This window comes from Plutella xylostella, chromosome 2, assembly GCF_932276165.1.
Source record: "Plutella xylostella chromosome 2, ilPluXylo3.1, whole genome shotgun sequence".
NCBI lineage: Eukaryota > Metazoa > Arthropoda > Insecta > Lepidoptera > Plutellidae > Plutella > Plutella xylostella.
The window spans coordinates 133,583-205,671 of NC_063982.1; the positions used below are offsets into that span (position 1 = coordinate 133,583).

Sequence of the window (72,089 nt, forward strand, 5' to 3'; positions counted from 1 at the left end):
CATGCCTTATACATAGCACATTAAGGAACATCTATGAAGCATTTGAATACTCTACGAGTATGATTATTGATTACATTGAGCTTAAATACATATTATGTACGAATTTTCGTGTTTCATTTTGTTTAACCTGTGTAAAATAGTTCCAGTAATCCCCGCACAGATGTCGCGCGCTGGCGCCTCGGTACATCGCGGTATGGTTTGGTTTCAGTTTTCAGTACATAAATTACAGGGATACTTCGCACAACAAGACTGCATATTGATAATATATAATGTATAATGTACATATGTATATCTTCGTAAAACATGTTGTTTTAACACAAAATATATATATCAGGTAAACTTCCTATTTTTGAAGAACGGCGAGAATAACTCTCATACGTTCTAGTAAAACTAGTAAGTATAAAGTATACAAAACTAAGAATAAACTTATATGGTAATACATACATACATTGTAGATGCATTTAACTCCTGTAGGTATACAGAGTGTTGCAAAACGTTGAAATACTTACTATGATAATTCTAATGATTTGATGAGAATGCACCAGATTTGTATGATTGATAAAAGAACACCCTGATTTATGCCGCGCGTGTAAGTAGGCACCTCATGATACACCAAGATTCCCAAGGTCATTATATCAATTATTTTTCGAAACGAATAGCTCGGTGACCTGCTTTCGGATGTGCACCTATGAAACTCATCCTGTATAAGTACTAGTTTAACTTAGTCTAACAAAACATGGATTGTTTGACTTCACAATCATATTGATCTTTTTATTCCGTTTTTGCACACCCGTACTTTTTATCTTTGTACCTCCTGCGGGTTGACTGGCAGAAAATGCTTTTAGCATTAAGCATTAAGTGCTTTTAACCTGTTGTACATTATTACTATTGTAAATTGTGCAATAAATTATAAATACCTACATAAGGCCCGTTGAAATAATTATGCATCTGCATTAAGCAACATAACATGAGAAAGTAGTGTGATGACCAAATGGTGTAGTGGTTAGCGACCCTGACAGCTATGCCGAAGGTCCCGGGTTCGATCCCCGGCCGGGGCAGAGACATATTTGTACTCGGGTCTTGGTAGGTAATATTATGTACTTAAGTATAGTTATTATAATGTGTCTATCTACGTATCTGTGTAGGTAGATACAAATAACAGCTGTCCGATGACCATAATATTACAGGCTCTGCCTAGTTTGCAGTCGGATAGCGGTGTCTAAGATATCCCCACATACAATATAACTACTTATTATTATTATTATTATTAGGTACCTGTAAAAGTCCTATTAAACGGAATGACGTCACTCATTTCGCTCTGGTGGATCAAACTCCTCGCCACGTCGCGCTTCATCAGACTGCTGGTGAAGCGCTTGCGCACCAGGCCGCCTATGAGCTGGTGGTCCACGCGAGACTCGTCCGCCAGCAGCTGCTGCTCCAGCGCGTCGAGGTGGCTGTGTCTGTCGAGGAGCCGATGCACGGCCAGTGCGGTCGCTGTCAGCGCGAGGAGGAGCAAGGGCTTCCATCTCCTGGTGAGCGTGGGTTTGATGGAGGTGATGAGGTAGGCTCGTTGAGCTTTGTATAGGTTTCTCATTGTTTGTTAAGTTTGTTTTGATTTCATATTGGCTCATCAACCAATAATCGTAGTGTTCTTTTCTCTATGCCAATAATATTCTAGTCTATGATCAACCACACCACCACACCCATACCACACCACAACATTCTGACCACAGAGTACTTTGTATTATACTAGAAATAGAGCGCCATCTTGCGAGGAAATCGTGGTAGCACAGTTCAGTAGCGCCATCTGCATTTGACGAATGGGAACTAATCGTCGTATACATACCTACCTATATACATAGTTATATAGAGTATTGATAGTAGGTAGTTAATAGTATGAATGAATGACTGCTAAGGAAGGATTACGTATGCATTCAGATTATTTGTTTATTTCTACAATAACTCTGAATGCATACATTTTAAATAATAAAGATCTTAGAATTTGTAGTGTATTGTTTATTTTCACAATAAAATATTTTTTTACTATTATTAATAGTAGCTGAGGTAGAATTACTTTAAAGTAAGTATATTAATTACCAAACATTTACATACTTATACAGGGCAAAGATTCAACAAAAACGTTACTTATTCCTTACTTAAACAGATTAAATAGAAATACAATTATAGTCATTTATATACATTTGAAAAAGTGGTAACATCATTCAACCATGCCCCCAAAATCTGTAAGAATGTGTAATGATCAAAAAATGAGTTGGTAAAATTTACAAAGTTGTTTGTCTCGTATAAACCACTTAATGTTAACGTCAACATAAGTAAATAAATACACAGGTGGCTGGTGACCGTTGGGGTAAGTATACTCGAGTTTACGGGTGGAGTCCACGTACAGGAAAGCGTAGCGTGGGACTTTCGTCGACCCGTTGGACGGTAGCCGCAAGTAGTGGGATGAGAAAGGACAAGGCCTTAACAACAAAAACCAATGAATGGGTCCAATTATAATTTTTAAGGCCTTTTTGAAATGATGTTTTTGCCATTATTTGGAATTTGTCGTTAAGGTCGTCGATATCCCTTTTTCCATATAAAATTCTATTAATTAGTTTACAATAATTGTAAATAAAGAATCGACAAACAGCATTTATTAGGAATTGAATCAGATTCTCCTTATGATTCTCACAATCAGATAATTTATTAAAATCTACTAATATGCAAATCACTGTAGATATATATTGTTTTAAATTACACACACACAAACACACACGTTTCTGCACCTGCCAATAACGGATGGTGGCATGTTTTACATGTTTTGTAAATCTTTTTCGATTTTTTGATAAAGTATCCACTTACATATTGTAAGGGAGCCAATATTTTAGGATCCTTCTTTGATTCCATTGACTCTAGTTCTATGGATAAAATATTAGTCAAAAGCACTTCACATGATGAGACGTCATTGCCTTTGCAGTCTTCATCAATCAAGTTTATAAGTGCTTCTCCTAAATCTTTTTCACAATTCCCTCCCGGGACGTGGACACTGGTCAGGCTATTCATTAACAAGGTCGTAAATGCTGACTCAAACCGCTCCGGGGTCGGGTTGGTGTTGCGGCATCCGTGGGATCTTATGGCACCAAAAAAAATTTCAATTGGGTCTTGGTTCAGGTGGCGCATCCAAATTGAGGTTACATTATGTTCCATTTTAATTTTTTTTATAAAATCTCCATTCCTTCCAATGTCCACAACCAACTATTAATTGTGGGTACCACTTCCTTTTTCCCTGCAGCAGTAACAAATTTCATAGATTTTAATATTTTTCTTCCTTCGTCCCAAGTTTTGCGGTGAAGAGATGTTGGTGTTGCTGGACCTAAAAGCGGCTTTGCGAAACGCGTCTTTTTAATAATATATCTGCAGTCTCCTTGTATTCTTCAGGGAGTATTTTCTTGTCTGAAAAAAAAAGACGATAGTTATTATTGTAAGGTCAGTTATGAGATCTTCAATACAACTGATGTTTATTTATAAAACAAAAGGCATCCTTATTGATTTAAGTAATATATAACAGATATTATTAAATAAGTACCTGCAAGGTATCCCATGTTCGATGCAACAGTTGCACTGAATACTTGACTTGCATATTTGACTTTCATTTTTCCAATTTTTTGGGGAACAATGTGGTTGTTTGTCAATTTTGGTACAAGCCTCACACCTTTGTAGCCAGGATTTCCCCATGTAGCTGCTGCAAATGCTGTCATTTGGCTATTTTTTGTTGTCCGTCCATTTCATAAACAAGATTTTTTGTTAGGAGATTATTCCTTATCCCCTTTAAAAGATGTGGGGGGTCGTACAATGGGACTATCTCATTTCCATCAACAACAAAAATATTATCTTTTGGGCATCCACCTCTTCTCAAGTAATCACCTGTTGTCTCGTCTATCAGATATTTGATGGCTTGGCGATTATTTGTGCCTTGATCACAAACAGTAGCAACCACCTTAAATCCAGCTTCTTTCAAATTTTTTATATTTTCTTTGACTTGGTGGGCAAGTTCAGATCCCTTGGTTGCCCCTGATGAAAATGAATATGATATTGGCTGCTTATAATTTTGTGCTGTTGAGACAGATGGAACATTCAGCAGATGCTGTTCATGAAGCAATGGTGTTTCCACTGTTGTATTTGCGTTGAGGCCTGTAAGATAAGATACAAGTAATGAAAAATTGTTCCTATGGCATTAACAATGTAATGTGTAATTTCTTAATTTGATGTAATCTCAGATTATGGAAAAGTGGTTTGCAAACCAACTATATTATGATGTCTGCGAGTCAAGTCTCATCAATTCATCACATCTCCACTGCTGGGGCACGGGTCTCTTTCCAATGAAGGAAGAGTTTGTAGACCTATTCTACCACACGGGCCCTGTGCGGATGTGAAATACACTTAGGTAAAATCGAAAATAACTGAAAGATATACTTACAAGGCATGTTCATGGTTGGCACAGCTATGTTGCTGAGTCTATTAAACCTACAATGGTACTTCTCTTCAAAATGCATGCGACAGACTCTTCGATTCTGGTATATAAAATTGTTCGTCAATTTTAAAATATCTCCACCAATACTGTTAACCCAGATCATGAATCTATCTAGATCCTTTGATTTGATGGGTTCGGGAAATCATGCAGGGCATTTTCAGAACCTGTAAATTTTAAATAATTAACTTTAATGGTGTACAAATAAAGAATATCTATCTATATAACTATTTTAGTTTAAAAAAGTAACTGCTTTTCTATAAGTGATTTTGTAAGATAAAAGCATTATCTAAGTAGTAGGTGGTTGCGGTTGATATCAAGTAGTTTGTCGTAAACAAACCTGCAGTAAGTAAATGAACAGCCTGGAATACAGCACCTCTTGTACGACATGTTCACTACACATAATTATAAACACAACAAATACACGTCCTATCTCAAAAACACTGGAGTCCTGTCTCAAATCACCATCACAACTGTGTTCACTGGTTTGGAGCAGAATACTCGACTCAACAGAACCGTAGCGTGAAAAATAACAGGGAAGGCAGCAGAAAAAGCACAAAACGAAATGGAAAAATAATACGATGGTAACAATTTAATCACAACCGCTTATTTCACGCTTATTTTGAAAATTATTTTGACAAGTTGTTACTTGTTAATTAAATTTAATTTCTACCATAAATCTTATATTATGTAGGTACCTAGGTACCTAGCCATGTAGTCATTTCTATATTTTTTTAATCTTTATTTTATCCTAAAAACTTATTACAAACAATTTAAATATATCTATTATATTGATTAAACGTGGTGATTTTTATTAAACAGTATTCTATCCAGTATTGAATCATTGCTAATCTACTAAATTGGTAGAAACGAACATGATGGTATACTCTGACCACAGTATAATCCAAGTTTAAGTAATGTTTACGATTAACAGCGTAGGTTAAATCATTTACTTGCTTTTCAATTTGTTTGGGTAATACGATAGTAGCGCCATCTGTGTATGACTTTCGCTACTAAGCGAATAATTTGTTCCTTACAATTTGTTCCAAGATTAATGACTCTGATTCTGACAACATTCCTACATCATAGACAGAGAAAATAAAACAAAACGAGTTCCTCTGTGTGACTGTGAAGTGTGTGTTATTGTTTTAGAGTTCCAGAGACTGTTGCAGGGGGCGGTCAGTGCCTTAATGGCTGAACTTTTAGTAGAAGGTACCGCCATCTCTTTATATTACTCTTACGAGTATTACCAAAAAAGATGTAAGATGGCGTTATGAACAAGACCCTAGAACAATAACAAGACACATAGATAAGTAGTATTTGAATGTCAACTTACGATATATATTTTTTCTCTATGGAAAATAAATAAAAAACATTCTCTATGACAAAATGGCTCCTATACGTTACATTTGAACGTAATTGTGTTTAATTTTGTGTTATTAGGTACCTATTTGTTGTGTTGTGAGATATTTCTATTGTTAAGCAAGTCGAGTCTAGGTTTTTGTTCCTCCGGCTTACTGTCGAGATTTTGCGTGATTTTGGGTAGTTACCAAATGCGTCACAATGCCGAAGCCCTGTGTGTTTGGTTGTGCAACCAATGGTAAGTGATACATTTATACAAATACTTATGTTATCATTTTTTTATCATGTCTGTAGGCGGTGGTTGAATATGGATCTCCACCGAGCTCCGTAAATTCCGCAAAGGTCGACACCAATCAGTATCAGTGCAAAATATGCTTTCATACATTTTCATAACACAACTGTGTCCACCGGGATGTCTGAGTTGGCCTTAAAAGTCTTAGGTCCACTTGCGTGGATCACAGGGTTAAAAATATAAACTCAGAGGTAACTAACTCAGGGTTAACTTTTTAAAATTTTAACCCGGACTTTTGATTGCGCTAATGGAAAATAACCCTGAGTTAGCTAACCTGACGTTTCTTTTTGCACTCTGTGAATCTATGTCCCGTTCCAGGCTGAAAAGGACCAAGTTTCTATTGCCGTAAAAAAACATTGTCTTCTATCTCGTTTTCACCTTTGGATAAAACCTTAGAGTATATATTTGTCTAGAGAAGAAATGGCCGTGTTCTGAATTCTCCTTCTCACTCAAATCATAGATGTTTCTACAAAATAAAAAAAAACCTAATTATGGGGAATTTTATCTTACGATTATTATAAAAAATAATACTTGACATATCGTCGGTTGATAGGAAAAACACACAAAGGCTGATTTTTCTTACATAATACTTTATTTATATTTGTTTTAAATATAATTATTTATTGTACACAAACTGAGTGGATTGTATGATTGATTGATCCGAGCGAAACAACCCTCTTCAAAATCGGCTGTCCAATTTCAAAACACAGTAACACCCAAGAGACAAAATGTTCAGGAGAGCCAAAAAACGTTTTTGTCCCTTCATTTCAATGCCCTGGTAAAACTATGATACATATCTAAACGAATGTAAGCTTAAAAGAACCGGCAGAACCTAGGCTTTACATACAATACTATTTCATTTAAATATGACTAATATTGTTGCTGTAATGCACAAAAGAAAACACTAACTAGGTTTTAAATGGTTTTCTCACCCTAAAACCGCTCTCACTGACCATTTTATAACCTAGCAAGAGCCATTATTGTGTAATTTAAGACAAGTAAAGTATATTGAAATTGCAATAATAACGTAATAATTTATATGTTTTTTATTTTTTTATATGTTTTGGATCCTTCACATAATATAAATCAAATTTTGCAGCACTTTTACACGACCGAACTAAGTAATAGCTGAAATACCGGCATATTTTTAAGTTTTATCTAAATGAACCAAATCGCCATATTAAGAAGGCATGTCTGACACGAACATTATTTATGGCTGCCTTAAATTAGACAATATTTCCTAAATTTTGAGCTAAAATTAGTTTACAATGTTTGAGTTTTTTTTGGTTTATGCAAAATAGGGCTAGTAGAAAGGTTCTGACGAGAAAGGTCTCTATGGCTTTTATAAAGAAGACAAAATTTCCTTATGTTCTACTTTTAATTCACCTCTCTAGGTCTCATTGGTTCAAAGATACAGGTTCTGAAATATCTGATATTTTTTCGAAAAAAGTGTTTGTAATAAAGTATGCCATTTGTGACTTACTAAAATTAACGGGCAAAAATTGACCTTTGCTGACCATTTCAAAACCTAGTAAGCGCCATTGACAATTTTAAAACCTAGTAAGTCATTTTCACTTACTGTGTTTTAAAATGGTTGGTGGCTCTTACTGTGTTTTAAAATGGTTTTCGTGGCATTTTTGATTTCGCAGGGTGGAGTTACTAGGTTTTTAGAAATTTTATTTTCGTTTCTAAGCCGTTTTTTGATATTCTGACAATGCAGGAATGTGCAAAATCGCCTAAAATAATGTATAAATCAAAGACCCGTTTTTTTTAAAGTTGGCGCTTACTGTGTTTTGAAATTGGACAGCCGAAATGTGCCGAACACAATTTTTGTATGATTCTTTGGTTCCCAATTTGTAGGTCTGGTAGCGTTTATCCATTTTCTTAATGTTTTTTCTCCTGTCGGAAACCTATGAAGCAGAGATAAATGGGTGAGTATGAGCATTATGATTGTGGGCCAAATATGTGATGGAGGTTATTTTTAAAGGAAACACCTAAGTATTTTATAGCTATACAATAAACTTAATATGCATATACAGAAGAAATCACACATTTATTCAATTAGAATTCCCAGAATCTAAGTTATTCATCTTCTACCCATATCAATTATGGCCAGCAGCATCGAATTCTTATATTATAAACTTAGTTACAATTTCTAGTATTTTCTTTACATAATATTATATTGTTTCTGGGTAAAATCAATTTTCAATAACTGGCAACACCATGAGATTTGTTATTATATGGTACCTCGTAATTTTTACTTAAAATTGATACTAAAAGACCTTACAGTATTAAAATTGGTATCGTTTTATATTAAAATCAAGCCAACAGATAGTACTGTAGTGAATGTAAGCTTGTAAAACTTGATATTATCTACTTACATGTGAAAAGATATCTCATCCATAGTTCCATCGTGTTTTCGTTCACTATGCTCTGTACAACCGAACAAACTATACCCACCCATGTCTCACAGTCGTTAAGTGGTGATAATATTCTAATAAACTTAATAAACATCCACAAACCACTAGCAAATTAACAATAAATAACTTTTAGAAATTCTTTGTTGTAACTGTCAGCCTTTGTTTGTCATAGTATTCATTGTTTGGCAAAGAGAACTGCCAAAACTGACGTAAACAGGCGCCAGAGCAAAAAGGACAAAAAAACCTGTAGGTACAGCTTAACGTTTCTCTCTTACGCTTTAATGTAGCTAAGCGTCTCTTTTTCGCAATGTCACAACTGTCACGATTATACCCCTGTGGATAAAACTATCCCTCTCTATTTCCATTTTCGCAATCTGTCAGTACCTAATTTGTATTTTGTTTACAAAGTGTCATATTTGTGATTTCTTTGTAAATATACATTAGATTACGAAAATTATAAAAAATTGAAAAGAAGCGGCGGTAGCTCAGTCGGATAAGCGCTCGCTTCTCACACAAAAGATGCGTGTTTGGATCCTAGCGTAGACATACCAATGAGTTCTTTGGAATTTTAGTACAATGTGTGGCAACTTACTACCACACATTCTGCTTACCACAAAACGTTCAAGAACCTTATCATAAGCAGCTCTCTTCAATCTAACCGTACCAGCAAGCAATACTCAACCAATAACAACAGCAAGTATTGATTTTATTGAACACATCGCGGTTGCAAGTTGTGCTTTAGATAACAGCAAAGATAGCCCTGAAAAGAGCTGTTTCTGGAAACAAAGAGGGAGTTCCGAAAATAACTGTTCAGCAAGCTCAAGCAAGCAGCAGCAGCGACCACCACCGTCACCGCGGCAGCTCGGAGAGGAGAGCCTCCGACAGCGCAGAAAAGGAACGAGTCCCCGTGCATTCCCAACGCCACGAGTATTTAAGTTAGCACCGCGCGTATAAGTAGGCTTATTTTCTGTAAATAAATTATTATTATTCTGTCCACTCTGAGTATTATTTTATACCTACTCTACGCAATATCTCCAAAAATGTATGTACGGGTGAATTTCCCGCAGCCAAAAATTGCGTGGCATCAATGAAATCGGTACTAAAAAACCAAGTTATAATTTTCTAATATTTTTTTCCGGTTAAGTGAAATAGTTATCTATGTGTAGCACTAAATATTTTATTAATAGGATTAATGGATATTTTTAAAAAAAATATTAAACCTCCAAATCTTTCATTGCCGTGTCTGTCCCTACGTCACCACGTTTTGTATTATTCTTCATTGATGAAAAAATATTGAGTATTGATAGTTAAACTTAGTTTCATTTGATACATTAATAGTTAAAGTATTGTCACGGAATACATTTATTGAAATATATAAAGAATATAACGAACGGTAAGTGAAAATTCATGTGTCCCAGAACTTCTGTTCATCGCCGTGTCCTAAACATGATCAAGGATATTGTTTTACCTATGAACTTGGGTGCCCCCCTCAGTGCGCTAATCGTTTCTTACAAGTGTCGCCTAACTGCTCGACGTGGAAGGAGGTACATCGGTGCCCGCGTTTTTGCGCTATAGTGAAAATCAGTAAAAATTTTGGGGACTGGACATTTTTTCTTTCATTGCCGTGGATAGATATAACTTCTATAAAATTAAGTTTGTCTTTTAGAGTAAGCATTCAAAAGAAAGCTTTTTGAAAATATTTAACTTATAAAGTGTTTATTTCTTCGAATAGTTAATACTTTTTTAGTTATTTATATTTAATGCCTTGGTTTTCATCGCCATGCTTTCATTTCCGTGGCTTCCGTGGCCAATATTTGCTATGGCAATGAAAAAAAAGCCACGGCAATGAAAAAAATTTCATTGCCATGTCCTGTAAAATAATTTGTATTCATTGCCGTGGTTAGGTTATTCATTTCCGTGGCCAGGTTATTCATTTCCGTGACTTATGTTTTCATCGCCGTGGTATGTATGATTAGGCAAAGTAACATATCTTTACCATCTTTTACCTGTAATACAGGTAATACCGATCACTGACATATTACCTACAGGACTAGTCAAATTACCTCTTTTTGCAGTGCGTTAAGACGGGTGCGTATCGAGATGTATAAAAACGAAATATATAATATTACATTAATAATAACAATCGAATCAATTATAATGAACGTTATGTATAAATAAGATCGGTGGTAGCTCAGTCGGGTAAGCGCCCGCTTCCCACGCCAGTGATGCGGGTGCGAATTCCGGCGCTGACATGTACCAATGTGTTCCTTTGAATTTAAATACAATGTATACCATCGCTTTTACGGTGAAGGAAAACATCGTAACGAATCCTGCATATCTACCTATAGATTTAGCACATCTAGATAATATGTGAACCCAGCCACCCCCTGTGGACCAGCGTGGTGGGAAATGTTCCAAGCTTAGAAAGGCAGCTTAGACCTTGGAATAGAATATTCACAGTGCACAAAGGTCCCATTCGAGAGAGCCAGGTGCAGGTACTTACACCTCCCACAGATAGTGGAATAGAATATAATAGAACATACATCTCTGCAGGAACTCAGCTGGATGCTAAGTGGCCTTAATGCTGCTTGCAACGTGTAGGCCTCCGTATGTACTTGGGCAAGACAAAAGTCATTTAGAATGTTCACATAAAACCGGAGCCGGTGATCGTTCGTGAGACAACTATCGAAGTTGTGCAATAATATGACTACCGGAGGCAGACTATTCGGCTAGGCAGAAGCAACTTCGACAAGGAGGCTGAAAGGCGCATCCAACAGTCTTCAACCATTGCGCCCTGCCAGTTATGAAATATGGTGCAGAGACGTAGACACTGATGGTGGGACTGGTCCACCGATTTAAAGTCACTCAGCGTGCTATGGAGAGAGCTATGCTTAGGGTTTCTCTTATGGATGGTATCAGAAAAGAGGTTATACGTCAGAGGACTAAGGTTACCAACATAGCTGTCAAAATATGCAAGCTTAGGCAGGTAGCCGTTAGTGGCTGGATTCGGAAGACCGAGGACCGAGTGTTGTGGCGCTCCTTGGGAGAGGCCTATGTCCAGCATTGGATGATTATAGGCTGATGATGATAACATGTACATTTCATATTATTATACCAATTAAAATATACTATGATTTAGCATAAAGTTCATAAAATATTCTATCATATCACGTAATCTGTGTTAAATTACACAACACCATCAAAACCTCTAACACCACAACTTAAAGATAGGTGCGATGACGAGAAAAGCGAGGAGGAGCGGTTAAGTGCACATGTTCATCAAAAGCGAAGCGGGAGACGCTCTATGTTTAGGTTTTGGTGCAAGCCTGCAAGGAGTTTTGACTGCGTTATTATTATTGGCGCTATGTAGGGGGACGCTTAGCTGACCAACATGTGCACCTAACCGCACCTATTTTTTTGGTGCTAGGTGTTTTTCCGGTGTTGTGTAATTCTGCACAGATTATGTCATATTATAGTATATTTTATGAATTTTACATAAAATGAACAGTATAAAAATTGGATATTATATCTTATGAAAATATAGATGTTATAGGTAAGGTTTATGATCAAGGTTTGTGAACGTTATTAGTGTGAAATGAACATTTTCTTTCATAAGTCGCAATACGGACCCCACAATGCTACTTAGAGAATTCCATACTATATTCTTATTTTTTATACATACAGTCGTTTTTTCTTTCGTTCCAATATCTATCCAAATATTTCTGCCATACATACCTGTCTAAGTTTGCGTTTCCCTCACAGTCTTTTTAAAAAAATGCAGTGGATTGATTCTTTTATTTCCATTGTATACAGTTCTTTCATTGCCGTGGAAGTTTGTTTCATTGCCGTGGGCCTTTGTTTCATTGCCGTGGACGCTTGTTTCATTGCCGTGAAAGCATGTTTCATCGCCGTGGCACGAAATTTTTAATCATCCGTATCTCGTTAAGTTTTTAACTTATCTGCTACCCATTTAGTAAGAACACTAACATGAACAAAAACTTTAATAAAAGCGTTTTTCTAATATAAAAAACCTTAAGATAAAAAAGTCCACGGAAATGAAGATTTTTTAGGACTTGTTGAAATCCACCCACCATAGCTCTTACGGTGAAAAAACATCGTGATCTAGATGTGTACCCTAAAGTGCATTCTACTCTTTCAAAAACGGCGATACGGCTCGCGACCTATCACGTGAGTACAAAAATGTACAGCGAAAAGTGGGTGAGTCACCTCTGAGTAACTACATCACAGTCATAGTCGTGAGCATATATGCATGTAACCACACCATCGTGCTCTTAATTTCACAAGTGGGACCATTTGCTACTTTGCTAGATAGTGGAAAAATATAAGAATGATGAGTTGATCATCATAATCAAACATTTCCAACGAATACAAGAATATTGATAAAAACCTTTTCTTTTGACGTAAGCCGGGTTAGCGTCTTAACCCTCCAATATTGGGGGGTTAAATATTTAAGAGTTTATCCCAAGGTTAGCGCTCATATTTAAGCGATGCAAGACAAATTAATAATCTAACCCTCCTTATGTCAAATATCTCCGAGTTAATTCGCTAACCCAGGTCTGCGCAAGTGGGGCTTAAGTGCATATTCCTAAAACTAACCCACAGGCCGTAAACATACCGGAGCAGGATATGGGCCTCCTCCTAAACTGGAGGGTTAATTAGTTCAAGCAACATTATTTTTCTTTCTGTTTCAAATGCAACTCGTCATTCATTTCCGAATCCCAGAAGATTCCGCCAGCATTTTAATGCTTGGGTTAATATTACTGGTGATTTTGGCATGAGTAGTGAAGAGATTTTTAAAAAGAAGAAAGTTTGTGATGCCCATTTTACAGAAAGAGATCGCAATCGCAACCATCGATTAAATAATTTAGCTATTCCATCTCTTCACTTGAATGGTAAATAAGCAATTTTTATATAGTAGATTAGTTTATTCATGAATATAATCCTAAGGAAGTATTACAATTATTTAGGTCTGGCAAACTTTACGAATGCATTTGATGGCAGACATCCTAGTAGTACTCTCTGATTACATAATAATAATACTCTAGATATTTTGAATGAGATCTTTGAAATGAAATTGATGAAGTTGTATAAAGAAGCTGGAATAACAATAATAAAATTTTAATATATATTATGTATCATCATCATCATCATCAGCTAATGATCATCCACTGCTGGACATAGGCCTCTCCCAAGGAGCGCCACAACACTCGGTCCTCGGCCTTCCTCATCCAACCACTATCGGCTACCCGCCTAAGGTCGTCGGTCCAGCGGGCAGGAGGGCGTCCCACGCTGCGTTTGGCTGTTCGTGATCTCCGCTCGAGAACTCGTCTACCCCAACGATTATCGGTTCTTCGGCAGATATGACAGCTATGTCGGTAACCTTAGTCCTCTGACGGACAACCACATTTCTGATACGATCATACAATTATGTATACTTAAATAAATTTTTCCAAAAAAAATTTCAGGCTTTCACGGAAAGCTTACTATTGCTACAAGTGCAACTGTCGCTCAGAAACCGGAAATGGATACCCAATATGTTGCAGGTACATTTTACAATTTATACATAATGACGTAATTCCCTAGGTGAGGCCTATGTTCAGCAGTGGACGATTGTTGGCTGATGATGATGAATGGTATAGGACTTATAAGTATACCTATTAAATGCTATGTTATTTTTGCATTTAAGGTTTGAACAACCAACGTGACCACAGTAAAGCTACTTGTAGCCGCACCGGCACTGTTGAGAAGATGCACATTGGATGTTCTTCTATAATAGGTAATGTAAATATTTTATATATTAGGTAATAAGTTAGACCTATATGTAGTCAACATGACTGTTCTCATCAATGTTACTTTTATAAAATACTACACTACTACAACTTAAAATATTTTCTTATATTTTTTCAGCTCACAATGCTATAGCACCTGCATTTACAGCAACAGATCGGACAGAAAGTCAAGTCCAGAAAATGGTACCAACAGGTTAGCAATTTTTTCTTAACTTCATATATTATGTATATATATGCTTACAACTAGGTATAAATTATAGTCCCCGTTAATATTGAGCACTGTAGGAGGATTGTTGGCTGATGATGATAATGATGCAGCACAACATTATCATCAGCCATCAATCCTCCTTTCTGCGGAAAATAGGCCGAAATTCGAAATCCCATACTTATTTGATGACTGCAAAGGAAAACCAACTTTACTTACCAGACATAAGGAAACGTCAAAAATACAATAACATAGTGGAAGCTCTATAACATTTTTTTTTAATTCAGGTTGCTGTTCAGAGCATTTTCCTGTCACAGTGGACCATAATTACTGTAAGAAAGCTGAAAAAGGTTAGCGATATTATCTCTATCTGTTCTTTTATGCTTATAAAAAAAAAAACAAAAAAAAAACACGCACTCACGCCTTGTACTAATGTACTCCCTTGCGGGTAGGCAGAGGTGCATTGCTGCACCCACTTTTCGCCAGAGTGTTATGTTAGTCCCAATGTAATAGGGGGCGGGCCTATTGCCATTTTACGGGCTCATCCAAGACCCGAGAACAAATATCTGTGTTTAAACAAATATCTGCCCCAGCCGGGAATCGAACCCGGGACCATCGGCTCAGTAGTCAGGGTCACTAACCACTACGCCATTCGGTCGTCTCTTTTATGCTTATATGACCAATTATTTTCGTTACAAAACTCTGATAAATCGCAGCGACACCTCAGCGACAGGCATTTCGAGTCTTGTTTTAGGTAAGATTCCACTCATGATTCTTTCGTAAGATACCTAAAAACAAGGCACGAAACACTGAGTTTCGTTACGAGCATCGGCCTTATTGGGTTGAGTGCGAGTTTTTTCACCTATCGAGAAGTGAAATCGAAAACGAAAATATGTATGGCGCGGGAGACACGTCACCTAGTGGTAAGTAGCTGTACTAGCTCCACACCATACAATTTTGCGTTTTCGATTTCACTTCTCGATACGTGAAAAAACTCGCACTCGAGCCAAAAGTTGAACATGTTTGTACTTATGATGAGTTTTATATTAACATTATCTTTCACCAAAAAATATATATTTATTATTTATTATTTAAATATATACGATGAATAAAAACATTTGTCTTTGAATAAGATAAATGAATGTACCTTAACTTACTTTCTATGTTTTTTTCTTACAGCGAAAACTTCAGCTCAGCCGTCTTCTGTCAATGCCAATAAGTACAGGACATACCAGAAAAAAATCACGAATTTAAGAAGAGATATTTATCGGCTACGAAAAAGTGGCCAATCCTTCAAGGCTCGGCTTGCACAAGCTGAAAAGCTGTATAGAAAAAGCAGTTATAAAAAATTAATCAAAGACATGACACCACAGGCAAAATTGTTTACCTCCATGCAGTTGCAAACAAAAAAAAAACAGAAGGGACGACGTTTTCGCCTAGAAGAGAAAGTTTTATCTTTATCTTTATTTAAGAGAAGTCCGAAATGTTACGCTTTAATGAGAAAATATTTTACTTTACCATCAACAAAATGCCTAAAAAGACTATTGTCAGTTATCAAATTAAATTCTAGCACCAACAAAATAATATATGCAAAATTGAAAAAGGTCGTCAAAGATTTGCCTCGTGAGGACAAATTATGTACCCTTATCTTTGACGAAATGTCTCTAACACCACAAGTGCATTATGATGCTTCTAGTGATAAATTAAAAGGATTTGCTTCTCATGGAAAACAGAAACTAGCAAACCATGCATTGGTGTTTATGGTGAAAGGCATCAAAAAGAAATTTAAACAGCCAGTCGCATACTATTTTACAAGTGACATCAACAAAACCGAACTAAAACAAGTCATATGCGACGTAATAAAGAATGTCCAAGCAACGGGGTTGACAATTTTATGTACGGTGTGTGACCAGAGCACAGTCAATACAAGCGCTGTCAATGAGCTTGTGACTGAAACAAGGGCAAAATATTTAAGAATTGAGAAAGAAATAAAACATGATTTTTTTGAAATAAATAATAAAAAAATCATTCCCTTTTATGACGTCCCACATTTATTAAAAGGGTTAAGAAACAATTTGTTGACCAAAGATATGATATATAATGATCCAGAAGACCCAAAAAAACAAAAGATGATTAAGTGGGAGTACTTGCAACTTTTGTATGCTGCCGACAAAACTTTTGGAGAACTCCGGTGCCTACAAAAATTAACAGAAGAACATGTGGATCCGGCAAAAATAAAAAAAATGCGTGTAAAGACAGCGGCGCAAATATTCAGCCACAGCGTAGCAGTTGCGACGGAGCACTTGACGGCCAGGGGTGATCTGCCGGAAAGGTGCAGGGATTTAATAAGCCTCTTTCTTTTGGTCGACAATTTATTTGACTCTCTTAATTGTAGTACATTCCATGTGCCCAATGGTAAAACGTATAAAGGGCCAGTTAGAAAAAATTCACCCCATCACCAGTTGTGGCAAAAAGCCATAAAAGTTTTTAAGACAGTAAAGTTTGTCACAAAGAAAAAAGACGGAAATAAAATCAGGATTACTGAAACGGTCGTGCCATCAATAAAAAATTTCATTAAAACCATTGAAGGAATGCAAGAGCTATGGAAAATTCTGTGTCAAAATTATTATTTTGATTACATGTTAACAAGAAACTTTAACCAGGACCCAGTCGAAAATTTCTTCGGGAATATTAGAAGTTTAGGAGCCAGGAATGTTTCTCCCAATACTATTGGATTCGAAGGAGCATTTAAGGCATTATTGCTAAATAATTATAACTCGCCCCATTCTCTTCAGGCTAATTGTGAAGAGGATGACAACAAATGTCTCCAAACGCTGGACTTCTTCTTCAAAGAAAATAAAAATTCTCCTGATAAGCCTGATGTACCCGAAGAAATCGAAGTTCCCTTCAGAGATGAGTTTGTCCATGAAATTAACGAAGGAGAACGTGATTTAGGACAGGGGGCATACGTCTGCGGCTGGGTCCTGTCAAAGTGTTTAAAATTAATAATTAAAAATTGTAAAACTTGCAAAAAGGATGTTTTAGGTCAACAAGATCATCATAATAATAGCTATATATTAGCCAAAGAATATTATAAAAATAAAAAATGGCTCAATTATCCTTCTCTTGAGCTGAGTCAATGTTTTAAAGAAATACAAAGCGTGTGTGTTTCACATTTTAAAAAAAATGCTCCAAGAGTACAGGTAAAAAACACTATTAAAATGTACACAGATATTTTTGTGTCATTTCCATTTAAATGTGAAACACATAAAGATAATCTAAACAAAAAAACCGGCCAAGTGCGAGTCGGGCTCGCGCACAAAGGGTTCCGTAGCAGCAAAATTACAGTTAAATCAACCTATCTCAAAAACTATAAGAGATACTTTGATCAAACCAAAAATCGTTGAAAGAGTTAATTAGCATGCATCACCTCTATTTTTTTTAGAATTTTATACCCCGTAGTTATAAAAATAGAGGGGGGGGGACATACTTTTTACGACTTTGAGAGCTGATATCTCAAAAACCGTTCACTTTAAGAAAAATGTTTTTTAGAAAACTTTATATCATTTTAAAAGACCTTTCCATTGATACCCCACACGGGTATGTACATCGAAAAAAAAAATTTCATCCCTCAGTTACATGTATGGGGGGCCCCACCCCCAATTCTTTTTTTTACTATTTAGTGTCATATTTTTGTAGCGGTTCATACAACACATATTCCCATCAAATTTCATCACTGTAGTACTTATAGTTTCCGAGTAAATCGGCTGTGACAGACGGACAGACGGACAGACGGACATGACGAAACTATAAGGGTTCCGTTTTTGCCATTTTGGCTACGGAACCCTAAAAAGAAATTTGAAGATTTAACTATCAATGTCCTTTTATATAGTTGGTGCAGATCCATAAATAGGATTTTGTCTGGAAAATTAACATATACTGGTGATGATGAGATGAAATCTTTCGCCCAAGAATATTATAATAAACATAAACATTTTAAAAACGGCGGTAGCTCAGTCGGATAAGCGCCTGCTTCTCACGTTAGAGGTGCTAGTTCGAATCCCGGCGCTGACATGTACCAATGAGTTCTTTGAATTTAAGAGGAGAGTATACCTTCGCGATTCTAGCGAACAAGGTATTTAGGAAAACATTTGCTATCGCTTGTGCTCTCATGCCCCGGGTACGGGTGCGATAGAGATGCACTGGAGCTCGCGACTGACAATAGATACTTTTCTTGATGAAATTCTGGTTTCGGGAGAAAACGTTTTACACTAACTAAATATTTACTTGATGTCAATCGCTTCAGCATAATATATTCAAATCTGTTCAGTAGGTAGTTTTAATATTAGTTAGGAAGGATGAAAGCAATTAAAAAAAAGACGAACCGTTTCAAAATACCGTTTCACTGCCTGGAACGGACGCACCGTTTCCCAATTCCGGTAAAAGAAGACTCGTCACTAAACCCGTGCCAAGTACGCCACGAGACGACTGGTACTGGCGACGGTAACGTTAAAATACTTACACTAAGACCTGGTTTCTCATGATTCTGTTAGTTACAGTCACAATAACGGATTTGCTGACGACGCGTTTAAGGATTATTACCCTTGTTAATTGGATGAGTCCCATGACGAAAATCTAATAGACCATTCATAAATCAAGCATTATGTGAATCATTCACTCACACTTCATTCAATATTCTGTCATATTCATTGAAATTGGTGTCTATGTCTCTATAATGTTAAACAACCTCAAACAACCAAACTTTTTGGTTTTGAGGTTGCCATGGTTACTATTTCTATCGAGGTTGTTTTTTGACATCCGTCATTGAAAATAATATCATTACGCCATGCCCTTTGAAAAACAATACAACGAACTAGATGGAGTGTCAGTGCAAAAGAAAGGACTCAACAAATAACACCTCAATTTCTAAGTAAGGTCTTATTTTAAAATATTTTGTTTGAAGATTTTTCACTTAATTCAATAGTTCTCAATAAGTCATTAGGTTTAACTTCTTATATCTACTTCTGTGGTCTAGTGGTAGAAGCTCAGCTCCATCACCCAGGGATCCCGGGTTCGATTTCCAGGTAGGGCCATCAATTTGTGTTTCTATATTGCGGTTCCAAGTTAGGTTAGAACATTAAATTAAAACTTTTATCTCGGTTTGACATTATATAAAACCCAGACAGTATTTCGCTTCATTTTTTATGTCACACAACATCTAGTTCGTATATTGTTTATCAAAGGCTCTGTTCATTTTTCCATCTTGAATCTTGACAGAATGAGTGACAAGTAAACAACCCGTTGCCTGGTTACCGGTCTTAACCAAGTCTTAGCGGAACCCCACAGCAGCAATCAAGTTTATCACCCGATCAAGGGAGTTAACCCCGTGATTTAGCATGGTGGGACACTCACTAACTTTAACGGTCCAAAATGTAACCAAACCGAGGTATTTTTAACCTAACCGAATGGTGTGAAATTAGGCCTAAGGGCCCCTTGCACCAACATATTAAATGTAGATTTAGTGTCAAATCTCGATTTAAGAAACGTCAATCCATATAAAATTTGACACTAATTTAATCGAGATTTAACACTAAATCTAGATTTAATATGTTTCTGCAAGTGGCTCTAAATTGTAGTTCAGACGACGACACTGGCACTTGTTCGCTATCATAACAAATTATATAAACTTTATCTTGTGTATCAATAAAAACGGAAATTGCATGAAACAAAACAAGTCACGGGAGACCGTTGTAACGCATCCTATCAATATAAACTTTATCTCTATATAGATAAAGACGGGAATTGCAATATTATAAAACCGGTGCCAGACGACACTGCTTTGAAAACAGGTGATCGATACGGAAACACGAGACGAGACTCGTCATCGAAAAATACAGGGACGAGTGGGTCGTGAACTCTATTCATAACAACGTAACGTAGGTAATGCGCGAAAAGCAACGAAAGTCAAAATGTAACAATTAACTTTACTGTTAAAATCACCGTTAACCAGCAGTTATTGCCAACTCTACCACCAACCCGCAGTGGGCTAGCGTGGCCGTGGTGGTAAATGTTCCAAGCTTAGGAAGGTAGTTTAGACCTTGGAGATATGCACAAAAGTTCCACTCGAGAGAGCCAGGTGCTGGTACTTGCTAACATCCCCACAAAGAATAGATACAAAATTCTCTCTCTCTCTCTCTCAGCCTTCCGTAGTCCACTGTTGGACATAGGCCTCTCCTAACGATCGCCACCCCAAACGGTCACCCGCCATCTGCATCCAGCGGCTTCCTGCTACCTTCCGCAGATCATCAGACCAACGGGTTGGGGGGCGACCGACACGCCGTTTGCCGACACGGGGTCTCCACTCCAGAACCTTTCTACTCCAGCGGTCGTCGGCTCTGCGGGCTACGTGGCCAGCCCATTGCCACTTCAGCGTGCTAATCCTTTTGGCTATGTCGGTAACTTTAGTTCTCCTGCGGATTTCTTCATTACGAATCCTATCTCGCAGGGACACGCCTAACATAGCCCTTTCCATAGCACGCTGAGCAACTCTGAGCTTGTGGATAAGCCCTTTGGTGAAGCACCACGTCTCGGCTCCGTAAGTCATCACTGGCAACACGCACTGATTGAAAACTTTTGTTTTCAGACACTGAGGTATGTTTTCAGTGAAGATGTGTCGTAATTTCCCGAACGCTGCCCATCCGAGTTGGATTCTACGAGCTACCTCTTTATCGAAGTTGGATTTTCCTAATCGGATCACTTGTCCTAGGTAGGGATACTGATCAACAACTTCGATGGTGACACCTCCTACAGTTACGGGCGATGATGAAACATGTTCGTTCGACATGACCTTTGTCTTGTCCATGTTCATTTTCAGCCCAACTTGTTTAGAGGCATCATTGAGGTCTGTGAGCATTTCGCCTAACTCCTCCAGCGTTTCCGCCATAATAACTATGTCATCAGCAAATCGTAGATGAGAGATATATTCGCCATTGACGTTAATGCCCAGTCTTTTCCACTCTACAAGCTTAAAAACATCTTCCAGTGCACAGGTGAACAGTTTCGGAGAAATAACATCTCCCTGTCTCACGCCCCTTTGCAACTGGATCGGTTTTGTGCTATGTTCGTGTAATCGAACTGACATTGTGGCAGCATTGTACATACATCTCAACACCTCGATATAGCGATAGTCTATATGGCACCGCTGAAGGGATTGAAGCATCGCCCAGAGCTCAATAGAATCAAAGGCTTTCTCATAGTCCACAAACGCTAGACATAAAGGTAGATTATACTCCTCGGTCTTCTGTATAACCTGCCGAAGCGTGTGTATGTGATCTATGGTACTATAGCCTTTTCGGAACCCGGCTTGTTCGGGTGGCTGGAAGTCGTCGAGTCTTTGCTCGAGACGATTCGTAATAACTCTCGAAAACAGCTTGTACACATGGCTCAGAAGTGCAATGGGTCTATAATTCTTCAATAGGGCTTTGTTGCCTTTCTTGAAGAACAAAGTCACTACACTTCTGCTCCATGCCTCCGGGCTTGTGCCTTCGAGTATGACGGAATTAAACAGCCTCCGAAGTGCTATTAAAATCGGTCTACCGCCGGCTTTCAGAAGTTCTGTCGTTATTCCATCATCTCCCGGAGCTTTGTTGTTTTTTAGCTGTTTGAGAGCTATACTAATCTCGTCTAGACTGACGTCCGGAATATCTTCGGTATAGTGTCGGGTGAGTGGCGCTCGGCTGTCGTGAGCATCGCTGGTAATAGGGTTTTGTGTTGTGGTGTATAACTGTCCGTAGAATCTCTCAATTTCTCCCAGAATTTCGGGCACTGATGAAACGGTGTTGCCAGTGTCGGTCTTCAGTTGGGTCAACAGAGTCTGCCGAACAGATCGATCTCTAGCAAAGACTTTGGAGCCCTTGTTTTGCTCTATTGCGTCTTGAATGCGCTTGCAATTGTAGCGTCTCATATCGCAACGTCTTGCTTTGGCGATCTGTCTGTTTAGACGTCTGTATTCGACCATATCAACTGAAGACTGCAACCTCATTTCTCTCCGTTCTCTCATGAGACTCAGAGTCCCATCTGAGAGTTTTTGAGGTCCTCGGTTGGTTCGGGACGAAAAATATTTCGATCCCACCTCTCGGACAGTTTCCACAAACCTATTATTTAAATCGTCAACTGTAACGCAATTCTCTAAACATATCAGGCGGTCGCAAAGCTCAGACTGAAAGCTTTCGGGATCCTGGATTTGAGCAGGAGTAGGACGGAGCGTGGACTTCATTAGACGGGAGCGTTCTATTTTGCAGTTTATATTCAAAGTGCCTCTTACGAGTCGGTGATCGCTGCCGGTCTTAACCCTACTGATCACTGAGACATCATTGAATATGTGCTTCTTATCCGTCAATATGAAGTCGATCTCGTTTTTAGTCTTCCCATCGGGGCTAATCCACGTCCACTTCCTTTGTGGCTTCTTCTTGTAGAAGGAGTTCATCATATAGAGGCCCTCCTTCTCCAAGAAGTCAGCCAGCATTTGCCCACGATGGTTCCTGACTCCAAATCCATGTGACCCCACTTTCGTCTCGCCGCCTTCTTGTTTTCCGAGTTTCGCGTTAAAGTCTCCCATCACCACCGTGAAATGAGTAGTGAACTTACGCAGGGCAGACGATACGTCTTCATACGCAAGTTCGACCTCATCATCGGTGTGCTTAGATGTGGGTGCGTAAACCTGTATGACCTTCATTGAGTATCGTTTAGATATTCTCAGGATGAGGTACGCAACCCGTGTCGACACACTTCCGATTTCAACGATACAAAATTAAAATAAGAAATTATAATACTTTTAAATATTTTATGTAAATATTTATTGAAATCAATTTTTTTAAATATTTAAATAAATTTTATATTATATAATAATTTGATTTTTTATTTATTGTTGCATGCATCTAAAGTATTATAGTTGTTAGTTTTTACATTAATTAAGCTAATAAATCTAACTGTTGTGTGAATGTAGTAACTATGCTAAGGCAAAACTGCCTTATTTCACAAGTGACACACCAGATAGTTGCTTTTATTAACTTCAATCTTTAAGCTAACGAATGAAATATGCCAACCTACGCAATACAATATCTATACCTACAGCAAATTTGCAAATTGCAACACCCTGTATATGTGTATGTACAATGAGGATGTGTATTAAAAAGAGATGGCGCTGGCGCTCAGTATGACGTATAGAGTATGACAAAAAAGTCCTCGAGACGGTATAGCTGAACATAAAAGAGTAGAGAATAATTGAGGGCGTGGCAATCTAAGAAAGTGGCCACACTATTATAGTATAGAAAACGGACAAAAGTATCACGATACTTTAGCAGAAAAAATCAAAACGAGAAATGTTTCAAATATTTACTAATTATAAAATGCCACTTTTTGGGGAGGTTTATGTTAAGAGAAGAAATTAGTAGGGGAGAGGGGGGCAGTCTTGAATAAATTTCATTAAATCAAATCAACTGTAACTTTTATTTCATTGTGTATTTCATAATGTTTTTTGCACTGAAACACGTGTTGGTTATCCCATTATGTAATTACTATAGGAGAAAAGTGTATCACACATCGATATTTTATTACAGTTTTTTCTTGCTCAGGAAAAAGTTCAAATGTGCCCCGGCAATTCTTCTAAAACTGTGTTTACCGATTTTCCTGCAACAAATTATTTAATTGGTCAGAAAAGCAGTGACTTGCAAATTACGAGTATTATATCTGGGGAATTTATACCGACTCTTACACTGAGTTGCAGAAAGGATCTTTAAGTTAATGTCGGCATTAAATGTATTGTTGCCTTGCTTTGACAGTATACGGACAGAAAGAGACAGACATAGATTGAATGTCCACATTAGCTTAAAGTCCCTTTCTGCAACTCGGCATTACATATTTTTACAATAGGTACTCTAACACGGAGAGAGCGACACACATAGACACCTACAGCTGTAAAACTTATCGATACCCTTTTTGAGTCGGGGGTTAGTAAAAAAGTATCTAGACCTGATGTTTTAACAACATTAGCATCCAGACCCTGATGTCATGTAACGTTTGACACTAGTATTTTCTAACCTCTATAAGAATAACAAATACACATTGAAAGGCATTCTATTACATCAAAATAGTACTTTTTTACAAGAAATATAAGCAATGTATGTTAATGTTTAGAAATTATTTTATTTATTTTATTTTATTTATTAAAACACAAAACGGATTACAATTAATACATCACAATAATATGATTACGTACTATAAATTTAGATCTGAATTGAAATCCAAAATATGTGTTTACAGCATAATTAATTTAAACAAATCGTGCTTATGCTTAACCTATAGTATAACTAAGCAACTAAAAGACTAACACTAAATAACAAAAATGGTTGAACGAAACCAGAAATGGAGAAAAAAAAAAGAAGAAAATAATAATAAAATTAAAGGTATTTGTATCTATTTAGTCTATGCTTCTGAGCGCATCTGCCAAGGATCCCTTAAATTTAACATAGTTCGCAACATAAATATCTATATTAGAGTCTATTGACACAATGCTGTTGTAGAGTCTGCACATTCGCACAATAGGGTTGTAAAACGAGGTGTTGTTAATATAGGATCTAAGGGCAAACGGTTTAAAAGCTCGAGTTCTATTATTTGTGTTGAAAGACAGTAGTGACAAAAGATAGCTGGAGTCAATACCATTGTGTATGATTTTATAAAGATATAGTAAGTCACTTTGATTACGACGATATTTTAATGTAAATTAAGTACCTACTCACCAGTATAAAACGCTGCTCTTTCATAAACATCGTATATATTGACTAATACTTCTCCAGCCTCATTCTCCGCCAAACATCGTAGGTAAACGCTGTAAATCATCTGTCAATGATCTGTCTAGCTTCGCTGCGAATGGTTTTATTCATTTTCACTTCGTGAACAAACTCAACAATCCACAAAACTCCAAAATTAAGCAAAATTCGATTTGTTTATACAGGAACAGGGCGAGTTTGACATTCAAACCATAGAAACAGACCACAAATCACAAGTTTTTTTTTATTGCCAGGTTTAAATCTGTTTAGTTCCAAAAACATTAATCTCTACTCTTTTGTGTTCAGCTATACTCTATTCACAAATATTTATTTTTTCTCTATGGTAGACAAGTAGACAACCATAGACCTACTACCTCTAGACTGGCAATCGCCGTGTGCACTATTCTCTTTCTCACTCAAACCATAGATGTTGCCGACAAAAAAATTAAACCTAAATATGGGGAAATTTAACTTATCATAATAACAAAAACAAAACTTGAGTATATCGTCGGTTGATAGGAAAGAGACATTAAAGGCTAATTTTTCAATAGCCAGATAAAAGTTTTGCTGGGAAATAATTTTGATGCTGTTGCGTCTCAATGTTTCTCAATGTTTGTATTACCCAGATAACATTTATCTGAATATTGAAAAATCAGCCTTAGATATAAGAAAAAAAACTTTACGCAGCGTTCCCACTACGCCGGACCGGCAGATCTGCCGAAAACCGGACACCGGACAGAGTGTTCACATTACACCGGATCCCGGAAGAAATTCAGACAGTCCTCAGTTGAATTTGGACCTGCGCGCACAATGGACGACGAAATTGTTGTATTGTGGTGGTATCTAAATGGAAGGCAAAATAAAAGAAAACATTGGGTACACCCTATTTTACGGGAAAGATTTTCCATTCTTTTCATTTTACATCCAGGGGCGAGGGGAGCACGAGCGGGGCGAGCGGGGGACAGATACCGGCACAAACTCGTTCACATTACTCCGGGCCCGGTCGTTCTACCGGCAATTCCTAGTGACAAAACGTTCGGTAGAAATGCCGGGCTCGGCAAAAATGCCGGACCCGGGATAATGTGAACAGCTTCATATAAATTGTACAGCCACTAGCTCTTCCGGCAGATTTACCGGCGCGGCAGATCTGCCGGTCCGGCGTAGTGGGAACGCTGCCTTACTCATACTTATTTGATTTCAATATAATTATTTAATATACACAAACTGAGTGGATTGTATGATTCATTGTCTTCGTCCAATCGAAACAATCCTCTTCAAAATGTGCCGAACACAATTTTTGTATGTTTCTTTGGTTCCCAATTTGTGCGACCGGTAATGTCTATCCATTTTCTTGATATTTTTTTTCTGTCGGAAACCTATGAAGCAGAGATAAATGGATGAGCATGAGCATTATAATCGTGGGCCAAATATGTGATGGGGTTTTTTTAAAGGAAACACGTATTTCGTATCAATACAATAAACTTTATATTATACAGAAGAAATCACACATAGAAGAAAAAAACGAAACGAACGTTTCCTCACAATGAGAGGCACCTCATTTGAAAGAGGAGAATGACTTCTACAAAATACAATCTTCACAAAAACCGAATTCGTGCGCCCCCATTTGTAAACCCAACCCGAGTCCGTTACAATTTCTAGTATTTTCTTTGCATACTATAATATTTGTGGGTAAAATAAATTTTCAATAACTTGCAACACCATGTGATTTGTTATGATATGGTACCTCGTAATTTTTACTTAAAACTGATACTAAAAGACCTTACAGTATTAAAATTAGTATCGTTTTATATTCAAATCGAGCCAATAGATAGTACTATGATGAATGTAAGCTTGTTAAACTTGATAGTATCTACTTACATGTGAAAATATATCTCATCCATCATTCCATCGTGTTTTCGTTCAATATGCTCAATACAACCGAACAAAATCCACCCACCCATGTCACACACTCGTTAAGTGATGATAATAGTCTAATAAACTTAATAAACACCCACAAATCACTAGCAAATCAAAAATAAATAGCATTTAGAAAATTTTGTTGTAACTGTCAGCCATTGTTTGGCACAGATTTTTCATTTGTTTCATTGTTTGGCACAGAGAACTGACGTAAACAGGCGCCACAGCAAAAAGGACAAAAAACATTTACAGCTTAACGTTTCTTTCTTACGCTTAATGTAGCTAAGCGTCTCTTTTTCGCAATGTCAGAACTGTCACGATTATACCCCTGTGTAGACAACATAGTGTTTTTTTTCCTCAGTGATGTAGACTACCGCAATCTGGCGAGAATACCTACTCTGTGTAATTTTTGATAAGAACAAGAACAAAGGCGGCTATAACTTTCTCCACAACACCCAAGGTTAGCTGGAAGAGAATGCTGTTAGCCTTAAGTTCGCCTATGTACATATTTAGTATTGTGAAATAAAGTATTTAATAATAAGGCGGGTTCGGGAGTTTTCTGGATCATTTCAGATTTTCTGATTAAGTACCTACTGAAACTTTATCAGTTCTATTGTATTTATCGCTGCCATCTTGTGAATGTCAAGAGTCATTCATTACCATTTCACATGGATGTAATAAGTAGGTACTTAAATACTTCCATGCCATTTCATTACATTCTATTGTTATCATGAAAGGTGTGATAAGAAAGAACACTCGTATGATAAATTGAGAGCGCAAACCACCAGCCTCGGTGGCGCAGTAGGCAGCGCGTAAGTCTCATAATCTTAAGGTCGTGAGTTCGATCCTCACCCGGGGCATAACTTTTTGGACAAATTAAAACATATCATCAGTTATAATAAGATATTTTATTTACTACATAAATAACATTTTAAAAAATATATCTGAGTAAGTGAGTACTTATAAAAATTTACAGATATCTTCATTATAATTACCTATAAAGAATTAAATAATGTATAGGACTAGCAAGACGTGAAAGTTATGTACTACAACACATTTCATATAAGTACACCGATCATCATCTAATACTCTGCAAGCTCCTCAGCTGGTCCTGTGTCTCGAACAAATCGCCTGAAAAGAAATCGTAATCTACTATCAATTATAAATCTATTCTCAAGTTCCATCATTAATCATCATCGTCATCAGCCAATAATCATCCACTGCTGGACATAGGCCTCTCCCAAGGAGCGCCACAACACTCGGTCCTCGGCCTTACTCGTCCGGCCACTACCGGCTACTCGCCCAAGGTCGTCGCTACAGCGGGCAGGAGGGCTTAATCTGTTGTATGAATATTATTGGTATGGGGTACCAACAAGGATTGCATTAGGATTGCAAGAGATTTTGGCTACCGATCAAGTTCCTAAAATCAGTAGCCGTGGGCGGAGAAGAAACTGTCTGGCATATTTCCAAGAACCGATGACAGTTGGTGCTAGACACAGGCCTCTCCCAAGGAGAACAACATCACCCGGTCCTCAACCTTCCTCATCCTACCACTCTCTACCGGTCCTCTGGATTTAAAATCGTCGATTCAGAGCAATGGAAGCATTCCAGTATTAAAATTGTTTTTCTACAAAGCTTTCCAAGACATAAAAGTGAATACTTGCGTTAGGAGCCAGCACAAGAAGAAGCAGAAGACCAACAACTAACTCTCAAGCGTGCGGTTCCCCGTGAAGTCGAAGCTCCAGCTCATGTCCGGGGCGTCATCGCACGGCGCCACGGCCAGCTGGTGGTCTTCGTACTGCACCGCCAGGAGACACATGTGCAGGTACTCGTGGATGAGCCGCCCGCGCTCGTAGCGCCAGAACTTGGGGAGGAAGCGAAAGTGAAGGTTAAGTTTTAAATATGGCTTCTTCTTCAACCTATAAAATAACATAATTATAGAATTTTATTGATGGTGGCCTACGTTGCCTCTCTCAAAGCAGGCTACATGATGCGATCTAAATCTATCAGCGTCTAACCTTTACCAGCCACCCTTTACATAGGTATTGTACGTTTGACGAGCCGAGGGAAAAAATATATGGTGTGCTTTAACTTACCTGGTTAACATCTGGCTCATCTTCGTAGGAGCATGCAACCGCCTTTACTATGTGAAGCAGTGTCTTAGATCTACAACAGATAAAGTTATGGAAGTTTACACTAAGCCTAATAACTACAAATAAAGCCGGTAAAAATCCACTGCAGGAGATGTACCTCCTCAAGACTCGAAGGTCTTTGCCATAATCTTTAAGTTTGGAAGACTGGTTGCAGATATGTATCAAGTGTGATTTTGTGTAGTGACACAACTGGATCCCAAGACCAAACATATCACTCACACCTCCTGCACCGTTGTGAGACACCTCCTCTCGCTCCTCAAGGTGCCGGCGGCGGTGAGCGACCAGGCCTGCAGCCCCCGCAGCGGCGTGGCGCAGGCTTGCAGGGAGGTGGAGGGGATGCGCGCATTGAACTCGCTCACTTCTACACAGGTGCCGCTCGCATTGTTGCGGAGCCTGGGGGAGGAAGGTGGAGGATTATACAAACACAAATATGCTCATGACTGTAACCCCCGAAGGGGTATACAGAGACTCATTTAATAAGCGAGCCATCCGTTTTTTCCCAGTAACTACAATATGATTTCACGTCATAGGTTGCGAGCCGTATAGTTTTTGAATCGAGTACAATGCACTGTGGGTTCACTTCTATTTATTTATTACCTACCTGCCCCAAGCGATGACATCCTTCATGGGCATGAACTGGTCCTCGTACACATGGTCCATGTACCACTGGAAGCTCTTGCACTGGAGTCTCTCCCGGAGACGCTTGCGTGACGAGATGTCACCGATTATTGGGTTGTTCTGAAATTACTGGACACATTATTCTTCTTCCTATCGTCGCCTGCTGGACGTAGGCCTCTTTCAAAGCACGCCACTCAAAGCAATCTATAGCTTTCCGTATCTATAGCATTATATAGAAACGCTAAGACTTTATCGGCAATACAACAATACTGGAGTAACCATAACATCGTCAAAATAAACGAACCCGATACTCCGGATGATACAAGTAAAACATCTCCCTGTGGTGGTCCATCCAGACCTCGGCCAGCCGGGCGGTGTTGAGTAGGTGCTGGTCCAACCACGGCACGCGCCACTCCAGGCGCAGGCTACGGTACACGTGGCCCACGCGCGAGCACGGCAGCATGTGGATTGAACCGCCACCTGGAAGTAACCGCAAGTTATGTCCATTTCCAACATTGAAGAAACGAGACCTAAAACCCTTCCTTCGTTGGAAAAGACCCGTGTTCCAGCAGTGGGGCCGTGATGGGTTGTGATGATGACAAAGGATGACAGCTAGGGTTATGCTAGGTAATTGATTAATTTTCCTATCATCGCTATGACGGCTTGGGTTATGCTAATTCATTATTTTTTATACAATTGCTATCGTTTTAAATGTGTGCCGAATACACTAGAGGATCCCGGATCCCGCTAGAAGTTCGGACTGCCAAATTTTAAGCGACCAGGATGGCAGGAAGTTAGTTATTGAGATATAAAAACGTCTATAAAACTAACACATCCAAATCCTGAAAGACATCTCAAGGTTCTCTCCCCCCCAGCCCTTGAACTGGTCGTCGTAGTCGCCAAGCTCGAAGAAGTACGAGCGATCCATCGCGAATAAGCCTCCAGCCATCACCGGAGTCCTAAAGCACAATAAAATTGTAATGAAATGAGTATATTGTAAAAAGTAAGTACTTAAGTATTAATTAATACTGCTTGAGCAAGTATAGGTATAGGTAAGTAGCAGCTGTGGTAGCAGTAGCCTGTGTCTGGATAATGAAAGTCAATACCTTTTTGGCATTTCATCTCTGTTTTCACGGCGCATGTTTCCAACAGGCAGAAACCATATAAAGTTGCCTTCAAAGTCGAAACCACCAAGCTGCAAATGAAAAATGAGGTCAATTTACTCAACTAACCCACAAATAGTATCATTGTTAAGTCAATCCAAAATAAAATAATCAAATGCTCTCAATTTAAAGTCCCTGAAAGCTTCCTACGCACAGGTAGGAGGTTTTACTTAGCGCCTAGCGAGTCACCAAGCGAGTAGCTCAGTAAAACCAACGTTCTAGAATCTTCGTGAACGGCCGCATCTAGCTAGTCGCAAACAAACCTCCTGCCTGTGCGGATGAAACCTTAAACGTGCCTTACCTGATCACCATCCCCAATAGAGTAGTTCAAGTCCCAGTCCAGTGTGTCTATCTTGGGCACGGCGACCGCTGTTCTATCATCCTTCACGAGCTGCAGCAGCGGCCGCAGCCAGTCGCGCTGCCCCTCGCAGTGCGCGTCCAGAAACACCAGGACCGAGCCCGTGGCCTGTGCTGCGCCTACAGAGCGCGCTGTCGCCAGGCCCATGCTGGGGGAGCAGAGAATGTGGTCATAACTAGCAGCTAGTTGGAGCTTCTGCTGCGTCGACTGAGCGAGCAGTCGCCGTCGTGAGACCCATGCTGGGGAAGCAGAATGGTTACTCTAGCAGTGAGGCAGTGGCTTCGGAGGCAACTACTGCGTGCGCCGTGGTTAGACCCATGCTGGGGAGCAAAGGACATGGTCACCCTAGTACCACGCCAATGGCGCTTGCTGCGCCCACGGAGCGCGCCGCCGTGAGGCCCATGCTTGGGGAGCAGAGAATTTGGTCACACTAGTACCGATCCTATGGGTGCGGCAGCATCTACCGCGCCATGGTTAGGCCCATGCTGGAGTGGGAGAAGGAGGATGGATAGGAAGTGGGTATCATATTTAAAAGGGTGGTTAAAGGAAGGAGAAGGGAGAAGGTTATTGGTCGGTGGGTACATCCCGCCCGTCATCCTTTAATAACTGCCAGTTTCTATATCTCTATCTATCCATAACTGGTAGTTACTTTCATACGATTTTGACATAATCAAAAGTAACAATCTGTCAAAATCGTATGAAAGTAACTACCAGTTATAGATAGATAGAGTTATAGAAACTGGTAGTTAATTGTTAATGTGGCGGTTTAAATAGCGGAGATAAAACGAAAACGAAGTCTGAAATCTTCAGCGATGTGCTACGTAGATTCGTAGCAGCGTACTACGCCGTTGTCGTAGCAATCTCGTAGCCTCTTGTAAGTACTCGTGGCGTTAATATTTAGAACAGTTACTTATTTAATAAACATGCCTAATGCCTTGTTTAAAAGTTATAGGTATAATGACTAATTAATAAAATAACTACATAATAGCCATATGGCTGCATTACTGCACATACGAGGGCGATACCGAAATGATCGGGAATAGAAAAAAGTACAAAGATATCATAATATTATTTACTTTTATTGTTTTTCAAAGTAGTCTCCGTGACATTCAATGCACTTTTTCATTCGATTAAACCAATCATTGAAACAGTAATTCCAGTCTGAAGTGGATACTGTCAAAACAGCTGATTTGTAAGCTTCGACCGCCTCTTCTGGGCCGCTAAACCGTTGACCACGTAGCATATCTTTAATTCTTGGGAATGTAAAATAATCATTGGGGCTCAGATCAGGGCTATACGGAGGATGGTCCATCAACTCCACGTTTTCCATATTTAAAAACGTTCTTGTTTTGCGAGCGGTATGAGAGCTTGCATTATCGTGGTGAAGGATTATACGACGATTCGGGTTAGTTTTACGAAGTTCTCTTACGACTTCCGGCAAACAAACTGTTGTGTACCAATCAGCAGTAACCGTCCGTTGTTCTTGTAATGGAATCGTAGCCACATGGCCAGTTTTCGATACAAACGAAGCGACCATTTTTTTTGACACGCTGCGTGAGCGAATAACTTTTGTTGGCTTGACCTCACCTTCGAAGACCCAAAATGCCGATTGATGTTTTCTTTCGGGCTCATATGAATAAATCCACGATTCATCACCAGAGACGATATTGTAGACAGCATTTGAACTGCCTCCATTGAACCGTTGCTGAGCAGATCGACACCAATTAACACGAGCCGACTTTTGTTCCTCGGTTAAACGGTGGGGCACCCAGCGCAAAACTAACTTCTTGACACCCAGTTCTTCATGTAAAATGGTTTGAATGGCTGTCATACCAATGCTGAGAGAAGCCCGAATCTGCTCGTATGTCACATGTCTATCTTCTTTTATTAACTGGCGTACAGAATCGATGTTATCTTGTGTTACCGCTGTTTTTGGCCGACCAGTAGAAGGGACTGTGGTAAGAGAGGAACGTCCACGGCGAAACTCAGAATACCAACGATATATAATCGTTTTACTTGGTGCTTCAAGTTTATAAATAGAAACAAGCTCGGCGAGACATTGTTCTTGAGATAAACCTCGACGAAAGTTGTGAAAAATTATTGCACGGAAATGTTCCCGCGTAAGCTCCATTTTTTACACCGACTTGTCAAATTCAAATGGTCAATACTCTTTTATTTTTTACTTTTTTTAAAATTCGAAAATGGAATTATGTTTGAAAAAACACTACATTTGATACACCAAAAAGGTTTCACTCTAATTTATTCCTAAGTATTCTATTCCCGATCTTTTCGGTGTAGCCCTCGTATTGTGGTAGCATTTGACTTATCTACGAGTATAATTATTGATGACATATTCAGCTTTAAATACGAACAAATTTTCCGAGCACAGCTTTCCATTCATAATTTATTATTTTAGCTTAGAAAACTCTTATTATGCAGGATTACCCCCTTATTCATAGAAAAGTTACAATACGTTTTAACTAATAAACTGTTTTGTCCCTCTCTGTCAAGAAACAAATTGTTCTTTGTCGGAGAGGGACAAAACAGTGGGTAAGTAATACGAGGTATAAAAACGAATGGTATAACATTCACAAGATATACGCTCATATGATATAAATTTATTAAGTATAACGATCACTGTGCATAACAAACGAAAGGCATAATTACTAAATACATAATTTCGTAAAGAATAACGTTCAAAAAGTATAATTTCAATTGATATAACGATTAAAATGCATAATATTCATAATATATAACGTTTATAACATATATTCTACAACGGATATAATTATCATAATGTATAATGCTCAAAAAGTATAATAGATTGTCGTATAGTTTTTTTTAATTATTATTGACGTTATGTGGGGGGAACGCTCCGCTTTGGTTTCGACGAACATGTGCACCTAACACGCTCCTCCTCGCTTTGCTCGTCGTCGCACCTATCTTTAGGTTTTGGTACTAGGGGCTTTCACAGCATTATTATTATTGGGGCTAAGAGGAGAGACGCTCCGCTCCGCTTCACTGCGCTCCGCTTTGGTTTCGACGACCATGTGCACCTAACACGCTCCTCCTCGCTTTGCTCGTCGTCGCACCTATCTTTAGGTTTTGGTACTAGGGGCTTTCACAGCATTATTATTATTGGGGCTAGGAGGAGAGACGCTCCGCTCCGCTTCGCTGCGCTCCGCTTTGGTTTCGACGACCATGTGCACCTAACACGCTCCTCCTCGCTTTGCTCGTCGTCGCACCTATCTTTAGGTTTTGGTGCTAGGGGGTTTGACGGTGTTGGGTTAACACAGATTATGGGTTAATACAGGTTAAACACAGATTATGTTATATGTTATATAGTATGTTTTATGAACTTTATACTAAATGATAGTATATATTTTAAACGATATACGTAATGTATGTTATACGAATTGATATTAGTCCTCGTAAGTATTATATATTTTGATATTATATCAAATGTACGTTATACCAATTGAATTTTATACCTTATGAAAATATAGATTTTGTTGTTATACGTAACGTTCATTATATGTTGTGAACGTTATTAATGTGAAATTATACATTTCGTTTTTATACGTCGCAATACGCACCCCAAAACAGTTTATTAGTTAAAACGTATTGTAACTTCTCTATGAATAAGGGGGTTAGTCTGTAAAGCTGTGAAGGTAGTTCCAGTAACTCCCGCACAGATGTCGCGCGCTGGCGCCTTGCTACATCGCGGTATGGTTTGGTTTCAGTTTTCAGTACATCACTTACAGGGAAATTCCGCACATCAAGACTGCTTTTGAAATATTATATTTATATAATATATTTATAATAATTATTATCACCCTTAATTAATGTTGTAGCAACACGACATAGTATAACTTACTTGTCTATTTTTTGAAGAACGGCGAGAATAAAATTCTCTTCCGTTCTATTAAAATCTAGTAACTACTTACATAAAAATTAATTAAGAATATAGTTAGTGAATAGTGAAGTCAAATCAGTAGGTCAAAATAGTATAGATGCCTTTAGTCAACTCCTGTGGCTGTAGGTATATACATATTGTAGAGAATAATACAAACATTAGTAAAAAAGGACTAGGTTTATAGCCCACGAGCAGGTGGCCAACTCAATAACCTCCTGACACCTGGCGTGCTATGAGTAGGACATTGAAAAAAAATATAATATATAGTTTAAAAATACCTATATTAAAAGTTTTATTGAGTATTCCTGTTATTCCTTTAAAGTTTTATAAAGTACCTACCTATCCCTAAAACAATTTGTTCTTTGACAAAGCGACAAAACAGTTCAGTAGTATTTTTTTTTTAATTTTTTAAAAATTTATTTACAATGTATACATTTATACCTCTCGGGGTCAGGAGGATAAAAGCCATCAGCTTGTAGTCGTTTGCTGCAGAACATAGCCCTCTCCCAAGAAGGCCACAAAAATCTACCATTGGCCTTCTTCCAACAGCTGTCAGAGGTCCAGTGGGCGTCCCAATTTACAATTTCCAGTGTTCTCCACTCGAGAACTCGTCTACCCCAACTAACTCGATTCTTTGGCAGCTACAAACTAGCCCACAGCAACTTCAACCTTCACATCTCTAGGCGCGAATTACACAGAAAGGGCATAAGGCGAAGGCGCGGTGCAGGCATCTTGCCGCTTCAAAACGTTTCAATACAAAATGTAGGTAAGCGGCACGTTGTTAATATACTCAAGCGGCGTGGCACAGGCACGTAATTTTGCCTGCGCCTCGCCTTCGTCTTTTGCCTTTTCAGTGTAATTCGCGCCTAACTCCACAAACCGCTCTGGTAGCCGGATGAGCCTGACCCGCGGCGGCAGGCGCGTGTCGACGTAGCGCTGCAGCGGCGCGCCCAGCTCCGCCAGCGTGGAGTTGTCGTCCACCAGCAGGACCTCCTTCACGTACAGGTACGGGTCTGACGGGTCTTGGCCTGGGTAGCCTGTGGAGGGACGACGGGTGGTGGAAAGGTGGCTTTAGTCACTGAGTCTAGAAGGGTACTCTATCAGTAAAGTTCTACATGGGAAGTGGTATTCAAGTAAAAATTACAGTGATGCTGAATTTGCAGTGCAATAAATTTACTTACATTTGAATATACATGGAATTTTATTTATGAAAATACTGACAGGAGTGACAGGGATAACAAGCCGGAGAGTCTCATACTTTATTTGCATTCTGCTGGGTATTGGGAGGTAAGAACAGCTCTCACAGTGATCTTAGCAGTCCCTTACTTCCTCACATCCCCGAAGTCACAAGACAGTTGAAGGAAACCTACTAACACCTTATAAATACTCTTCAAATCCTTTAACAACAGAAACCTCACGAGGTTCCTAAAGAACCTCAGTGACAGTAAAGAGTAGGTCTCACCCAACTCCCCGCTCCCCGGCCGCACCAGCCCAAACCAGGGCTGGTCGCGGCGGCAGGCCCCCAGCGCGTTCCACACCGTGCGCAGCAGCGTGGACCGCTGCTCGTTGTGGAAGATCACCACCACGGAGGCGGAGGGCAGGCTCGCGTCGTACCGGAGCGGCAGGCAGGCCGGGTGGCGCACGTCTGTGGATACGTGAAAAAGTAAGGATAGCGGGCAAAAATGTATCCACCGACCTACACGACACGACATAGATCGGAGCCCGTAGTATAAATTTTCATCGTGAACGTGTAGTAGAATTCATCGAGTTGCAGTGGCATCGAGTGGCGGTTGGCAGCAGAACTAAAATTTTCCTACAAATCGAGTAATTTTACTTCACGTTCACGATGAAAATTCATGCTAAGGGGTCTTGTCGTTATTGATACGTCATCCTGAAGGAGTCTACACACCAAACCCGCCGACACAGCCCGGCGGCTTGGTGTCGGCGACCCAAACCCGCCAACCCGCCAACATGTGTCATGGGGCTGTGTCGGTGAGTGTCGGCGGCAAGAAATCAGTACAACTTTTTTTGTACTTGCACGCGCGGGTACAAGTCGCCGACATGATTCTTGAAACAAAGTCGCCGACACCAAGCCGCCGGGCTGTGTCGGCGGGTCGGCGGGTTTGGTGTGTAGAGTCCTTTAAATAGCGGAGATAAAACGAAAACAAATGATGAAATTGTCGCTAAACTGAAATCTTCAGCTGTGCTACGCAGATTCGTAGCCTCGTAGCAGCGTACTACGCCGTTGTCGTAGCAATCTCGTAGCATCTTGAAAGTAGTCGTGGCTAATTTGGTGCTTATTTCATAAACATGCCGAATTGCCTGGTTATTAAGTTACAGTAAATAAAATTACTACATAACAGCCATGTATACCAACTGAATACTGTACGAATTTTCCCGGAACAGGTTTTCTTCCATAGTTTATTATTTATGCTCTGAAAACCCTGAATTTCCCTTGACCTGTATGAAATAGTTCCAGTAACCCCCGCACAGATGTCGCGCGCTGGCGCCTCGGTACATCGCGGTATGGTTTGGTTTCAGATTACAGTACATCACTTACAGGGATGAATCACACAGCAAGACTGCATATATTTAAAAATATGTTTTTTTCTTGATAATATAAAATAGATCTTGTAGTAAAAATGATACTTTTTGAAGAACGCCCAGAATAACGTTCTCATGCGTTCTAGTAAATCTAGTAAGTATATTAAATTAAGAATATACTTAACTAAGTCAAAATCAGTAGGTAATAGATGCATTGAACTCCTGTATATACTGTAGAGAATAATACAAAACGTAGTGTTTTTTTTTCCTCAGTGAATACAAACATTACTTAAAATACTAAAAAAAAATAAATTCCATAGTAAAAGTCACGTGACCAACAAAGTTTCTATGGAAAATGTTTTTTTTTTCTCGAATTTTCAAATTCTGATTTTAGTTTCGGGCTTAGATATGACATGCTGCACATGTAGGTTTCGGCTTAGTATACCCTTTTTGCAACACCCTGTAGAAAAGGATAATGTAGGTATCAAAGTCAAAGTCAATAATTTTTATTCATCGTATAAATATAAAATTTTCTGATGAACGTCAATTTTTACAAACTACTCTCCGTTCGGATAAGGGGGGCTCTTTCTGTCTAAGGAGAAGAACGGAGGCAAGAAACTTCTGAGCCATCTTTTCAAAAATATCTTTATCTAGCTAGGTCTGTTTGTTAATTGTTAACATAGTTTTAATAAGGTTTTATTTAACCATTCTCAAATTGGTTTCAATTCAACCGATTAAAAGTTGCAACGTAAAAGTAGTTATCGATATCGATCCATCCATCCATTCCATACTGGATATTGCCTTTCCAGCAAAAAGTATTATAACTAGTTACGGCTACCAGCAATTAACTCAGTGTGTGAGTATTGATGCGTAAATATGTATACCTACCTACTGAGTGTTTTGTAGATCTTTACAGCTGGAAGTAGGTAATTTCATGATACACCAAGTTTGCCAAGGTCATTATAACAAAAATTGTTCAAATCGAATGACCTGCTTTCGGAGTTGCACCTATGAAACTCTCCCTGTATAAGTACCTACTTAACTAACTTAGTCGAATAAAACATGGATTGTTTCCCAGTGGGAAATACATAATAGGCCCGTTGAAATATGCATCTGCATCAAGCAACAGACATGAGAAAGTACTTAATATGTAGTTTAGTCTCCTGATGATGAAAACCTGCTGAGTTGCTGACAACAATCAACAACACACCAGTAAAAGTAGGATGACCAAATGGTGAAGTACTTAGTGACATGAAATAGTCGCTAAACTGAAATCTTCAGCGATGTGCTACGTACATTCGTAGCTTCGTAGCAGCGTACTACGCCGTTGTCGTAGCAATCTCGTAGCATCTTAAAAGTACTCGTGGCGACTTGTTATTATTCTGTGTCTTGGCGTTAATTTAGTTCTAATTCATAAAAATGCCTTATACATAGCACATTAAGGAACATCTATGAAGCATTTGAATACTCTACGAGTATGATTATTGATTACATTGAGCTTAAATACATATTATGTACGAATTTTCGTGTTTCATTTTGTGTAACCTGTGTAAAATAGTTCCAGTAATCCCCGCACAGATGTCGCGCGCTGGCGCCTCGGTACATCGCGGTATGGTTTGGTTTCAGTTTTCAGTACATAAATTACAGGGATACTTCGCACAACAAGACTGCATATTAATAATATATAATATATAATGTACATATGTATATCTTCGTAAAACATGTTGTTTTAACACAAAATATATATATCAGGTAAACTTCCTATTTTTGAAGAACGGCGAGAATAACTCTTATACGTTCTAGTAAATGTAGTAAATATAAAGTATATAAAACTAAGAATGAACTTATATCACTTATATGTAATGGTAATACATACATACATACATTGTAGATGCCTTTAACTCCTGTAGGTATACGGGGTGTTGCAAAATGTTGAAATACTATACCTACTTACTATGATAATTCTAATGATTTGATGTGAATCTGGTGCATTCACATCAAATCATTTTTAACCGACTTCAAAAAAAGGAGGAGGTATGTTCACCGATTACTCCGCCGTTTATGAACCGATTTTAAAAATTCTTTTGTTGTTGTATTGGGTTGAGCTCCCAGATGGTCCCATTTTTTTTCAGAATTTTATCTCACCCCCAAGGGTGGGTAAAGGGGTAAAAACAGGGTATGAATTTCCATTTTGGGCACATATTAACCGATTCTAATGAAATTAAGAGCGTAAATATAGTTCTTATAACAAAAAAATATGATGGTGACCTTGAGCTGGTCTGATGATGGAAACGGAAGGCAGTCAGGGGAACTCCTCAACGGTATATAGCAACTACTTCGTGTTTAGGCTTGAATGATTCGTATTGATTAGTAGGACTTTTTGGTATCATTTGCACCTTACTTTTGATTGAAAATTATTGCAAATAAACTAAAAACTATGAAATAAAATAATAATTAAAAAAAATAAAAAACCGACCGAAGTTGGTGCCATATTTCTTTAGATTACTTTGTTACCGCACCAACATCAAAAAAGAACAGTTCCTGCTTAGGTATATTTGTACTGTCACATACGAGTAGAATTTGTGTAAGTAGTTATTTCTTACATTTTAGTGGTTTTTTGAAGTCGGTTTTTTTAATTTTTATGATTGTATGATTGCTAAAAGAACACCCTGATTTATGCCGCGCGTGTAAGTAGGCACTCATGATACACCAAGATTCCCAAGGTCATTATATCAATTATTTTTCGAAACGTTTAGCTCGGTGACCTGCTTTCGGATGTGCACCTATGAAACTCATCCTGTACGAGTATAAGTACTAGTTTAACTTAGTCTAACAAAACATGGATTGTTTCCCGCAAAGGTGCATTAAGCAACATAACATGAGAAAGTACAAGGCGGGCGAGATAACTAGACACCTGAGTTAAATGACATTTGTCTTTAGTACTGAGTGCAAAAAAAATAATATCGATATTACCAAAAATATTTATTTTCTTCCTCTTTGCTATCAGTATTTTTATAAAATTAAGCTCGGCTAGAAAAATAATAAACCTCGCCGCAGCAAACACTGCGCAGTTTTAATGGAAATAATTTTATAAAGAAAATTGTTGCGAGAACGTAAACATAATGACTCCGCTGCATCTGCAGACGTACGCGGATGCATTTGAAGACGAATTTCTGCAAGCGAGCACACGTCTGTTGATCGGTCAGTCTAAGTTGAATATCGGCAGACGCTACTCGTAAACATGGACATCGACATTTTATGAGAATGATAAAGAAATATATATTTTATTTGTATAGTTAAGTACTCACAACATTTTTATTTTTATATTATTTGTTCTTTGGATTCCACAAGCAATTTTCTGCTTGATATAATTCAATAAACTTAAAAGTTGGAAACAATCGAAGATGTCATAATTGATCTGTGCCACAAAAACCGACAACAAACGGATCGGTGGCAGATGCGTCTGCGGACGTGAAATACCTCGACAGATGCCCAAATCACCCCCTCTACACGTCCGCGGAGGTCATCTCCGGATGCATTTCCGGACGCATCCGCGGACGTGTAGTGGGGCCTTACCTTCTTCTTCTTCTGGTGCCTCTCCACTACTGGAGGTTGGCGGTCAGCTCTGCATACTCCTCTCTATTCATCGCCAAGCGCATCAGCTGTTCCACGCTGGCCACTCCCGTCCATTCTCTTATATTGCGGAGCCACGATTTTCTCCTTCTGCCCACACGTCTTTTCCCCTCTACCTTGCCCATCATAATGACCTGAAGAAGTCGGTATCGATCGTGTCTGAGCACATGTCCTAGATAGCTTGTCTTCTTCTGTTTTATGGTCAAGGTGAGTTCTCGGGATCTTCCGACGCGTCGCAGAACTTCTTCGTTCGTCACTTTATGGACCCAACTTATCCTCAGCATTCTTCGGAAACACCACATTTCAAAGGCGTCCAGTTTTTTGCAGGCTGTTACTGTTTTGTTTTGGGGCCTTACCACAGATGCCCAAATCACCCCCTCTACACGTCTGCAGATGTCATCTCTGGATGCATCTGCGGACGTGTAGTGGCGCCATGATATACATGTAGCGCTCCGATATTTGAAATTATTCTGGTTATCTAAAAACCCGCATACAAAAACCATACTTACCTGACTTTTGTTATATTGTAATAAAATGTATAAATATTTGTTTATATAAGTATTCAACAAAAAAGTATGCGATAAAAAAAATCGTTGATCGTCTGATAATTCTTCGATAAAATTGCGATGGACTTATGCTAACGCTACAAAAGGACGAGAGCGGGGCCTCGCGCGGGGAAGCGGGGGAGAGATAGATTTTTGGGCCAGGTGTCTAGAAACTTTGCGCGGGTTGTAGTGTGATGACCAAATGGTGTTGTGGTTAGCGACCCTGACAGCTATGCCGAAGGTCCCGGGTTCGATCCCCGGCCGGGGCAGAGACAATATATTTGTACTCGGGTCTTGGTTGTTAATATAATATTATTATGTACTTATAGTTATGATAATGCTGTCCGATGACCATATTACAGGCTCTGCCTAGTTTGCAGTCGGATAGCGGTGTCTAAGATATCCCCACATAAGTATATATTATTATTATTACCTGTAAAAGTCCTATTAAACGGAATGACGTCACTCATTTCGCTCTGGTGGATCAAACTCCTCGCCACGTCGCGCTTCATCAGACTGCTGGTGAAGCGCTTGCGCACCAGGCCGCCTATGAGCTGGTGGTCCACGCGAGACTCGTCCGCCAGCAGCTGCTGCTCCAGCGCGTCGAGGTGGCTGTGTCTGTCGAGGAGCCGATGCACGGCCAGTGCGGTCGCTGTCAGCGCGAGGAGGAGCAAGGGCTTCCATCTCCTGGTGAGCGTGGGTTTGATGGAGGTGATGAGGTAGGCTCGTTGAGCTTTGTATAGGTTTCTCATTGTTTGTTAAGTTTGTTTTGATTTCATATTGGCTCATCAACCAATAATCGTAGTGTTCTTTTCTCTATGCCAATAATATTCTAGTCTATGATCAACCACACCACCACACCCATACCACACCACAACATTCTGACCACAGAGTACTTTGTATTATACTAGAAATAGAGCGCCATCTTGCGAGGAAATCGTGGTAGCACAGTTCAGTAGCGCCATCTGCATTTGACGAATGGGAACTAATCGTCGTATACATACCTACCTATATACATAGTTATATAGAGTATTGATAGTAGGTAGTTAATAGTATGAATGAATGACTGCTAAGGAAGGATTACGTATGCATTCAGATTATTTGTTTATTTCTACAATAACTCTGAATGCATACATTTTAAATAATAAAGATCTTAGAATTTGTAGTGTATTGTTTATTTTCACAATAAAATATTTTTTTACTATTATTAATAGTAGCTGAGGTAGAATTACTTTAAAGTAAGTATATTAATTACCAAACATTTACATACTTATACAGGGCAAAGATTCAACAAAAACGTTACTTATTCCTTACTTAAACAGATTAAATAGAAATACAATTATAGTCATTTATATACATTTGAAAAAGTGGTAACATCATTCAACCATGCCCCCAAAATCTGTAAGAATGTGTAATGATCAAAAAATGAGTTGGTAAAATTTACAAAGTTGTTTGTCTCGTATAAACCACTTAATGTTAACGTCAACATAAGTAAATAAATACACAGGTGGCTGGTGACCGTTGGGGTAAGTATACACGAGTTTACGGGTGGAGTCCTCGTACAGGCAAGCGTAGCGTGGGACTTTCGTCGACCCGTTGGACGGTAGCCGCAAGTAGTGGGATGAGAAAGGACAAGGCCTTAACAACAAAAACCAATGAATGGGTCCAATTATCATTTTTAAGGCCTTTTTGAAATGATGTTTTTGCCATTATTTGGAATTTGTCGTTAAGGTCGTCGATATCCCTTTTTCCATATAAAATTCTATTAATTAGTTTACAATAATTGTAAATAAAGAATCGACAAACAGCATTTATTAGGAATTGAATCAGATTCTCCTTATGATTCTCACAATCAGATAATTTATTAAAATCTACGAATATGCAAATCACTGTAGATATATTATATTGTTTTAAATTACACACACACAAACACACACGTTTCTGCACCTGCCAATAACGGATGGTGGCATGTTTTACATGTTTTGTAAATCTTTTTCGATTTTTTGATAAAGTATCCACTTACATATTGTAAGGGAGCCAATATTTTAGGATCCTTCTTTGAATCCATTGACTCTAGTTCTATGGATAAAATATTAGTCAAAAGCACTTCACATGATGAGACGTCATTGCCTTTGCAGTCTTCATCAATCAAGTTTATAAGTGCTTCTCCTAAATCTTTTTCACAATTCCCTCCCGGGACGTGGACACTGGTCAGGCTATTGATTAACAAGGTCGTAAATGCTGACTCAAACCGCTCCGGGGTCGGGTTGGTGTTGCGGCATCCGTGGGATCTTATGGCACCAAAAAAAATTTCAATTGGGTCTTGGTTCAGGTGGCGCATCCAAATTGAGGTTACATTATGTTCCATTTTAATTTTTTTTATAAAATCTCCATTCCTTCCAATGTCCACAACCAACTATTAATTGTGGGTACCACTTCCTTTTTCCCTGCAGCAGTAACAAATTTCATAGATTTTAATATTTTTCTTCCTTCGTCCCAAGTTTTGTGGTGAAGAGAGTGTGGTGTTGCTGGACCTAAAAGCGGCTTTGCGAAACAAACGCGTCTTTTTAATAATATATCTGCAGTCTCCTTGCATTCTTCAGGGAGTATTTTCTTGTCTGAAAAAAAAAGACGATAGTTATTATTGTAAGGTCAGTTATGAGATCTTCAATACAACTGATGTTTATTTATAAAACAAAAGGCATCCTTATTGATTTAAGTAATATATAACAGATATTATTAAATAAGTACCTGCAAGGTATCCTCGATATGTATATGTTCGATGCAACAGTTGCACTGAATACTTGACTTGCATATTTGACTTTCATTTTTCCAATTTTTTGGGGAACAATGTGGTTGTTTGTCAATTTTGGTACAAGCCTCACACCTTTGTAGCCAGGATTTCCCCATGTAGCTGCTGCAAATGCTGCCATTTGGCTATTTTTTGTTGTCCGTCCATTTCATAAACAAGATTTTTTGTTAGGAGATTATTCCTTATCCCCTTTAAAAGATGTGGGGGGTCGTACAATGGGACTATCTCATTTCCATCAACAACAAAAATATTATCTTTTGGGCATCCACCTCTTCTCAAGTAATCACCTGTTGTCTCGTCTATCAGATATTTGATGGCTTGGCGATTATTTGTGCCTTGATCACAAACAGTAGCAACCACCTTAAATCCAGCTTCTTTCAAATTTTTTATATTTTCTTTGACTTGGTGGGCAAGTTCAGATCCCTTGGTTGCCCCTGATGAAAATGAATATGATATTGGCTGCTTATAATTTTGTGCTGTTGAGACAGATGGAACATTCAGCAGATGCTGTTCATGAAGCAATGGTGTTTCCACTGTTGTATTTGCGTTGAGGCCTGTAAGATAAGATACAAGTAATGAAAAATTGTTCCTATGGCATTAACAATGTAATGTGTAATTTCTTAATTTGATGTAATCTCAGATTATGGAAAAGTGGTTTGCAAACCAACTATATTATGATGTCTGCGAGTCAAGTCTCATCAATTCATCACATCTCCACTGCTGGGGCACGGGTCTCTTTCCAATGAAGGAAGAGTTTGTAGACCTATTCCACCACACGGGCCCTGTGCGGATGTGAAATACACTTAGGTAAAATCGAAAATAACTGAAAGATATACTTACAAGGCATGTTCATGGTTGGCACAGCTATGTTGCTGAGTCTATTAAACCTACAATGGTACTTCTCTTCAAAATGCATGCGACAGACTCTTCGATTCTGGTATATAAAATTGTTCGTCAATTTTAAAATATCTCCACCAATACTGTTAACCCAGATCATGAATCAAAAAGACATTAAAAGTGAGCTTAAAGAAAAGTGCCATAAAATACAACAATTAGAAGCGGAGCTAATAAAATCAAACGCTGAAGTGTCAAAACTTGGTACACGGCTAGCTATTATGGAAAAAATCTCGCGCGATTGCAATATAGAGATTCATGAAGTTCCAGAGAGCAAGTCAGAAAATCTTTTAACCATCTTGCAAAATCTATGTAAAGTCATTGATACCCCTCTGAATGAAGCCGATGTCAAAGCCTATCGTAGAGTCGCTAAATTAAATCCTGCCTCTGACCGACCGCGCAATATAGTTGTGACACTGGCCTCTCCCAGGCAACGCGACACAATTATATCAGCGATGCTGCGCTATAACAAGCAACACACCAACGATAAGCTCAACTCTACACACATTGGTTTAACAGGAACAGCGCGCAGGATCTATGTTTCAGAGCATCTCTCAGCAGAGACCAAACAGCTTCATGCCGCCGCTAGAAAAACAGCAAAAGAGCTAAATTATCGTTATGTATGGGTGCGATTTGGACGCATTTATTTGCGAAAAGCGGATGACTCAGATGCAATACTAGTAAGAAATCTGGACACTCTCGCCAATTTACGTTAATTTAAGTTAGTTAATTGTATACTTTTCTTCTTTTATATAAAACTAAAATTGTATTTATTCTGTGAATTTCCCGTTATTAAAAATGTCTATCATATTCTACCAAAATGTCAACAGAATCAGAACTAAGACTTCAGAATTTTACTTAAATCTGTTAAATACTAATTATGATGCCCTATGCTTGACGGAAACTAACCTAAATATTGGGGTTTTTGACGGTGAATTGTTTGATACGCGTTACAATGTTTTTCGTGGAGACCGAAGTGAGACGTCAATTATATCGCATAAAAAAGATGGTGGAGGCGTATTGATTGCAACTCGAAAAGATTGGAATGTTATCCGTCAAGCAACATGGGAAAGTAAATATGAGGATATCTGGGTCAGCATTCTGCCAAGTAACCCTAATATGCCTACGTTACATATTTGTCTGGTATACCTAAGACCCGATATGCCCACCCATGACATGTCTAGTTTTTACGCACATTATCAATCCATTGTTTTAAAGGCCAAGGAAACTGATGAGTTTTTGTTGGTAGGGGACTTCAACACTCCAAACATAACATGGTCACATTCTTTAAATAGTTCAGAACTTTCGCCTAATAATCCATCGGACATAAAAGCCACTCTACTAATTGATGATGCTAAAATTTGTAACCTATCCCAGTTCAATAATATTTCTAATGAAAACAACCGCTACCTCGATTTGGTGTTCTCTACGGTGAATATGATCAAAGTTTACGGCGCTGATCCTATGTCTCGTATGGATAAGCATCACCCTGCGTTGGCGATAGAGATGCCAAATATATGTAAGCCCACCGCTTTAAAACCTAATCAAGGAAAGAAACGTTATAACTTCTACAAAAGCAACTTTGATAAAATAAAAGAGGAGCTGTGTAATCTCGACTGGCTATGTATTTTAAGCTCAGACGATGTCAATATTTGCCTCGATCTCTTCTACCGGCATCTTTATGATATAATAAAGAAACATACTCCACTAATAAGGGACGACTCTCATAAGTATCCCATCTGGTACAGCTATGGTCTGAAGAGGTGCCTGAAGGAGAAGAATAAATTCCATAGACGATATAAAAAGTACGGCAATCCGAGAGATTATGATGTTTTTTCATTGTTAAGGTCAAGGTGTAAATCTTTAACAGAGTCTTGTTACAAAGAGTTTGTATCTTCTGTCGAGGATTCACTTGAAGGAGATATTCGGTCATTCTGGCGATTCGTACATAACAAAAAAGGCTTCTCATCCATACCCCAAACCATGACTTATGGTTCACATACCGCATCTGACGGATTAGGAGTTTGTGAACTCTTTTCCGAATATTTCAGCTCCGTATTTGAGACTCAAACAAATTTCCCTCATGGCACATTACCTTCACCTGTTCAAAGTCAAAATATTTTATCCGGCATAGAAATTTCTCCAGGGGAAATAGAGTTCAAAATAAAGCAGTTAGACTCTAATAAAGGCGCTGGCCCTGATGAGATTCCACCATTATTTGTTAAAGCTTGTGGCAAGGAATTATGTTATCCACTTAGTATAATTTTCAATAAATCTTTGAAGTCTGGTATTTTTCCACACAGTTGGAAACTGGCACATATCATTCCAATTCATAAGTCCGGTGACAAAAACAACTGTGAAAACTATCGACCCATTAGTATATTGTCCTGCATGGCTAAACTCTTTGAGTCTCTGGTTTACAAATATTTATTTAATCATCTGCAACCTCTTATTTCTGACAAACAGCATGGTTTTGTAAAGGGTAAGTCTACTATAAGTAACCTACTAGAATATAAAAACTACCTGTGTCAATCTTTTGCCGTAAGAGGCCAGGTGGATAGTATATACACTGACTTTAGCAAGGCCTTTGACAAAGTGAGCCATTCTCTGTTAGTACATAAAGTAATGGAATACGGAATACACAGGAGCCTGCATAGGTGGATAACCTCTTACCTTGGCCAAAGAAGTCAATTAGTTGCTGTGAAGGGCTATACATCAAAGCCATTATTTGTAAGTTCTGGTGTACCCCAGGGATCACACTTGGGGCCATTACTTTTTATTCTGTTTATTAACGACCTTGCGGAATGTCTTGAAAATCCTTGTCTTTTATACGCCGATGACTTAAAAGTCTTTCGCAAGGTAAATGATGTAAATGATTGCCTTTCCATACAAAACGACATCAATAAAATAGCTAACTGGTGTTCAAACAATATGATGTCTCTTAACGTTAAAAAATGTTTTGTGGTGTCTTTCACAAATAAAAAAACCAAATTAATGTATAGTTACCAGTTATCGGGTCATTTGCTACAAAGACAGTCGGTTGTACGGGACTTGGGAATATATTTTGATGAGCAATTGACCTTCCGCTATCATTATGAAAATATTACTGGTAAGGCGAATAAATTACTAGGTTTCATTATAAGAGCCTCCAAACACTTTAAAAAGTACAGAAGTTCCATATATTTATTTCAAAGCCTGGTGCGTCCTATATTGGAATATGGATCTGTGATATGGTCGCCATACTATGGGGTACATATAGATAATATTGAGCGAATACAGCGCAAATTCACAAGACTCTTAAGTTATAAGTGTAAAGCTGGTCGGTCAAGAAGTAGTTATGAGGAAAGGTTAGAAAAGTTTAACATGGTGTCTTTAAAATATCGTCGTAATCAAAGTGACTTACTATATCTTTATAAAATCATACACAATGGTATTGACTCCAGCTATCTTTTGTCACTACTGTCTTTCAACACAAATAATAGAACCCGAGCTTTTAAACCGTTTGCCCTTAGGTCCTATATTAACAACACCTCGTTTTACAACCCTATTGTGCGAATGTGCAGACTCTACAACAGCATTGTGTCAATAGACTCTAATATAGATATTTATGTTGCGAACTATATTAAATTTAAGGGATCCTTGGCAGATGCGCTCAGACGCATAGACTAAATAGATACAAACACCTTTAATTTAATTTTATTATTATTTTCTTCTTTCTTTTTTCTCCATTTCTGGTTTCATTCAACCATTTTTGTTATTTAGTGTTAGTCTTTTAGTTGCTTAGTTATACTATAGGTTAAGCATAAGCACGATTTGTTTAAATTAATTATGCTGTAAACACATATTTTGGATTTCAATTCAGATCTAAATGTATAGTACGTAATCATATTATTGTGATGTATTAATTGTAATCCGTTTTGTGTTTTAATAAATAAAATAAATAAAATAAAATAAAATAAAATAAAATAATATGTATACTTAAATAAATTTTTCCAAAAAAAATTTCAGGCTTTCACGGAAAGCTTACTATTGCTACAAGTGCAACTGTCGCTCAGAAACCGGAAATGGATACCCAATATGTTGCAGGTACATTTTACAATTTATACATAATGACGTAATTCCCTAGGTGAGGCCTATGTTCAGCAGTGGACGATTGTTGGCTGATGATGATGAATGGTATAGGACTTATAAGTATACCTATTAAATGCTATGTTATTTTTGCATTTAAGGTTTGAACAACCAACGTGACCACAGTAAAGCTACTTGTAGCCGCACCGGCACTGTTGAGAAGATGCACATTGGATGTTCTTCTATAATAGGTAATGTAAATATTTTATATATTAGGTAATAAGTTAGACCTATATGTAGTCAACATGACTGTTCTCATCAATGTTACTTTTATAAAATACTACACTACTACAACTTAAAATATTTTCTTATATTTTTTCAGCTCACAATGCTATAGCACCTGCATTTACAGCAACAGATCGGACAGAAAGTCAAGTCCAGAAAATGGTACCAACAGGTTAGCAATTTTTTCTTAACTTCATATATTATGTATATATATGCTTACAACTAGGTATAAATTATAGTCCCCGTTAATATTGAGCACTGTAGGAGGATTGTTGGCTGATGATGATAATGATGCAGCACAACATTATCATCAGCCATCAATCCTCCTTTCTGCGGAAAATAGGCCGAAATTCGAAATCCCATACTTATTTGATGACTGCAAAGGAAAACCAACTTTACTTACCAGACATAAGGAAACGTCAAAAATACAATAACATAGTGGAAGCTCTATAACATTTTTTTTTAATTCAGGTTGCTGTTCAGAGCATTTTCCTGTCACAGTGGACCATAATTACTGTAAGAAAGCTGAAAAAGGTTAGCGATATTATCTCTATCTGTTCTTTTATGCTTATAAAAAAAAAAAAAAAAAAAAAACACGCACTCACGCCTTGTACTAATGTACTCCCTTGCGGGTAGGCAGAGGTGCATTGCTGCACCCACTTTTCGCCAGAGTGTTATGTTAGTCCCAATGTAATAGGGGGCGGGCCTATTGCCATTTTACGGGCTCATCCAAGACCCGAGAACAAATATCTGTGTTTAAACAAATATCTGCCCCAGCCGGGAATCGAACCCGGGACCATCGGCTCAGTAGTCAGGGTCACTAACCACTACGCCATTCGGTCGTCTCTTTTATGCTTATATGACCAATTATTTTCGTTACAAAACTCTGATAAATCGCAGCGACACCTCAGCGACAGGCATTTCGAGTCTTGTTTTAGGTAAGATTCCACTCATGATTCTTTCGTAAGATACCTAAAAACAAGGCACGAAACACTGAGTTTCGTTACGAGCATCGGCCTTATTGGGTTGAGTGCGAGTTTTTTCACCTATCGAGAAGTGAAATCGAAAACGAAAATATGTATGGCGCGGGAGACACGTCACCTAGTGTAAGTAGCTGTACTAGCTCCACACCATACAATTTTGCGTTTTCGATTTCACTTCTCGATACGTGAAAAAACTCGCACTCGAGCCACTGGTCCAAAAGTTGAACATGTTTGTACTTATGATGAGTTTTATATTAACATTATCTTTCACCAAAAAATATATATTTAGTTATACGATGAATAAAAACATTTGTCTTTGAATAAGATAAATGAATGTACCTTAACTTACTTTCTATGTTTTTTTCTTACAGCGAAAACTTCAGCTCAGCCGTCTTCTGTCAATGCCAATAAGTACAGGACATACCAGAAAAAAATCACGAATTTAAGAAGAGATATTTATCGGCTACGAAAAAGTGGCCAATCCTTCAAGGCTCGGCTTGCACAAGCTGAAAAGCTGTATAGAAAAAGCAGTTATAAAAAATTAATCAAAGACATGACACCACAGGCAAAATTGTTTACCTCCATGCAGTTGCAAACAAAAAAAAAACAGAAGGGACGACGTTTTCGCCTAGAAGAGAAAGTTTTATCTTTATCTTTATTTAAGAGAAGTCCGAAATGTTACGCTTTAGGGCCGATTTTTCAATGCTCAGATAGACAACCAGATAGCGTTTATTCGACAGATAGCGAAATATTGAATTTTTCAACCGTCAGATAGAACTTATTCGTCCAATAACTCAGTTAACTGGAGAATAAATCTATCTGCTGCTTGAGACGCCAGATAGTGCTATATTCGATTGATAATTTGACATTTGAGGTTATTAAGTAAGTTCTTTTTTGTGTTTATACCAATTCTAAACTATACAAGCGCAGAGAATAATCGTCTTTTCAATGGATATTTTCGATGATATTGATGATTTGGCGATCGAAAAAGAGGCAGTAGGTAATGAACGAATGTATTAATCCTGTTGAAAGGAAAGTCAGAGTCGTCAAAACGAGGCCTGATCATTACAGCATGTGGGATGCAAAAGAATTTCATCGCCGAAAGGCGCCAGACTACAAACATTATGTTGATTTATTTTCAAGCATTACGAGTAATTTAAAAAAAACCGGCCAAGTGCGAGTCGGGCTCGCGCACAAAGGGTTCCGTAGCAGCAAATCAAAATTACAGTTAAATCAACCTATCTCAAAAACTATAAGAGATACTTTGATCAAACCAAAAATCGTTGAAAGAGTTAATTAGCATGCATCACCTCTATTTTTTTTAGAATTTTATACCCCGTAGTTATAAAAATAGAGGGGGGGGGACATACTTTTTACGACTTTGAGAGCTGATATCTCAAAAACCGTTCACTTTAAGAAAAATGTTTTTTAGAAAACTTTATATCATTTTAAAAGACCTTTCCATTGATACCCCACACGGGTATGTACATCGAAAAAAAAAATTTCATCCCTCAGTTACATGTATGGGGGGCCCCACCCCCAATTCTTTTTTTTACTATTTAGTGTCATATTTTTGTAGCGGTTCATACAACACATATTCCCATCAAATTTCATCACTGTAGTACTTATAGTTTCCGAGTAAATCGGCTGTGACAGACGGACAGACGGACAGACGGACATGACGAAACTATAAGGGTTCCGTTTTTGCCATTTTGGCTACGGAACCCTAAAAAAAGAGGAACGTAGTAGCACTTCCTTCATAATAAAATATTAAGGTACATTATAGTTTTTCATTTTATGATAAGTAGGTAACCTATGCTACATATACCTAAGTATCTAAGACATGCCTCCTGCTTGGCGGGATGATCTTCTATGTCCAGTAGTGGACGGCTATAGGCTGAGGAGAAAAGAGAGAAACCACCCAGTACTTGATAATAAAACATAAGTGTTATTTTTTCAGTTTTTATTCATTAAATTTAAATTAAGGATACGTTGAATGCTAATGTTGGAGCAAATGCCTAACACCTTTTCTTCTACATCGTTAAATGAAGGTGCATTTGAGGGCCCAGCTCCAGTTTTGTACATCTCCTGCCTTTGCAGGGAAGACTTCTTACGACTTCTTCTTCATTGTTTTTTTGATGCCCTCGTACTTTAATTAAAGGATTTTCAATGAGCGGACTGGTTATACCACTGGAGTTAAAAAAAACTCAATTTTCTTCCATGCAGTCCCCTTATCTTTATTTGTTGCTGCATCGGTCTTTTTATTTTCTATGACATGTTTGAATAAAATTAATCTACCACTCACTAACACCTCTTTTTTGTGATTCCATTGCGATCCAAAAATAACAAATATAAATACCAAAATTGAAACAACCCAATAAACAACCAAACCAAACAGTCAGTGAGGCTTGTGGCTTGACAGTGACAGTTGACTCTGACAATCAAAATAGTAGTCTGTCCTGCTTTAGCACTAGGTGTCTACATATACTTGTTTCACCTTTCCAGAGTTCAAGTAGAAAAATCGGTAAGATAGTTATCTATGGAATAAATCACAATGAGGCGTTTGTTAAAAAAAAAAAAAAGTTCCTTTTTGGAGAAATAGATGGCATTGTCTAGGGTTGTACCAACTGTCAAACCCTCAGAACACACTCAGATCACATGTTATTCTGTGAGGCTAATGAAATGTGAAAGTGCATATAAAATGTGAAAAACTATAAGTACCTACATGCAGCTCAAATCCCTTTTAACGAATTTAATGCCTGACTTGGTGGGTCATGTTGGGCAACTCTACCTACCTGTTTGAGTGCTTATGTTAGATAGGTAATACATACACAAAACCTACATAATATATCATGTTATGTAACAATGGTTAATTTACATTACCGCGAATGATTTAACTTACTTACGTGAATGAAAATCACTTGGTATGAAATGATCCGAACACAACCATGAATCTTTTCGCAGTTTCCAATCAATTTTTCGCACATTTATCCGAGTCACCTTAATCCATTGTTGCGCCTGGCTTTCATCATTTGGAAATTTATGATGTCCTTTATTTTTACAAGTTGCGACAGCACACATTCTCATCTTGTCTTGTAAGTATTTCTTTGGGATCTTATTTAGGATCATACAATAAATAAAAATAGAAAATCAGTTCTCGCACGCAGCACCCGTTCAAACGGCGCGGGTAGAACTATTCACAGAATACTTAGCACTATCCCAAGCCACATGCAGTCTGAGCCTCGGAAGGATGGCTCGCGCTACCACCCGACATTTAATCACAACTAGTTAGTTCTTATTCTGAGTTTAGTACTCTTTGCTCTCTATGTAATTTTTGACAGTTGGTACACTGCGTTTTCACGCCATCTATCGGCTTACCCAAAAGCTCAACTGACAGCTGTCAAGGAAAACGGCTCATTGAAAAATGGTTTAGCAACTACCAAGCCGATAAACAGCCAAATAAATTTATTCGTTTGATAGTTATTTGACCTATTATCCTGGCATTGAAAAACCGGCCCTTAATGAGAAAATATTTTACTTTACCATCAACAAAATGCCTAAAAAGACTATTGTCAGTTATCAAATTAAATTCTGGCACCAACAAAATAATATATGCAAAATTGAAAAAGGTCGTCAAAGATTTGCCTCGTGAGGACAAATTATGTACCCTTATCTTTGACGAAATGTCTCTAACACCACAAGTGCATTATGATGCTTCTAGTGATAAATTAAAAGGATTTGCTTCTCATGGAAAACAGAAACTAGCAAACCATGCATTGGTGTTTATGGTGAAAGGCATCAAAAAGAAATTTAAACAGCCAGTCGCATACTATTTTACAAGTGACATCAACAAAACCGAACTAAAACAAGTCATATGCGACGTAATAAAGAATGTCCAAGCAACGGGGTTGACAATTTTATGTACGGTGTGTGACCAGAGCACAGTCAATACAAGCGCTGTCAATGAGCTAGTGACTGAAACAAGGGCAAAATATTTAAGAATTGAGAAAGAAATAAAACATGATTTTTTTGAAATAAATAATAAAAAAATCATTCCCTTTTATGACGTCCCACATTTATTAAAAGGGTTAAGAAACAATTTGTTGACCAAAGATATGATATATAATGATCCAGAAGACCCAAAAAAACAAAAGATGATTAAGTGGGAGTACTTGCAACTTTTGTATGCTGCCGACAAAACTTTTGGAGAACTCCGGTGCCTACAAAAATTAACAGAAGAACATGTCGATCCGGCAAAAATAAAAAAAATGCGTGTAAAGACAGCGGCGCAAATATTCAGCCACAGCGTAGCAGTTGCGACGGAGCACTTGACGGCCAGGGGTGATCTGCCGGAAAGGTGCAGGGATTTAATTAGCCTCTTTCTTTTGGTCGACAATTTATTTGACTCTCTTAATTGTAGTACATTCCATGTGCCCAATGGTAAAACGTATAAAGGGCCAGTTAGAAAAAATTCACCCCATCACCAGTTGTGGCAAAAAGCCATAAAAGTTTTTAAGACAGTAAAGTTTGTCACAAAGAAAAAAGACGGAAATAAAATCAGGATTACTGAAACGGTCGTGCCATCAATAAAAAATTTCATTAAAACCATTGAAGGAATGCAAGAGCTATGGAAAATTCTGTGTCAAAATTATTATTTTGATTACATGTTAACAAGAAACTTTAACCAGGACCCAGTCGAAAATTTCTTCGGGAATATTAGAAGTTTAGGAGCCAGGAATGTTTCTCCCAATACTATTGGATTCGAAGGAGCATTTAAGGCATTATTGCTAAATAATTATAACTCGCCCCATTCTCTTCAGGCTAATTGTGAAGAGGATGACAACAAATGTCTCCAAACGCTGGACTTCTTCTTCAAAGAAAATAAAAATTCTCCTGATAAGCCTGATGTACCCGAAGAAATCGAAGTTCCCTTCAGAGATGAGTTTGTCCATGAAATTAACGAAGGAGAACGTGATTTAGGACAGGGGGCATACGTCTGCGGCTGGGTCCTGTCAAAGTGTTTAAAATTAATAATTAAAAATTGTAAAACTTGCAAAAAGGATGTTTTAGGTCAACAAGATCATCATAATAATAGCTATATATTAGCCAAAGAATATTATAAAAATAAAAAATGGCTCAATTATCCTTCTCTTGAGCTGAGTCAATGTTTTAAAGAAATACAAAGCGTGTGTGTTTCACATTTTAAAAAAAATGCTCCAAGAGTACAGTTAAAAAACACTATTAAAATGTACACAGATATTTTTGTGTCATTTCCATTTAAATGTGAAACACATAAAGATAATCTAAAAAAGAAATTTGAAGATTTAACTATCAATGTCCTTTTATATAGTTGGTGCAGATCCATAAATAGGATTTTGTCTGGAAAATTAACATATACTGGTGATGATGAGATGAAATCTTTCGCCCAAGAATATTATATTATATAAAGCTGGATTACCACTGACACACTGACTGACATAGTAGTTCTCCCAGAAGGAGTCATTTTTTGATATAAAAATGTTTTAGGGAAATGTACAGGGTGCTCGGGTGAGTAGAGAAAAAATCCGACATTTTAAAAAAAGTTGTAAAAAAAAAAAATTTTTTTTGTTCCTCCGTTTTGGTGACCATACATTTTTTCGTATTTCGAGGGTGTATTTAGAGTGTCTGACAGATTATAAAAAAAATATAAAAAAATAAAAAAACAAAATGGCGGCCGAGTTGCAGTGAAGTAAAGTTTAGGGCGTGTGAGACCCGACTTGAGGTGAATTGATCTCCCGGAAGGGGGGGAGGTGGGGGGATGGTGTTTTTTGTAAACGGTGGGGCACATGATGAAATTTATGAGAAAATTCCAAAAAATGTTTTTTTTTTAATTGCGGGGGTAGGGGAGATTTTTTTATAAAAACGTGTTTTTTCGGGGATTTTTAAAGCGTTTTTTTATCGTGTTCGAGGCATTTGACAGGTATGACTTGTATGGAGCGGTTATGTAGTTTGACGAGTAGAGTTGCCATGCGAAAGAATTTTCCCCATTTTTAGGGTAAATTTCGAGATTTTCCCCAAAAACATGAAAAGTAGAAATGGCCACTTTTGATTTTAAAATTTGATGCAGTTTTGTTGGCAGGACCCGTACTAATGACATTTGACCATTTTTATTACTTTCGACTGGCAACCCTGGGCGATAGGCGAGATTATATTTTTTCGGATTTTTTTACGTCGACCCAACTTGAGGTGAATTGATCTCCCAGAAGGGAGGCAGGTGGGGTGATGATTTTTTTTGGACACGGTCTGAAGTATGGTGCAGTTTATGGGAAAATTCCGAAAAGTTGAAAAAACAAAATGGCGGACTGCTTTGGCGGCCATTTTGTAAAAGTGACTTTTTTTCACGATTTTTTATTGGTTTTTTCACATGTTTAGTGTGGTTGGGGAGATTTGTCTTGTATAGCGCATTTGTGTAGTTTGTTGGGTAGACTATACCAGTTAAATAAAAAATCCCCATTTTTAGGGAAAATTTTGAGATTTTCCCCAAAAACATAAAAAATAGAAATAACCGTTTTGGATTTTAAAAAATGATGCAGTTTAGTCAGAAAGGCTCATACTAATGACATTTGACAATTTTTATCACTTTCAGCTGGCAACCCTGAGAAATACGGGAGATTATATTTTTGAAAAAGTTCGACGTCGATTCAAGTTGAGGTGAATTGATCTCCCAGAAGTGGGGGAGGTGGGGTGATGTTTTTCTTTGTACATGGTTGGATATATGGTGAAATTTATGGGAAAATTCCGAAAATTGCAAAAATCTAAATGGCGGATGATGTGGCAGCCATTTTGTAAAAGAGAAATTTTACATGTTTTAAGGCTATTTCACCTGTATTGAGTGGTCTGACAGTTTTGACTTGTAGAATGTTTTTGTGTGTATCGGTACGCTTCATTTTTTTATGAAATAAAAACTCCCCATTTTTAGGGTAAAAAACAAAATTTCCCTAAAAACATGGGAAATTTTACATAAATATGCAACTTTATCGTTTTGTGATGGTCTGAGGGGATTCGAATGTATGGCGCGTTTGTGTAGTTAAATGCATAGATTTTTAATTAATAATAAAATTTCCCCACTTAAAGGGAAAAAAAACGAATTTTCCCTAAAACGTAGAAAAAATTACCAACATTTGCAATTTCACCCCGTTGAAGTGGTCAGACAGATTTATGGTATATGGCGCATTTGTGTACAAACAATTAATATTTAAAATAAAAACTCCCCACTTGTAAGGGGAAAACAAAAATTTCATAAAAACTTGTAAAAAACTCCCAACATTGCCAATTTTACCCTTTGAAGTGGCCGGACAGATTTTTTAAGGTATATGGCGCATTTGTGTAGATGAATGCATGTTTTTTTAATAAAAATTAAAACTCTGCACTTTTGGGGAGTAAATAAATTTCTCTAAAAACATGGAAAAAAAATATCAATGTTATCTTAATATGCCTTTCAAATGATAGGTATGCCAAATCCATTATATAATTGATCCAATCTTAGTTAATTACAATGATCATAACATTCAAGGTAGATTTTAGTTAGACACCCATCTTATTACTTATTCAATATTCATCCCTGGATATATGTACATACCTACTTCAAGGTTTACTAACTGATTTGGTCTTAAAAACAATTACCTTAGTAGGTAGATAAATGTTTTAAATATTCTCCACACAAGAGACATACTATGTAAGTATAATTTTTTTAGTTAGTAAGACTATAACTATGCAGGTCATAGTGTAGTAGTTTTTTTACCTACCTATAATAAAACTATGACTTCCTCATAATCTAATCTATAATATAAACTGTGTCTAAATTAAATCAAATTAGGGCTGATTTTTCAATAGCCAGATAAAAGTTATCAGGAGAATAATTCTCATACTGTCCTGTGTGAATGTTTGTATTAAACTGTGACACAGCTATTTTATTAGTCAGATAACATTTATCTGGCTATTGAAATATCAGCCCTAGGAAAGACATCAGACAGAACCCTTATTACATTCGATAAACTGTAGTTTTTGTTTGTATCAAATGTCTTTCCCCGTGGAATGGGATATAGTCACTAGATTATTGTATTGGATTAGAAATCAAACAATGATTAATTTCTTGATTAAAGATTTATTTAACTCATCAAATTATTATTATTGAACCCATTTTGACACCTACATAAAATTAATAATTTAATTACTCTTGATAATCCAATCAGTTTATTGTTACATAGGCTGTTATAAAGCAACTTTGAATTATAATTAATTGTTTTTCTTTCCTCTGTACAAGTTAACTTCATAAACACATTAGTGGTACACCTTTCCAGAATTTGGCAACTACTTAACCATTAATGTTTCTCTTTAGTAGTAAGTATACTTTTGTAGAATTGCCCTTGATTGATTGTTCATTAGGTTCATAAAATAATAAATTAATCACTATTGGTAGGTTGGCTGTGGCACTTCTTGGCTAAGTGTTCACTCACACTCTCTTTGTGATCTCATCTAATTTGTCAGGTAGGCTCTCATCTTTCAGCAGTTTTCGAAAATTGTATATTGTTCCTGTTGCAGGTAAACATCAAGTTCTACCTTATTTTATATTTTATCTTAGATTAATCTTTCAGTTTTCCAATCAGCAGGTAAGTAGTAGATAGGTCGATAGTTAGTGACACTCATTATTTTAATTACAGTCAAGATATATGCAAGATGTTAGTACCTTTACCTATTAAAAATGTATTAAATATTCCCAGTTCCCAAAATCTACGTTTTTCGTTTTATCAGTTTTATGTCTACAAAAAAGAATCTGTGGTATCCGTCGGAAATGGTCGGAAACGTCAGAAATCATCGGAAATCGATACCACAGATCATCCGATCTGTCATTCTTGCAGATAATTAAATTATCATCAGAATAAGGAGTTACAACTAAAAGGAAACCCAAAAACATGGTGGTAAACATTGAAGAACTCGCTCTACTGCTGTAATTATTATTGTTGTTTAATTCACAATATCGAATGGTAATTTGAAATCGAAAAAAACTTAAAAAATCAAAAACCAACAGGGATCAAACAGCAGAATCGTAGTCGAGGCGACCGACACGGCACGGCACGTAGTGTTATTTTCTCTATGGGCACGGCGGCGGTGGCGACAACCAAGCCAACCTTCCCTATTTTTCTACATTCGAGTTCGTTTCGACACTCACTTAAGATGTCAGAAGCAGCATCTTATGCTGGCACCACACTTGGCTATTCGTATTTGTTTTGGATGTTTGATGTATTTGCCAAATACCAAAAATATAGGCGAATTCGGCAATCATTTTGGGGAATATAACATGTATACTGACCACACACGATATGGTAGTGTTCGATAACAAGCAAATAAGAATAGCCAAGTGGAATGGAAATATTAGTTAGGTACACTTGTTTGCCAAAAGCTGCGTACAGACCGGCGGTTTCGTTGACCTTCGTTGCTGCAATCTGCCCTGTATTATGTATGATAAATATCCATCGCTGGGCGTTCGTTGGGCCGGTCTGTACGCAGCTTAAAGCAAACCACGCACAAAGCGAAACCAATACGATAAAATTATTCTTATTTAAAAGATAGCTCGTGGCAGATTCTTGCGCTTCTTTAAAGATTTCAAATTAGGATCGTATTTCATTACTAACTTTACTAACACGATATGAAAGATGCCTAAATAGTTCTTTTTAATAATAAATCTGTACAATGTTAGACGAGCGAGAGTCTGGAATGAACTTAAAAAGTATTTTTTTTAAATCATTGTCTATGGTTTTTGCATTAAAAAAATATAAGTGTTTCATGAACAACCACTGTTTTTTTACCTCAGACCTGCCCTGTATTATTATGTATGATAAATATCCATCGTTGGGCGTTCGTTGGGCCGGTCTGTACGCAGCTTAAAGCAAACCATGCACAAAGCGAAACCAATACGATAAAATTATTCTTATTTAAAAGATGGCTCGTGGGATTTCAAATTAGAATCGTATTTCATTACTAACTTTACTAACACGATATGAAAGATACCTAAATAGTTCTTTTTAATAATAAATCATGAAAATGTTAGACGAGAGTCTGGAATCAATTTAAAAAAATCTTTCTTTTAAAACATTGTCTATGGTTTTTGCATAAAAAAAGTATAAGTGTTTCATGAACAACCACTGTTTTTTATCCTTTTTAACGAGGGCGCTGGTGTCTATGTCAAATAAAGAGTATCAAGTAATGTTGTCTTGTTATAGCCACCGCAGAAGGGCATTTTTTAAAGTTAATCTTTACAAGAAACAAAACTTTGCCGCCAATATGTTAGAAAAAAAGTTAAAAGTGAAAAATTTGTTTGACACTTTTTGCTTTGAGTTTCAGGTGAGTGCATCAATATTTGTAAATTTTCTTAATATTCCATTAATGTTTCTTTAATTATGATTTAATCATATAGAAGTATCAAATATCAAAGTATCAATCCAATGTGCAATTAAAATATATATTTTTATTACTATTCACCTAAAATAGACATAGTGGGAACAGTGAAATTTCTTTAGATGTCAGGAACCTTTTCCGTTCCTAGATAAAGTGAAAATATGTACATTTTAACAAATTTACAACATTTATATGGAACGTTTATTGTGCTAAATGTTAAGTAAGTACGTACTAACACTAATTTGAAAAAACCTAGGCTACTTATCTAAAATGGCGTCATGATGCTAACGACGCTAATGCGGTGAAAAGATTAGCTAGACAGATCAGCTTCAGATTAATCGTGTAGCACTTAAATTCAGACTCCTTTCGGGCACCTCAATATCCATAACTCCTTGCTAAAGTTGTCTGTTGGAAATAATATATACTTATTAAAGTTTTATTTTATTTTTTTAAATTGGAATACCAATAGCTTAAACAACTAACATTAAATTATGAGCAATAAACTAGGTATAACGATGTTGTAAAAGTTGTAGGCTTATCCTTGGAGTTAATCTGGTTGCCTGTAATACAAAATCTATTGTTTCTGGTTTACTAATGGTCATGTTTCTGGTTTACTTATGGGTCATCAATGAGTTACTAAGTGGGATATAAGTAGTTAACTCAAAAATTGGAAACCTCTTTGTGATCACTACACAAACCTTTTAAATTTATTAATACTTACATCTATTATTTTCTCTCTGTGCGGTGTCAGTGTCTGCATGTAACTAACTTGAATGTAATCTTTGTGCAATTATTATGCATATCTCCAAGTTAACTCCATTACTAACCATGGACCATTTCTCATCCTGTCAGGAATTAAATCCAAATCTCTGATGTGAGAGGCAGGCTAGCTACCACCTCTGATAACTTTCATTATAGTACTTTAAATAAGTTAATTACTAATTCGTCAATTAAACTAAGACATAAAATTCTAAATCCAGATAATCCCAACTTATTATTTCATTCATTCACTAACTGTGTTCATTCCTAATAATTTTCCTGTTAGAATGGAATATAGTTAATATTCCAAACTAAATATAGTAGAAGTACCTGAAATTTACTGAAATTTATTCATAAATGAATAGATTAAATAAATAAATTACTTATTTCATTAGCGGTGGTAGCTCAGTCGGGTGAGCGCCTGCTTCTTAATCAAGAGATGCGGGTTCGAATCCCGGCGCTGACATGTACCAATGAGTTCTTTTAACTTAAGTACAATGTATACCATAGCTCTTACGGTGAAGGAAAACATCGTGAGGAAACCTGCATATCTAGATCTAGCACATCTAGATATGTGAACCCACCAACCCGCAGTGGACCAGCGTGGTGGGAAATGGTCCAAGCTTAGGAAGGCAGTTTAGACCTTGGGGATATCCATATGCACAAGGGTTCCACTCGAGAGAGCCAGGTGCAGGTACTTACACCCCCACAGAGAATAGAATAGAATAGAATACAATACTTATTTAATTAAATATGTTGTGAAATGTTTTCAATTCATATAATGATTTTATACTTAAAATTCAATTTCTGGTGATATCATGAACCCGGGCCGATACTCATGTTTTGTTTACAGTATGGTACCTACATTGAATAAAATTAAACAAAATTATTAACATGCAGAAACAGAATAGTTATAAAAAAATCATATAGTTCTACCATAAATTAATCAGCTGATAAATGAAAATGATAAATTTATTTAGCAATTTTTATTTTTCTTCATTTGAATACTGGTTGTTAATAATAAGAAACTATACTTAATCTTCACATTTTTAAATAGATTCCCAACAACACTCATAATCTTGACCTCAGGTTTATAGTCATCACATTAGTTCAAGGGAATCCCAGGAACACTCAATCTTGCTCTCAGGTTTTTAGTCATCACATTAGTTCATCAGACATTCACCATTTGATGCAGGTTCTATGGTCCAACTGGTCTTATGTAGGTTGCTAAGTATTAAAATAAACATTGCCTTGATAGATGATTCTTCTTCTTCCTAGCCTTTTCCTTATTAGATGATTATCATGTCTTATCGGCAGAACAAAACCAATTATTTGAAACTGTTAGAAGATTTCACTTACTTTTACAATTAGATAAAAACAAAATATTTTTTATGTATTTGTATAAGCTAAACAAATTAAGATTATTTTTACTTTGATAGAACAATGACAACTGACAGGTGACAAGTAGAACTTCTCTGACACACTCTGAGCTCTGACACAAATACATTCCGTTATACATATTTTTTCTAGGCAGATTTAACTGGCGTTCTCAAAGAACATAGCGGCCAAATAAATCAATCCCAGTAACACAGTCATAATTTATCAAATTGTTTTCTTAAGGGTGTAATTTATCAGTGTACTTCTTATGACTGGTTGATCTACCAATAGAAATAATTTCTAATTATTTTTACAATTGATTATTGTTTTTATTATCAACAATATTTCTTCTAAAATCTTCACCTAACTGGTTTTTCTCTTGGTAGATCAACCAGTCATAAGAAGTTCACTGATAAATTACACCCTTAAGAAAACAATTTTATAAATTATGACTGTGTTACTGGGATTGATTTATTATTTGTGTAGAATCAACACTTCAAAGCTAAAATTCTCACTGTCCTTACATTTGCTCTAATATTTTTTATGAAGGTATAATATGAAGTATTCTCAATTCCTCAACTAACAACTTCAACGTTTTTTATTTCATTTTTTATTATTAATCATTGTAGTGTTCATCATCATCATCATCATCAGCCAATAATCATCCACTGCTGGACATAGGCCTCTCCCAAGGAGCGCCACAACACTCGGTCCTCGGCCTTCCTCATCCAACCACTACCCGCCACCCGCCTAAGGTCGTCAGTCCAGCGGGCAGGAGGGCGTCCCACGCTGCGTTTGCCTGTTCGTGGTCTCCACTCGAGAACTCGTCTACCCCAACGGTTATCGGTTCTTCGGCAGATATGACCAGCCCACTGCCACTTCAGCTTGCATATTTTGACAGCTATGTCGGTAACCTTAGTCCTCTGACGGATAACCTCATTTCTGATACGATCCATCAGAGAAACCCCAAGCATAGCTCTCTCCATAGCACGCTGAGCGACTTTAAATCGGTGGACCAGTCCTACCGTCAGTGTCCACGTCTCTGCACCATACGTCATCACTGGCAGGACGCAGTGTAGTGTTATACATAATGTATTAAGTATATTATATATAAATATATATATACTACGTATAAACATGCCAAAAATAATAATTTCAGACTACAAACAAAATGCAACGCAGTGCGGGACGTCCCAAGAAGATTCGTCGCGGTCGTCGCAGCACGACGACGACGGCGCAGCCCACCTCGTCCAAGGTGGGAGAGATCCTCGGCCCGGCCAGCGACGGCGGGATCGACGGGGTGAGCTGCGTGGCGGCGGCGTCTACGCACCAGGGCGGGCCGAGGTTTGCAGGTGAGGGTCAAGGAGCTCAATGTGTGGCCATGTCTACTTGTGCATCTGTAATATCCGTAATCAAAAAGCGACAAATATTCCAACAGACTGACATGGACAACATCCTTGATGCTGGACACGCTTTGTATCCAGTAGTACCTCGACCAGAGGGAGAAAGATTCATTTGCCCCGAAGATTTACCTACCCATATAAAGGTTCCAAATTTCGATGTAGACATATCTGTTACATATAGTTATAGTGCGTTGTATCCTTCCCAAATGTGCGATTTAGATCATTCTTTGCAAGAATTGAACAATTTTTTGATTCGCGATTTGTTTTGTAACGAATCAGAAGATGATACAACCAGCTATTTATTTACTGGGCAACATCAAACGGTATCGTTTTGGCGTTTTAGGAATGAATATTATTTATTTAATAGTCACGGTGTCGATCCCACAGGGCTGTACAATACGAACAACAACACTTTGAACGTCGCCCGGTTATTTAGATGTCACGATTCTCTGTCTCTCGCCAGATTATTATTAGGTAACTGTAGTTTTCAGGGAGTAAACCAGTATGACATTCATAAGTTAACCGTTATCAAGTATTTACCGCGTAATTTAAATCCGATTGTATTATTGACGAGATTACCCGAGATTAGTTTAAAGAGAAAAATCGATACCGTTGCGGTTGATCCTAAATTATCAATGAACCCAGTCGTTATTATAGAGCGAACTGCTGCTGCCGTTGTAGAAGATAAATTAATAAACGTTCGTGGACGACCAAAAAAGATTTGTAAGGGCCCAAAAAAAACTGTATCGAATCCACATTTAGTAGCAGTTAATAAGTATGTAGCGTCACATCCAGAAATTCATAGAAAATCAGTTCAGCGTTATAGTGAGGCAAATCCAACCGTTAACAAAGAGGCGGTAGAGCGTTACACACGAGCAAACCCGGAACCTCATAGGGAAGCCGTCCAACGTTACTCACAGAATAATCCAGAAGTTAACAGGTTAGCTAGCCAACGGTACAACACAGTTCGGAACGTAGATGAAAGCTTACGGGTCTCTAAATCTTTGATTGCCGTTCGAAGCGGTGACGATCTCAACACCGTGCCATTATTTAGTTTGAAGAGGCAATCACTGAAAGAACATGATGCGTATCGGTGTTCACATTGCAATGCAACATTATTTTTTGAAGAAAAAGCCCGAACTCAATGGTGTTGTGGCAGTGGGAAGTATAACGTTCAGAATTTCCCCCCTTTGACCGAAAACTTTTATGATGGCCGGCCATTTAATGACAGACCGCGAGCATACAACAATTTATTTGCATTTAGTGCTCTAGGCGTGTCTCATGGTTTTCAAAATCCCGATAGTGGTTTAGCATTCGTCAAAATCCAAGGTCGCATCTACCACCGTGTATTTGATTTAGGATATAGAGACACGCAAAATCCTATCGGTCTATACATCGAAGATCATGAGGAACGTCAGAGAATAGCTAGCGGACAAAGACTCGACCGACAGACTGTGACTGAAATAAATAATTTTATGCATAGTGTCAACCCGTACATAGATTGCTTTAAACAACTCGCTCGTGAAACATCTGATGACGCGTACCTTAGATTTGAAGCCACGTCGCGTCGAACTCACGGTAACATCCTCGGAGATATGCCTTTAGGTAATGAAATCGCCGCGATCATTAGCACAGAAAGGGAAGAGTTTAGTCCGCGTTGTATAGCAATTTGGAAAATCGGAAACAGGAGACCTCATCAGGTAGATTATTTTAACCCGTTATATGAATCATTTCAATACCCGCTGTTGTACCCTCACGGAACTCCCGGTTGGACCATTAACAAACAGACAAACGACGGATCAAAGCTTTCTCAAAATAAATACGTACGTTGCTTACTTTTGTCTGAAGCGCGTTTTATTGATTACGGTAGATTATCAGAAGAATGGGTAGTCGATATGTATTGTCGTGTTGAAGAAGAACGGCTTAGATATATATTAAATATTCAAAATAAAACCGACTTGCTAAGATCAGCCCCGTTTAATGAAATTAGGAACAATGAACGCGAATTTGTAGGCGATGAAACCGTACAGGGGGAGGGTGGTATCGTACCGGGACGTGTTTATCTACCCAACACTTTTACTGGCGGGCCACGTTACATGAAAACCAAATATATGGACGCTATTGCAATTGTAAACCGGCTAGGCACACCATCATTCTTTTTAACAGTAACTTGTAACCCAAAATGGTCAGAAATTCAAAAATCTCTTGCACCAGGCCAAAAACCTTATCCAAGCTTGTGTGCGAGAGTATTTAACTTAAAATTAACACAGTTGTTGAGGGACATACGGTCCGGTACTTGGTTTGGCAAATGCACATACATCATACACGTCATTGAATTTCAAAAGCGTGGTCTGCCACATGCCCACATTTGTTTCCGCGTTGATGGTGGCGGACCAATTCAAAACACCGATATCGATAAATTTGTCAGGGCAGATATACCATCCGCGGACGAAGCCGAAGGTAGATTGCGACAGGCAGTTTTAAATCACATGATCCACGGACCCTGTGGACCTCCTCACAGAACAGACCTACCTTGCTGGGATAATGAAAAAAGTAAATGCTCCAAGTTTTTCCCCAAAAATGCTACAGACGTAACATATACAGACGATAAAGGGTTTGTACGTCTTCGTAGAGATGCCAACAATAGCGGTACTATAAGGTTTCGTAACCGGCCAGTAGAAGTGAGTGATTTGTGGGTAGTACCTTACAACGCTGCCATCCTCCTCAAGTATGACTGTCATGCTAATTTAGAGGTCTCCTCCGCGCATAAAGTTATTAAGTATTTATTTAAATATATAACGAAGGGCAAAGATGAAACGCGCGTAGCTATGGTCACCGGTGATCTAAATGATGAGGTCGAGAATTACGTGACAAAACGGTACATAGGGTCTTGTGACGCGGCGTGGCGGATTTTCGAATTCGACATTACAGCTCGCGAGCCCACTGTCCAACAACTGACGGTTCACCTTGAAGGGGCGCATAACGTAGTTTTTAGAGCGAATGCTGCAAGTAACGCGGCCGACAATTCATGTTCCACGTTGATGCTATATTTCGCGCGTCCGACCGGTCCAGAATTCGACAATCTCACGTATCTAGACTTTTATGAACGGTATATTGTCCACACGCAAAGGCCAAAATCAAATAGGGTGGAAGTTCACCAAATCATGAATAAGTTTATTACTAAACGGCAGCGCGGAGAAAATGTAACGCGTTTGTTTTGGGTTGCACCAAATAGAGGTGAGCAGTTTTACCTGCGTATGCTTTTGGCTTTATACCCGTGTCGGGGATATAACGATTTGCTCAATTTTGGGGGTCCAGATTGTAAAACGTTCCAGGAAGTCGCAAAGAATGTAGGTATTGCCAACGATGAGCAGGAATACCAACGAGCCATACAAGAAGCTGCCACATTTTTTACCGGTCCCCGGTTACGCAGCTTTTTCGTGCTACTGGCCGTTAATGGAGCTCCTGCGGCTCTTTTGTGGGAAACATCGAAAAATCTTATTTGTGAAGATTTCATTGAACGATGCCCCAACGACACCGAAAGAGCTTACAAGTTAGCATTAGTACAAATTGATAGACTTTTGCGAAAACATGGCACCAATCTTGTGGCACAGGGACTCCCGGATGTTCCAGATGACACGACTGAATTAATTCGTGAACAGATGAGTGAATTCAGCACAGTTCAACTGCATGCTTTCGTCGAACGTTGGTTGCCTGTCTTATCGCAAGATCAACGCGAAATATTCGATTACGTTGATCAACTGTTAAAAGACCCAGTCTATCATTCAACGAATAACAATGCGATTTTCGTTGATGGGCCTGCAGGAACAGGAAAGACCCTGTTATTAAACGTGGTCGCGTCTCATGTCCGTGGCTCATTAGGGGGCGTAGTGTTGTGTACCGCAACGTCCGGCATAGCGGCGCAAAATTACGTAGGCGGGACAACAGCACATAGCATGTTTAAATTTCCTTTAGACATTGTGGACGATTTAGGATATTGGAATATTACGAACGGCACTCAGAGAGCAGAGCTTATTTATCATGCGTCAGTAATAATCTACGACGAAGCCCCTATGGCACACAAATATCTCGTGCATTTATTAGATCGCTCTTTACGGGATTTAATGAAGTCTGATAGACTTTTCGGCGGGAAGGTCATTATTTTTGCGGGAGATTTCCGTCAGATCCCACCAGTAGTAACAAACGCTAGAAGTAACGCAGACGTAATTAATTGTTCATTAAAGTCCTCTCATATTTGGCCCCAGTTAAAATGTTTTGCCCTATCAACCGCTCAGCGGAGTAGAGATGACCCGGAATTTTCAGAATTTTTATTAAATATCGGATCTAATAATATTCAGTCAGAACCTATAGATTCAGGCCGCAACATCACCAATTTGATAAATGTCTCTAACGTAAATTATGTCACAGAAGTATATTATTTTATTGATTCTGTATTCCCAACTGAATGCCTCAATGACCCAGATATCTGTTGTCAGCGAGCGATACTGTGTACACATAATAACGGCGTTAGAGAAATTAATAATATAGTACTAAATAGGGTTTCCGGAGAACTGCTGCATTTCTTTTCAGTCGATAAAACCGTTGCGGACAATGCCGACGAAATATTTTTAGGTACGGATACGTTGAACAAAGCGCAGCCCAAAGGAATACCGGAACATGACCTGCAATTAAAGATAGGTAGCGTTTGCATGGTCATGCGTAATTTAAGTTTTTCGGATCGTTTAGTGAACGGCACTAAAGTTATAGTAGTAGCTGCGTCTCCCCGTCTAATAACTGTGCGGAAACCTAACGAACATGAATTGTATTTTATTCCGCGAATTTCATTTAAAGCGCCTATCGCTACGAATAGCCCCATAGAAATGTTACGTCGTCAGTTTCCGTTGCAAGTTTGCTACGCCATGACTATACACAAGAGTCAAGGACAGACTATCAACCGTGTGGGAGTTGATCTTAGGTCGGACGTATTCAGCCACGGACAACTTTATGTCGCGCTAGGTCGTGTACGGAATCGAAATGATCTAACTATTCTTATTAACCGTGATCGTGTCGTTAATAATCACCCGTACGTTAACAATGTAGTATTCCCTGAGTTATTAGGTAGAATGTAATTAAGCGACTTCTCTCACCTCTATTTGGCGGGTAGTTAAATCAATTTTGTTCGTGAAATTATTATTATGTAAATAAAATCAATTTAAATCATGGTTGCATATTGTCTTTTTGACCCGTTTATTTATTGCTTTAGATTAAGATGTAAATCATGCCAAATATTTTTACACTCTACAAATACACTGCTCAATTATTTAAATTTATGCGGGCTTTTTTTTACAACGCTATGTAGGTATATATTTCGCACCCTTATTCCAACACCGTCAACATTTAGTAACTTTTGGTATAGTGACGATTTGGATTCGACGCGGAATCTAAATATTTTTATATTGCTCATTAATTTTATTGAAAATTTTGTATAATGACGGTATTGGAATATGGGTGCGAATTATATATTTTTTATTGATATTCTGTAAATAATAATATGTACACATACTTACCTACATTGAATGTACATTTTGTTTAAATTACTGCAGGGTGCTAATTTGAGTATAATTGGCTATACTAAAGCTCTCGGTGAAGAAATTTTCATAATCCATTTTTTGAATCATTGCACTTCTCGATATGGTAATGATTGCAATCATCGATTGACGATGTTCGGTATGCATGAACTTCGGAGACCCAATTTCCCTGTTGGGCCAGTCTGTGCAAGTGCTAATAGTCATTCATGACGATGAATCATAGTTCAGTGTCGGGTGTATCTGAGGATCGTGTGAGTTGGTTTTGATTCGTTGAGCTGTTCTGGGCCATCATTGTCAGAGACGCAAAGGTGTCGATACTGGGGTGCATAGGTCAAATGCATTTATTCACAGATATGGGCAGAGACGGGAGCGTGTGTTGGCTCACAATTGTTTGTGGTCATCGCAACGGCCGGCCAAGGGGCGGTGCCGGCATACCTACACCTGACGGTATCATGTACACCTACTATCTTCTGGGAACTTCGTGCACGAGTGTCCTGCGCTGAACAGGCGGTGGCGTGGCCCAGGCACCCACCTCGCTAGCGGGTGGCGCGTGGTGTAGCTCAGGGGGGCTTGGCGTGTAATCGAGCGTCTATATACGCCAGTGTCTGTCCCTTAAACTGTCTAATCTACTATAAATATGATATAGTATTTTTCAGGTAATTTATTTGTATAGTTACATACATATATCATGTCGCTTCATGTTATTTTTAGTGCATTACTTCTTTGGCGAAAATTACATCTAACTGGAAGACATACTATCATTACCTTAGTTTGTCGGTTTCGTAACCGGAATGGCAATTCTGTCTGTACATAATTATTTCACTACACAACTTCTATATTCCACAGTTATCAAAACAACATTTAAAAAGTATATAGGAACGTACTTATTTTGTTTCGCTCAAGTTCTGACCAGAGTATTGAGATTGAGATAATCCTTGGTAGGTGTCTACCTCCAGTGGACGTGTATTAGATAACATGTCAATATTGTAAATTAATTATTATTATTATACTTAAGACTGTTTTAACTTATTAATATAATCATATAGTCATTCGGGGAAAAATCGCATCACGGTGCACGTAACTATGAGTATCAATCCAACTATAGCCTCCTGTTATATCAGATGTCTTTTAATTTTCTTTTAGTAGCAAAATTATAAATGACTCTTTCTGATACTTTCTATGACCTCCGTCATCCA

General features: G+C 38.0%; 4 protein-coding genes, 1 long non-coding RNA gene and 1 other non-coding gene across 8 annotated transcripts in view; 2 read left to right on the forward strand and 4 right to left on the reverse strand.

The window, feature by feature from the left end:
- Positions 1–1,691, reverse strand: part of LOC119691856 (polypeptide N-acetylgalactosaminyltransferase 1-like) — an 11,384-nt gene extending 9,693 nt beyond the window's left edge. The window contains exon 1 of one of the 2 annotated variants that reach the window (XR_007266403.1): positions 1,276–1,691. Coding sequence is in view for 1 of the 2 variants with exons in the window: in XM_048621907.1 (XP_048477864.1) it covers positions 1,276–1,594 (319 nt within the window). In the remaining variant the exon portion in view is untranslated. The remainder of the gene's footprint in view (positions 1–1,275) is intronic. The other variant, XM_048621907.1, reaches the window with a different exon arrangement.
- A 1,739-nt stretch (positions 1,692–3,430) lies between these two features.
- On the reverse strand, positions 3,431–4,732 carry LOC105384265. The gene is made up of 3 exons (XR_007266368.1): positions 4,478–4,732; positions 3,587–4,191; positions 3,431–3,453 (listed from the first exon to the last, which is right to left on the reverse strand). It is a non-coding gene; the product is annotated as an uncharacterized LOC105384265 (long non-coding RNA).
- An 8,588-nt stretch (positions 4,733–13,320) lies between these two features.
- Positions 13,321–52,176, forward strand: LOC119691665. The gene is made up of 8 exons (XM_048631703.1): positions 13,321–13,515; positions 14,089–14,166; positions 14,310–14,399; positions 14,531–14,605; positions 50,226–50,315; positions 50,447–50,521; positions 50,821–50,883; positions 51,704–52,176. The coding sequence occupies exons 1-8, from the start codon at positions 13,398–13,400 to the stop codon at positions 52,105–52,107; spliced, it is 993 nt and encodes a 330-aa protein (XP_048487660.1). The 5' UTR covers positions 13,321–13,397; the 3' UTR covers positions 52,108–52,176.
- On the forward strand, positions 28,148–28,220 carry Trnam-cau. Its single transcript has one exon. It is a non-coding gene; the product is annotated as a tRNA-Met (tRNA).
- LOC105384297 (polypeptide N-acetylgalactosaminyltransferase 1) lies at positions 28,312–43,145 on the reverse strand. 2 transcript variants are annotated; one of them, XM_048631634.1, is made up of 12 exons: positions 42,724–43,145; positions 37,031–37,213; positions 36,449–36,605; positions 31,596–31,800; positions 31,238–31,326; positions 30,963–31,090; positions 30,436–30,611; positions 30,115–30,251; positions 29,733–29,906; positions 29,457–29,526; positions 29,068–29,224; positions 28,312–28,509 (listed from the first exon to the last, which is right to left on the reverse strand). In XM_048631634.1, the coding sequence occupies exons 1-12, from the start codon at positions 43,040–43,042 to the stop codon at positions 28,439–28,441; spliced, it is 1,866 nt and encodes a 621-aa protein (XP_048487591.1). In that variant the 5' UTR covers positions 43,043–43,145; the 3' UTR covers positions 28,312–28,438. The 2 variants fall into 2 exon arrangements, 1 of the variants encoding a protein (XP_048487591.1); XR_007268034.1 differs by lacking the exon at positions 28,312–28,509 and having other exon boundaries at positions 29,166–29,224; positions 29,735–29,906; positions 42,724–43,143.
- On the reverse strand, positions 44,875–46,097 carry LOC125490993. Its single transcript, XM_048631760.1, has 2 exons — positions 45,943–46,097; positions 44,875–45,656 (listed from the first exon to the last, which is right to left on the reverse strand). Exons 1-2 carry the CDS (start codon positions 46,016–46,018, stop codon positions 45,172–45,174), a joined length of 561 nt encoding a protein of 186 aa, XP_048487717.1. The 5' UTR covers positions 46,019–46,097; the 3' UTR covers positions 44,875–45,171.
- Positions 52,177–72,089: the final 19,913 nt, after the last annotated feature.

Bases quoted from the DNA above. Each gene is read 5' to 3' on its own strand.
- LOC105384297 (XM_048631634.1), bottom strand. From the start codon at position 43,042: ATGAGAAACCTATACAAAGCTCAACGAGCCTACCTCATCACCTCCATC. The intron at 31,801-36,448 runs GTTTGTGGAGTT...CTGCTCCCCCAG, and splicing joins CTCATCCGGCTACCAGAGCG to CATGGGCCTGGCGACAGCGC. The intron at 28,510-29,067 runs GTTAGTTGTTGG...AATTGATAGTAG, and splicing joins GGGGAACCGCACGCTTGAGA to ATTACGATTTCTTTTCAGGC.
- LOC125490993 (XM_048631760.1), bottom strand. From the start codon at position 46,018: ATGCATTTTGAAGAGAAGTACCATTGTAGGTTTAATAGACTCAGCAAC. The intron at 45,657-45,942 runs GTAAGTATATCT...CTTATCTTACAG, and splicing joins GCCAACCATGAACATGCCTT to GCCTCAACGCAAATACAACA.
- LOC119691665 (XM_048631703.1), top strand. From the start codon at position 13,398: ATGAGTAGTGAAGAGATTTTTAAAAAGAAGAAAGTTTGTGATGCCCAT. The intron at 14,400-14,530 runs GTAATGTAAATA...ATATTTTTTCAG, and splicing joins TGGATGTTCTTCTATAATAG to CTCACAATGCTATAGCACCT. The intron at 50,316-50,446 runs GTAATGTAAATA...ATATTTTTTCAG, and splicing joins TGGATGTTCTTCTATAATAG to CTCACAATGCTATAGCACCT.